The sequence below is a fragment of the Chionomys nivalis genome, chromosome 16 (assembly GCF_950005125.1).
Source record: "Chionomys nivalis chromosome 16, mChiNiv1.1, whole genome shotgun sequence".
NCBI classification, from domain to species: Eukaryota; Metazoa; Chordata; class Mammalia; order Rodentia; family Cricetidae; genus Chionomys; species Chionomys nivalis.
The window spans coordinates 51,847,474-51,919,562 of record NC_080101.1 but is presented as its reverse complement, the minus strand read 5'-3'; the positions used below and the strand labels follow the sequence as shown (position 1 = coordinate 51,919,562).

At 39.3% G+C, this 72,089-nt stretch overlaps 1 protein-coding gene across 1 annotated transcript; it reads left to right on the top strand.

Moving 5' to 3' along the window:
• The first annotated feature begins 18,472 nt into the window (after positions 1-18,472).
• On the top strand, positions 18,473-63,675 carry Trpa1 (transient receptor potential cation channel subfamily A member 1). Its single transcript, XM_057790758.1, has 27 exons — positions 18,473-18,611; positions 24,833-24,992; positions 26,687-26,862; positions 30,069-30,176; positions 31,624-31,732; positions 31,894-32,039; positions 32,912-33,048; positions 35,689-35,737; positions 37,419-37,518; positions 38,090-38,190; positions 39,323-39,492; positions 39,576-39,740; positions 40,995-41,109; positions 44,292-44,458; positions 46,613-46,706; positions 47,589-47,648; positions 48,605-48,703; positions 49,972-50,042; positions 50,555-50,717; positions 51,608-51,697; positions 53,576-53,745; positions 55,471-55,600; positions 56,107-56,289; positions 57,702-57,770; positions 60,369-60,479; positions 62,054-62,151; positions 62,796-63,675. Exons 1-27 carry the CDS (start codon positions 18,501-18,503, stop codon positions 62,992-62,994), a joined length of 3,351 nt encoding a protein of 1,116 aa, XP_057646741.1. The 5' UTR covers positions 18,473-18,500; the 3' UTR covers positions 62,995-63,675.
• Positions 63,676-72,089: the final 8,414 nt, after the last annotated feature.

Genomic DNA, 72,089 nt, shown 5'->3' with positions numbered 1-72,089 from the left:
TGTGTAGTAGGAAACAGTCTGCTCCAGCACTGGGCCCTAGATGAACAATTTCCCTTGGTACCTTTGTGGGTGTGAGATGCACTACAGGGGTGTGATTTCTTTTAGGTAACTGTCAGTACACAACCATGCCTGTCACTGGCATCATCCCGCCTCAGCCTCATCACACGAGCTGGCATCTTTAGGCGTTTAAACATATGGATCCGGTGGATCATATTACTTCACAACAGTGACCACAGTCCTTATCCGAGAGGCAAGGTGTAGAAAAATGGCACAAATCTGAAACTTCAAAGTGTTGTATAAAAAAAGGGAGAAGATAACACAGGAACAAGAGAAGAAAGAATAGAGAGGATGACAACTGCTTCTTGTGGAGATTCTTGGTAAATGTTTTGGTCCCCTTACTAGCCTCAGGTCCCCTCTGAATAGCACCACTTAAGTGAAAATCTCATCAAAACTACCCAGTGCGGTACTGGGACATGATTCACAGATCCCTTAAACTTAATTGACATTCAATCAACAATTTAGAATGTATATATTTATTATATATTGCTTTATCATTTTCATGTACATACATATTGGCCATAATCAACCTAATAATAATCACACACACACACACACACACATAGAGAGAGAGAGATAGATAAATATAGATACTCACACCTTAATTATCTTTGTGTATATAGTGAGAATATTTAAATTATCTCTGTGTCTTGGTTGTTTGGGTTTTTTTTTTTTTATTTTTGTTCTCAACTTGACACATATTAGAGTCATCAGAGAAGAGTAACCTCAATTGAGAAAATGCCTACATCAGACTTCCTGTAGGCAAATTTCTATAACATTTTTTTGATTAACAATTGATGTGGGAGGGCCCAGCTTACTGTGGGCAGTACCACCCTTGGGCAGGTGACCCTGAGTTGCAAAAGAAAGAAGACTGAGCAAGCTATGGAGAGCAAGCCAGTAAGCAACTCTCCTTCATGACTTCTGCGTAAGTTCCTGCCTCCTGATTTCCACTTTGAGTTCTTACCCCAGTTTCCCTTAGTGAAAGAGTATAGCCTGAGAGTTGTAAGGTGAAATAAGCTCTTTCCTCCCCGAGTTGGTTTTGGTCATGGTGTTTTATCATGGTACTAGAAAGCAGCTAAGACTCTGTTTGCATGGTGTTTTAGGTACAATTACATGGCTGTACTAAGATCTCTAGAATGGATGCATCTTGTATAATGGAAAATTTCCCCATTTCTTCCTCTTTCCAGCTCCTGGAAGCCATCATTCTAAGCTCTGTTTCTCCAAGCTTGAAATTTCCCCTCTATAAACAATATAATACCAAGGCATTAATGTTTGTACCTTAGAATTTTTGTTGGTCTTATAGCTATTAAATGGGTTTGGTTAACACAAGTAATCTACTCTCAATAGAAAGGGAGCCTGTGGAAGGAATCAGGGTGGCTCATTTGCAGAGTGCGGTGTTATGGCCTGACTATGAGACATTCTGTACTGGCATAGATGCTGATCCCCGTTGTGGCTCTGATTGGGATGTGATTGTGATGGGAGCTTTCGGAGGTGAAGCACAGCCGGAAGTAAACTGTGGCTATGCCCTTGTAAATTACTTCTGCTCCCCAGTCTCTTCTTTTCTTCTGCTTCCTGTCAGCCATAAAGTGAAAAAAACTCTGAAAATGCTCCCATGGTCATGGTGCTCTATCCATGTCCACTGGTCAACTAACCATGAACTGGTCCCTGTGATAAGCAGAGATTAATTAGATGAATGCATCATTTTATGTAGAAGGTTCATATTGGGCTATGAATTTATTCCAAGTCATACACTATGATGTTGTTCAGATGTTGTGAGGTGCGCCAGAATTGTGATATTGACTCTTTGTTTTTAACAGCAGTGACACAATGGTTGTAAGAAAGGAAATAGTCATGTTTATGCTGGCTTTCAGTTTTCCCTTTTCCACAGATCAACTGGTTGTCCTCACACTCTGTGTCTGCTATTTCCCAATGAAGACAATACATGATTCATTCAATATTAGCCCCCATTTGGATAAATTTTGACCTCAATTATCTGGTGAGTGGTGTTTTATTTCATCGTTTTTGGTTGCAACACAGGAAATTTATATCTGGAAGGATTTCATCTTGGAAAGGCAATTCGTCAGAAAGTAGTTACCGAACATAGTCAGTATGAATCACAGCATGGAGGGTCGGTGTTTACAGACAGAATAACTTAATCATACTAGTAAACCAACGGAGGGTGCAGATGAGGCAACATGTTGGTGCACAATTTCTAAACTTTAGAAACGAAAACCAAAAATGCCACGCGATCTCTCACATTCTCGAGTTACCTCATTCCTCTGTGCTCTAGTTTCTCACCTATAGAATGAGAGAAATAAAGGAGTACCTTCGTAAGTTGTAAGTATCCAATATGAAAACAGAACTGGAGCGCTTAAATGAAACGTGAATATGAAATGTGGTTTATGCTGATTCTTCACTTGGTGAGCGCAGGACACTTCTGAGAAAACAGGAGGCATCATTTTCCCTTCCATCCCAATAACTCAATTAAGACTTCGCCGTCATTCTCCCAATTGTTCATCTTTGCCCCTGAAACCACAATAAAGTACACTTGACTTTGGAAGAGTACAAGGCAATGTTTTTCTAAGTGAAAGTTCCTATGTGCTCTGTCTTGTGCTGTGATCCTAGTATTGTCTCAGATTCCTGACAGACCGCCTTCCATACGAGAAGAGTTTTACAGCAGGGTGCATAACAGCTACACAGCTATGTTCTATAGCATTTTGTTGTATAATAGGAATTGTCTAATGCATGATCTAGTTGTTTCTAATAGAACCCAACTTTGATTGGTCTTATTATTTATGTGCTATGCTTAAGTGATCAGAAGTTCAGGGAAATTCAATGAACAACCTGAAGTTATGAAACTGCCAGGCAGCAATCAAACTGGCTTTCTTCTCATCAGTTCCATATTGTTGCACAAACTTTTGTTCCCTTGACCTGAAATCTGAGGTTTGGTAGAGCATCCTTGGTGTCATCCATGAATAGTTAGGTAATCGAGCAGGGGTTTGTTGATGTCCCATTGGGGAAATAACCAAAATTATAGCTTTTCTTGGAGTAAGGAGCGGCGGGCTGTGTTCCTGCTGCCCGGCTCCTGCATTTCTAGCTTTACCCAAAATAATTACACGGAAACTGTATTCTTGTAAACATTGCTTGGCCCATTAGTTTTAGCCTCTTATTGGCTAATTTTCACATCTTGCTTTAACCCATATTTAATAATCTGTGTAGCACCATGAGGTGTGGCTTACCAGGAAAGATCTTAACCTGTGTCTGTGTCGGGTGGGAGAATCATGACCACTGACTGACTCGGCTTTTTTCTCCCAGCATTCTGTTCTGTCTACTCCACCTACCTAATTTTCTGTCCTATTAAAGGGCCAAGGCAGTTTCTTTATTTAACCAATGAAATCAACACAAAACAGAAGACTCCCACATCATTTTCTATTTTGTTCTATGGCTTGTCTTACTTTCAAACATGAAGAACTTATTTTATTCTTAATAATTCAATGAAAAATAAAACTAAACCTACCAAAAAGTAAATTACTTCTTTGTCTTTGTAATACCCAGTATATTTTTATTTTAGTACAAATGCAAGTCATTGTCCATTTAAGGTTCTTGCTTCTCATCTGCTTTAAACTGAAAAAGGCACAACACATTGCTTTTGAAAGGGAACAATAGTTTTATAAACGACAATTAGAATATTGCTTCTAGTTTTTAAGATATTGTTACTATTTAAAAAAAAACCTGTATGATACTTTAAAACTTAAGAGATTATTTGATTAATAAGATCACAATTCCCTATTCTACCAACTCTAGCTTTGCTAATTTTCCATAGACTATTTCTTCTTCTTTGGAGTTTTGTGCTGTGCTCTTCAAATTCTTGTTTTTACCACAAAATATCACTGAATAATGATCATTGTTCAGCATAAGGGTTTCGAAAAAAGTCCTTTATTCTGCTTACCTTGAAATCTTAGCATGAATTCACAAATCATTATATTTATGTACTGTATATTTTTCTATTGCTCTGATATTTCTCAATCAATTTAGTTAGATCTGATAATATGATATATGGAGAAATATGAGAGTTTTGGTTCTAATAGTTCTAAAATAGAGTTCTCTATTTTGATGTTCAGAGCATAATTAGATTTGCTTTCAGCTTTGCCCAGTGTGATTGGAGCATCTTCAACTCCTGGATGAAGCATGGGCAACTTCTGCAGCACGGCGTCTTTGTTGTTGTGACAATATACCTGACCAAAACAATTCAGAGGAGGAAGGGTATATTTTGGCTTGCAGTTCCTGGAGGATACAGACTTTCATGGTGGGACAGGCAGAGTGGCAAGAGCATGAGGCTAGGGACTGTATTCCATCAATGGTGAGGAAGCAGAGAGAAGATGTGGGGGCAGGCTATAAAACCTGAAGACCTGCTTCTGCTGACACACTGCCCCTAGCAAGTCTCCTTTTCCTAAAGATTCCACAACCTTCCCAAACACAAGTTCCAGCTGGGGACATGAGCCTAGGGGGACATTTAGCATTCAAGCCATAACACATACCTACAATTGACAACAGAGTGTTGGAACATAGCTAGTAGAAAGGATTTGCATTTTTTCCAAGGAAAAAATAGTATATGAAAGAGGAAAAGGGTATAGCAATTTCAGATGTTCTCATTACACATGAATTGAAATACCAAATATCCCACACAGTGTATACAATTACTGTGTCAGTTAAACCTTTTAAAATATACATATTTAGAATACTTGCTCTGCACTTTGAAAAACTGACTTAACAGTCCTTTTTTTCTGCCCTAATACAATCCTTACACTGATTATTACCATTACTTTAATTATTAATAATAATTTCTTTATTGATTCTTTGGAAATTTCACACCATGTACCCAAATTCCCCTCATCTCCCAATTGTCCCATATCCTCCTCTTATCCCTGCAGGGCCCTCCAAAAAGAATTTTTTTTTAAAAAAAAATAAAAACAAAATGAAACAAAGAAAGCAAGAAAACAAACAAACAAACAAAAACCTCTTTACTTCTTTATCTTTCCCAATGCCTCCAATGCCTCTTCATTCATCCTGGTGGCACTGGGAGCAGTGTGTCACACAGCAGACATTTTTGTCCAATCAGCTTTACTAGCGAATGTTTATTGCAATGAGTCACTGGTCTGGTTTCTGGTACACCATTATCACTTCATCTTCACCCAAATTCCTCTGGGATATTCCACAGATACCCTGAGTCATAGAGGTCCTTCAGGTATCCTTCCATAGGACCAGTTGCTTCATGAGCTCCAACAAATCCTAAATGGGTAGATGTTCCGGTGGGCCAGCCCATGGTTGTTTTGTTGTTGTTGTCTGAAATAAAAACAAAAATAAAACACAACTTCTCTCATCAAGCTGGGTGCTTTTCATATATCATTTCATGTATAGATACTACAAAATCAATGTTGCTAAATGAATAAATAAATAAATGCCTTATAGACAGAAATGAAGATAAGATAGAGCATTTTCAATTAATTTCCCTTTAAAACCCAGTGGTAGCTTGCTTTAACAAACAATGCAGTATTAGGTAGTATATTTCTATAATAAAAACTTTAAGATATCAAAGAAATAAACTGAAGAAGACACCAGAAGATGGAAAAATCTACTGTGCTGAGCAGTAGGATTGGTGTTGTGAAAATGGACATCCTACCAAAAGCAATCTACAGGTTCAATAGAATCCCTATCAAAATTTCAACACAGTTCTTCACAGAAACTGGAAAAAAAAAAAAAACCTTTCACTCCATATGGAAGCACAAAGAGCCCAGGATAGCTGAAACAATCCTGAACAATAAGAACTGTTGGAGGAGTCAGCATCCCAAGTTATATGACAGAACAAGAGTGATAAAGCAGCGTGCTATCGGCATAAGGACAGACGTAGAGGTCGGTGGAACTGAACTGACAACCAGATACAACTCCATACATCTAGGAACACCCAATCTTTTGCAAAACAGTAAAAATCAAAATAAACACTGGAGAAAAGACAGCATCTTCAATAAGGAGGGCTGGCCAAACTGGGCGGCAGTGTTTAGAAGAAAACGGAGCCTTATGTATCACCCTACACAAAAACCAACCCCAGATGAAACAGGGCTTTAAGATAAACCCAGAGGCCATGTTTCTGACAGTAAAGAGAGAGAAAACTAGGTTTGTCCTCTGTTAGACTCTTTAGAGGTTTATTTATTGACGTTGTATTTCTCATAGGCAAAAATGTCTAAGGAATAAGATATATGTATTCAGGAAAGGGATGGCAATTAGGTTTTGGGGAAAGCCTGAAATGCTCTCTCAGGGGCTACTGTTGTTGACTGACTCGATTTGTGCCATTCAGTAGTGAAGACGCCATGGAGATGAAACACATTTATGATGAAATAATAAAATTATAGAGCTGGATCCTTGACTCGGTGGCTAAGAGCAGCGACTTATCCTCCAGAGGACCTGGTTTAATTCCCAGGACCCATAAGGCAGTTCATAACTGTCTGTTACTCCCCGATTTGACCCCCATTTCTGGCCCCCACCGTCACTCCTTGCAGACAAAACCGTCATACACATAAAATAATTAAAAGCCATAATTAAATTAGGTAGTTGGTTTTAAGTAGGCAGCAATGCAATTGAAAATGCTAAACTATAAATACATATAAAGTAATCTATGTAAGGCAGTTTAATATGAAACTGTAATATTGATCCTTAGAATGAACAGCATCTCACATAATTAAGCGTGACTATAAAAGTCACACAGCCTGCTGAATGGGAGGAGTTCTCCTCTTCGTGTTTGTGCCTCAGTAACAGCAGAAGCAGGATGCTACCATCCGTGGATAAAGGTAAGCATGTTTTGGTGGCTCTCTTATTCTTTGAAGGACAATAAAAATATCTCATTTGTCAAACAGCATGAGGTTTCTGACATATAAAATAAGTATAATTACTGCTGTCCTAGCATATATAACAAAATGCAAGTTTCAGTTTCAACTCTAAATTCAGTTTCCCATCGTATATTTATTGTCATTTGGTTTCAGGGTTATTTAGATCCTAGTGTAATTTAGACAAGATAAAAATGTTGCTATAAACTTGCTTCTATTTGAATTGTTTGAGTTATTATGGTGTAATATATTTTTAAAGGTTTTCTACAAACTTGGACAAAGCCAGGTATTGGATAAGGAGAATTAGAAGTAGTTCAACCAGAATGTCTATTTCAGCTGATGACAGACTTTGAACTCTAGAGAGTATGGTGTTAGCAACCGGAGACAAACCCAGTAAGACACGTCCATGTGATGGTTAACTAGCTTTGTGATGAGCGCTCCTCTCGAGGAACAGCACGTGGGTAGAGGCCAAGAAAGAGTTTCTCTTTCTAAGCAGACTTCGCATTTGAAATCCCGTGACTATGAATTATATGAAGAACTAATAACATTGCCATGCAGAGGAGGTTTATAACCAATGGGTGTCTTTAAATGTGCTTCCCAAGACTATCAGGTAATATTGGAATCAGTAGATAACATTCATATCACAGTTGCTGAAAAATATCACTAAAACATATTTCCAACATAAAGATAAATGTCAATGTCTGATTAATGAAATGTTTGCATTTATAAGCATTAACATCAGTAAACTAGATTTATCTGTCTTAGTTCATTCTAAAACTTGATATGCTATCAGCTTTTCCGTGTCTGGAGGCCAACTTAATTAACTTTTCTTAATGCCTCACATTTGAAGTAAGCTAACCAGATTCGCTTTGTTATTGACTGTTGTAGTAGCCGTTCGGAGCACAGTAGCTAAGGGACAGGCTGCTGGTACTGGCTTGGATAATCTGTATCGCTTAGGTTTTTGTGAAGTAAAAAGAGGGCAAGATTTGCGTATGTTTTCTCTGGGATAGGTACTAAATGTTTCCCTGCCCCTTGGTAGTAAAAGGGAGTGGTTGGTGTCACCGTGATTTTGTGTCTGAGCACTGTGTGTGTGTGTGTGTGTGTGTGTGTGTGTATTTATTCATGTTTACCCATAGTGATCAGAATTTTCCAATCGATACTCAGGTTTTACTAAACTGCGGACATAGCTTCAAGACTTACAGACTCTCAATGAACCTTCTTCTCTGCTCCCTTTCTTTCTTTCTTTCTTTCTTTCTTTCTTTCTTTCTTTCTTTCTTTCTTTCTTTCTTTCTTTCTTTCCTTCCTTCCTTCCTTCCTTCCTTCCTTCCTTCCTTCCTTCCTTCCTTCTTTCTTTTTGGTTTTTTGTTTGTTTGTTTGTTTTGTTTTTTACAAAACAAGGTTTCTCCATCACTTTGGAGCCTGTCCTGGAACTAGCTCTAGTAGACCAAGTTGGCCTCGAACTCATAGATATTCACCTGCCTCTACCTCCCAAGTGTTGGGATTAAAGCTGTGTGCCACCACCACCCGGCCTTCTCTGCTCCCTTTCAGACCTCCCTCAAACACTAAAAGGGCAGCAACATATAAAATATTTCCCCAGTCCCTATCATTTTTCAGAAACAGAACATATTTTTTTTTAACTGTATAGAAGCCAAGACAGCCCAGCTGACTAAAGACGGTGGTCTGAACACACAGGACCATTGTAGTTCTCATCCCAAAGTCTGTGATAATCCTGTAAAAACTATTGTTTTTAAGAGCCTGTAAATCGAAACCAGAATAGGAAAAAGATTGTTAATGTCTGGAGCCATCAATGATCAGGAAATGTCTAAGAATTACAGAAAGAGATGATGATAAAATAATGTTCATAAAGTTATTAAATGAGGGAAAAGCCAAGTTAAACATAGAGCAAAGATAACTGTGATGAGAAGATAAGAAGAAGGGCCCCGCCACAGCGCCAGTGACTTGAAGTGTTTGTTAGAAATTCTTTGTTGGGGAGAGGCAGTCAGAGCTGATGGGTCAGTACCACTCTCCTTAATGGTGGGCATGAAATGATGGTGGGTGCTGTTGGTCTGTGGGCTGAGGGAGCTTGTGGGTAATTGGAACCTACAAGGAGTCAGTGCTGATAAAGACAGGATGGAGACTGTACCTGGATGGGAAGCTTCTGCACGCTGAGAGGCCCCCCAGCATCACCTAGGGCTCCCTCCCACACACACCAAAATCTGACCCTAGCAATAGATGAGACAGGAGAATAGAACTATAAGGCACTCAAATATGCAGATGGATTACTCAACTTCTGAAGGAAGCCAGTACAGTAGAAAGAGAAAGGGGAAAGTGAGTGCAGAGAAAAGGCAGGGACAGTAAAGTGGGTGGGAGAACAGAGCCAGCTAGAAGGCTCTGTGGCTAAAGGACTTGACATTCAGTCTGACCATGTGAGTTTGATCACTGGGACCCACAGAAAGAGTGGAGGCACAAGTGTTCTAAATGCCAGCACTCTGACGCAACAGCAGGACAACCACGGTGAAGAGAAGAGGCAGAGACGGCAGAATTACCCTGGAGTCCCCGGCTCCAGTGCTGTAAAAACAATGTTAGAGACCTGCCTCAGTAAGATGGAGACAGTGTCACCTGACACACACAGACACACACATACACACAGACACACACACACAGACACACACACACACAGACACACACACACAGAGACAGAGAGACAGACAAACATGCACAAATGTATACACACACACAGAGACACACACACAGAAGACAGACAGACACACACATGCACACACAGAGAGACACATAGGCACACAGTAGACACACACATACAGAGAGAGACAGATAGACAGACAGACAAACGTGTACACACACACACACAGCAATTAAAAATTTCAAAATGTGAGACCATATCACCCTTGTAGACACTGGATAAAAGTCTTTGAAATAAAATTTCTTCATAAAATGAAAAGATACAGATATATGGCAAATGAAGATTAACTAGAAAATGAAACTGTCAGCTACATGATCAAATTAAAACATCTTCCTATAATACAGTACAAGAGGACAACAATGTTTAGAAACTCCACAATGGTAATCTTTAAGTGCAAGGAAAATGGGCTAAGAATTTTTAGAAAAAAATTAAGTATAAAACTTAAAATAATTGGAAAAAAAAAACTCTGAGAAGCAACAGCAGTGGCAAAGTCTTTAAGGATGAGCTTAATTCCAGAAAAGTTAAATCACGGCTCTAAAGTGGACTGCAGCGGAAACATGCTGCACCAGAGAGTCTAAAATGCCCAGTGAAACTCAAAACTGTCCAGATAAAGGTGCAACAAAATGCAAATTATACTCGCCAAGAGAAAACTGTGGGAAAAAAGAGACAAATTCTATGAGCATGTAGACATTAGATTTGACAGTTAAATATTTCAAGTTAACTATGAAATTTTTAGAAGAATGAAGAAAACGTATCTAAAAAGTAAGTAAAAATATGGCACAGTGTCAAACATGTGATTTTAATAGAGAAAAGGAGAGTAGAACAAAAATTAAAAAATGATATTTTTAGAGTTGAAAAAAGTTCTGAATGTAATTTTCACTAGTAGACTCAATGGACAGCAAGATGGAAGGAGACTCCACGAACCAGGAAATAGCTCAGTGAAAACCATCTAAAACAAAAAAGAGATATTAAGAGTTGATGACACCTTTCTGGACGTAGATAGAAGGACCTTGGTCTTCCCGCAGGGCAGGGAATTTGGACTGCTCTTCAGTATCGAGAGGGAGGGGGAATGGAGTGGGGGGAGGAGAAGAGGAGTGGGGATAGGGGGAGGGAAGTGGGGGGAGGGCAATATTTGGGAGGAGGGGAGGGAAATGGGAAATGGGGAGCAGGTGGAAATTTTAATTAAAAAAGAATAAAAATAAATAAATAAGTAAAAAAAAAAAAAGAGTTGATGACAGACTCGTGGGGCAACAGTGAGTTTGCTAACACATATCACAGAAGTGCTGAAAAGGGAAGAAAAGAGAGAAGGGGAAAGAAAAACAATTGGAAGGAACAATGCTGAAAAGTTCAAATTTTATTTAGCAGTATTACTCTGCAAACTCAAGATATTATGAACGTGTCTCAGACAAAACACAGAGATCCACACTTAAGCATATCCTTTACAATCAAGATGATGAAAAAGAAAGACATGTTTTAAATACAGAAAAAAATCCCATTGTTGCAAGACAGAACGATAGAACATTTTAGCATTTCTTTAGAAACAGTGATGGTCAGAAGTATGGTGGTATTTTAAGTGTAGTGGAAAAGAAAGAAAAGAAGCAAGAGAAAAAGAGAGAAAGTCACTGAACCTGCCAAATGAAACCTTGATATCAAGCACATAAATAGTGTGTATAAGAAATCTGGAGAGAGCTCAGCTAAGAACACAGAGGGTCCCTCGGAGAAGTGGGTACTGACAAACTTCAAGGAGGAGAGCCATTTTCACAACCATAGTGAGAATTCCAGTAACTGAGCACAGTATAGAAAAAGACCAGGGATATTGAAAATGTGAACATTATTATTAGTCATCTTCACCTGAATAATGTGTTCGGGGCCTTATCCAAACAACAGCAGAACACATGTTCTTCTTACGTTCACACTGACTAATCTCCAGGATAGTCCACAAGCTAGCCATGAAGCAGATATTTATAAACTACTATATAGGTCTATTTTAATGATTTATGTCTATTTAAATTATACTAAATGTATCCTCTGACCAAAATGATACTAGATTGAAAATTAACAACAGAAAGAAATGTGCAGAAATCTCATATACTTGGAAATCAAACAACACACTCCAAACAGTAATTTATGAGTCAGTGAAGAAACCACAAACAAAAGCCTACTGAGCAGGACTGATTGCTGCAGCTGTGCGATGCTTGGCCTCTGTTTTGTAAGTGGGTTTTCTTCTTCCAGGACCTCCTGTATGGCAGGCAAGTTCTCTATGGTGAGTTACTCTCCCAGAGCATAGTCTATGATAATATTGTTATGTCGGAAAAAATCAGAAAGGAAGAACACTAAGTAGGAAAATAGTAAGAGAAAAAGAAACTCAATAGTCTGTCCTTTGAAACGATAAATAAAAAATGATAGTTAGCTAGAAAAGAGAGGCTTTACATTATTTTTTTTAAAGAATGTAACAAAACCCATTATTACAGAACTTAGATTCTGGAGAATTTTGTAAACAGGTTTATGTCAAAAAAATAGACAAATTTCTCAAAAGCATATATTACCAAAATTCACACAAACATAAACCAAGCTAATTCTATAAAAGTTAAGAAAATAGAATATGTGATTTATCCATTATTTTTTTTATTGCTATGGCCAAATACTAGACAAGCGACAGAGGAAGACAAGTTTATTTGGAGGGGACCTAAGATCACAGTGTGGAAAGTGTGTCAGCAGCAGCTTGATATGGGGCTGGTCACATTGCATCTGTAGTCAGGAAGCAGGAACAGACAGGAAGTGGGGCTGGCTTACGAAACCTCAGCATGTGAACCTCATAAAGCCTCAGGCCCACAGCCCGTGAGTCACTTCCTCCATCATGACTCTGCCTCCTGTCACTAATAATTCTAGGGCACCTTCCAAAACAGCGCCAGGACCAAGTGTTCAAACTCTGGACCCTGCTGGAGACAGTTTAAGTCACAACAGTGATGAAGTATCTCCCCAGAAAGAAAAGAAAGAGCTGTCCTGGTGGGTTCTGCATGGAATTTAGAACGCCGTAGAGTAGTTCCCCAGTACTTCTGCAGGAGGCGTTCTAATCCTTGATGCCCCCCCACAGGGATGGCACATACCCGCATTATTAAAACCCTGTCATCTCAGCTAAGCATTTGTATATGTGACAAATTTGGGGTTTTATTTTGCTATTTTGAAAACTAACATAAATTTGCTTTTCGCTCTTAACAATTCATAGATAGAAAAGTATTCATAGCATAGTTATTGGCATATAATTAATTTTTCCTTCACTAAATCAAAACCTCTCCTCTTTTCCCTCCCTCCCTTCATCTCTCCCTCGCTCCCTTCCTTTCTTTTGCTTAAAGGAAACATTTTACCTATCTTATTTTGGATATCGGAACTAACAGAATGAGGATTCTCATGTTTTGGAGAGAGGAGGCAATTACTGTATAAAATCCAGGTTACTTGGAGACAAGGACCAGCTCATGGTAGATGATTTGGCTATACAGTAACTAAATAGCAGAACAACTTTATAACATGGAGACACTGGGAAGTCATTCATTCACATCCAGAGTGGCAGGGAGCAGGGAGATGCAATATTTGATTACACCATACAGAAGAGTACATGGTTTAGAAATTATGAATTGTTTCTGAGAATTTCTACTGTCTGGTATACTATTAAGATACTTAATTTAATATTCTTAATGGTGAACACCTCCCCTCTAAGATGGGAGGACAAACTATGACGTCTATTCTTCATGTCTTCTCAAGTGTGCCAGAGTGTGTATAGATTAATTAGAGGTGTAGAAAGCGAGTATCATCAAAAGATATAACAGTTTGTTTCTGTTTGGTTTTTCTTTTATAGACAGGGTCTCACTATGTAATTCAGGCTAGCCTTGAACTACATATGCGTCCAAGCCTGGCCTCAAACTACCAAACCTGCTGCCTCTGCCTTCTGATCACCTACTAGGATCACAGGTGTGTGGCACCATTCCTAGCTCAGGCAAGAACGACACGTGAAATATCATCATCATCATCACCATCATCATCATCAATTGCGTATATGTTCATGAGTGTGTATGCATATGCAGATGTTTCTGTTATGGGATCTGGGAATGTCTAATTCAGATCATCAACTATCAAGCACCTTTACCCTCACTGGCTCTCAGTGACCATTTATATGCATAAATTTCCTGAGTTATTTTTAAAAGAAACTATTAGGATTAATGAATAAGACTTGTGATGTGCAATCTAGACTTGTATGAAAATTCCTTGTATAATGGCTTTAGACCGTCTCAAAGAAAAGGTGACAAAATTATTCCATTCCAAGTCATTCAAAGCTATTAAAGTATTAGGAACACATCAGACAGAAATGCTCATGACTAACAGATACAACACTTAAACCTGTTGCTGAGAGACTTGGGATGTATCTGTACATATGGGGAAAATCTCATTCAAGGATCAGAACACCCAACATTCATTAATAAGATCCGTAAATTCAAACATAATCACTTAAAAATTCTAGCATGCTTTCTAAATAGCAACCAAGAAGCTGATCCTAGAATTTGTAAAGAAACACAAAGGATTTAGAATATTGCAAACTATATGGAAAATGAAGAAAAAGTCTGGGTGATTCAGATCATCCAGCTTCAAATTTTACTATTATGAAGCTACAAAATCAAGGTCATGTGATATTGTCTAAAGTACAGAGATATTGTATTAATATATACAATCCAATAGAAAAGACATAAACCCTAAAATTTATGATCAGTTAATATTTTAACAATATTTTCAACAAATGGTATCAGTTGTTCATCTAACTTCACAGAAAGAGCATAGGCCTATAGCATACAGCACACTAAAAATTAGCTCAAAATGGATCTACGACAGAGCTAAAACTATATACACTTCCAAAAGGAAATATTGCAGACAACTTGGAATTAGCATAATCAGACATACATATGGCATCCAAAGAACAAACCGTTAAAGACTCACTAATTAGAATTTTACCATAGTTTAAAATTTTGATATTGAGAAGATATCACTGAGAAAATAAGAGTCATATAGTCTGAAAGCATTTACCTGAGAAGAATCATATCTAGAATGAAGGCCTCTATAACTCAATAGTAAGAAGGCAATTTAATTTTCAAAGGGAGACACATTTAATAAGTGTTTCATCAAGAAGACTAATGAAGGACTGATAAACATGTGATAGCACGGACAGCATTATAAACCAATGGGAGAAACGCTAATTAAATGGTGATGTCATCATAGGCAATGCTATTAGCATGACTATAATAAAAGTTGATAACGCTAAGTTTTGAGAACATGGAGTAATTTAAATACTTCTGCAGTGCTAGGAGCTGTGTGAAGTGGTTTAGCCATGTGAGACTAAACATTTATCATACACATAGAAAATATCATTACTATGTGTCTGACCAAGTAAATAAAAATGTATTTCTGCAAGAAGTTCTGCGCAATGATATTCAAAAATAATCAAATGACCATTAACTACCAAATAGATCAAGAAAAATAAGAGGGAGCCCCATGGTAGGGTACAACTGAGAGTAAGAATGAAGAGATTCTTTATATTCAGGGCTACTTTTGGGGATCCCAAGTACGTTACCCTAAGCAGAAGCCATAGGAAAAGTCTCCGTCCGTAGTGCATGACTCCATGTGTCTGACGTGTCTAGCAAAGGAACAGCTTTAAAGACGGAAGCCATCGGGGACAGCCAGGTCAAAGTTGGTGGGAAGGAGGGCCAACCGCCTTTGGATTCAGGGACTTTTTGTACTGATGAAGGTATTCTAAAACTGGAGCACAATTGTTGTGCAATTGTACGAATTTACGAAAATACATCAAACTGTACACTTACCACAAGGAGATTTTAGGTATTTTTTAAAGATGTAATAAAAATTTTGCATTCCTCAGTAAGTTATTATGTTTAGATTAAAGTGACCAGTTTTACTTTTAATTGTGCGTACTAACAAAATAGATTTGAAGGTAATGAATGAAAATAGAAATATTTTTGTAATTGGCCAAGTCAAGCAACTTTGTTGGAATAAAATAAAGACAACTTTAGATAATCTTGTTAGTTGTTTTACAGTTATCTTTCACCTGAAATAGCCAGAGTTTCCCTGAGAATTTAAGTAAAGTCATTTAGTTTTTGTTTTTGAATAAGGCATTACCTAATGTTAAAGAATAATTTGGTAATAAAATACACCTTCTGGAAGCATCTACAAAGTGTTTTACGCTAATAACTATAATTATTTTTGAAATTATCACTGGTAAAATAATTCTATTTATTTCTACTCATCAATAATTAAATTTCAAATGAAATAAGAGCCTAATTGTAAGTGGCCAGCTAATGTCTTAGCCTGGCTGTATTATGTGTCTTAAAAGTTCAGTATTTTGCAGGAAAGGAAGCTCCATTTATGAAAAGAGGATTTTTGTTTTGCTAGACAGGAAATAATGTTCCAATTAGTTAGAAATGACCACAGAAATTCCTGATTGAAAATGGCATGAAGTAGACAAGTCCTGCAGAAGATAAAAAGGGAGATTACTAAATATTTCGATTTCCCAGCAGGAAGGAGGAGATTAGTCCTATCATGCTAACCAGCTGTCTTCCAGCATTAAACCAGGAATGGGCAACGAGTCTTTGAAGGACCTTGTCTGTCTTGAGGATAGGTGTTTAGAAGTGGGAGTGCCAGCAGAAGGTGTCATTCTATAGGAATTTTGTCACCAAGGGATACAATAAAAGAGTGATGGTGGCTGCTGATGACCATTCCTTCTGCATCATTCCCTTGCTGGAGTTCCTTGGCTCCACATTCTTCTCTTAGGCTGACAGCTCTCTGATTACCACCTCTGCCTCACCACCACGACAACCACCACAAAGACCACCATCACCACCACCTACTAAGATACATTCCTTTGTTCTCTTTGAACTTCTGTTACACTTTATGCATTGGGACAGAAACAACTAACCACGGTCATACATAATAACAGAAAATCTTGTTTGCCCAGAGAGTGGACTTCTATGCATACGTTTACCTTAGTTGGGTTTTCCATATGAATTTCATCACCTTCTTCAGATAGATCCCTCCTGTGCTGTTAGCAGACGCTGTTGTGAAGCTGTGCATGGTGAGGGTCAACACCTGCATCCTCCACCCTTTTCCCAGCAATCTCCTCTTTTTTTTTTTTTTTTTTTTTTTTTTTGGTTTTTTGAGACAGGGTTTCTCTGTAGCTTTGGAGCCTGTCCTGGAACTAGCTCTTGTAGACCAGGCTGGTCTCAAACTCACAGAGATCCGCCTGCCTCTGCCTCCCAAGTGCTGGGATTAAAGGCATGCGCCACCACCGCCCGGCCAGCAATCTCCTCTTGACTCCCATCCCAGGGGTGCTACTAGTCACAACTTGCTGTATGAATGAGAAGACTAGGAGAACAAGCCTCTTCATGATTCCTCGATGTCATTAAACCTATTAGACTCATCACTAAATTCATTAAACCTATTAGACTCATCACTAAATTCAGCTCAATATAACTAGATCAAACAGATGACCTTTCCTGGGTGTAGCATTGTGTTGTGGCTGGCCCTGCTTCCTCTGGGTTTGGGGACTAGGTGGTAGTGATCTGTGCTGGTGGGAATCAGATGCTCTGGAATCTTAAAGGCGCTCAGTTTGTTAAAGCAAAAGCCAGTTAAAGCAAAGTTCTGTCCTATACAAACTCAGCTCACTTTGACAAGGTGTTATCATGCCTTCTCGCCTTGGGCAAGCGGCAGCAGCAGAAGCACAGACTCCCTGTGTAATGTCTAATACAAAACGAGCCTCTTTGATGGGGCAGACACCCTTCTTTGTCCACAGTTTACACCTACGCTTGTGGATGAGCGATTCAGGGCAGACCCACAAACACAAAGCCCTCAAACAATGCTGCTGACACCCCCCCCCCACAGACCAATAGCAGTTTATAATTAACCTGACATTTTTATTAACCAGTCTTAGACGTCAAAGCCGCAAAGCGTAAGGCAGCGTTAATACTGTTACCTACAGGAAATGAGATCTAAGATCCGAGTCTAGTACCAATTTTAAAATGTAATCACATTATTCCGACATCTGGGAAGAGAAATTTTGCTGGGATTCTTCCCAAAATTCCCGAGCCCTTTCCTTCACTAGGAGGTGGGGATGGATGGGAGAGCCCCAGAAGCTTTGTTGTACTGAGACATTCTCAGGTAGCCTAGGCTGACTTCAAACTTGCTAGGCACTTCAGGGTGACCTTGAATTTCAGAACTTTCTGCTTCTGTCTTCCCAATAGTGAGACTATATACAGATGGTAGGATTGCGAGAGGAACTGCACCATCATGCCGGTTTTATGCCCAACTGGGATGGAACCCAGGACTTCCTGAAGGTTAGGCAAGCGCTTCACCCATTCGGCAATATCCCAAGTCTAACTCCCAGACTTTTAATTGGGGAAACTTTTTTCTACAAGTTCCGGATTACATTCCCCCTCTCTCCTTCCCCACGCTTTCCTGTCCCATGATTTCTTCTCCACTCCCTGCCATTTCTTTGATTTTTTTTTAAACAGTTTCACTGGATTCGCACCAATTTGGAATCTCACTGTGTTCCTCCAAAGAGGCAAGTCCTGGGCAGATGCCCACGTGGTTCATTTCTGGATTCCTGAGCCCCGCCTGCGCTGCTTGCTCTACAAGTAGCCCTGCCGGGGAGAAAACTCTTTACAGAAGTTTCCTCCTAGCCTGCAGCAGAGCTCGGCTTTGGGTGCAAGGAACTCCCAAGCAGAGCCCCGGCGCAGGTTCCAACTCACAGTGCCCTGTCATCAGGTGCCGCCTTGTGGGGAGCAGCTGCACCAGCTGGCGTCCAGGTGGAGTCAATGAAGCGCAGCCTGAGGAGGATGCTGCGCCCAGAGGAGAGGAAGGAGATCCAGGGCGTTGCCTACTGCGGCGTGAAGGAAGACACGGACTGCTTTAAGGACTCCTTTAAGGTACTGGGAAATCAGTCGGCGGTCTGGAGCGTGCTAGGCCAGTGTGGGAAGTGGGAGGCTGGGGCTTTCCTTGCGTGGAGTATTTTGATTCATTGACTACACAAGTTCAGGAAGCAGTGAGTGTGGACAGCGCAGGAGACCAATGTATCAGGTACTGAGCTCCATGGTAAGTGATGCTTCAGATTGTGGACCCTGGGGTCAAACTAGAAAAGCGCCAGTCACCGCGCTGCCAGATGGTCCTTTGTTTTGCTTACTTGTTTGTTTAACCCCATCTTGCCAGGAGATGGGTTGATGCCAGAGATGTTTCCCTGAAGTACTTTTGATATGTAACAGAATTAGAACCCCGGGACCGCACGAAGCCCGGACAAATGTGGAGGGTGTGCCCTTCCACTTGGACGTTTAAGCAGAGTTTTCCTTTGAACTGAAGTGGATGCTACAGCCGAGGATCTGGTCGTCAGACAGAGATCCAACAAGTGTCTTGGGGTGGAGAAGCAGTTTTGTCTAAAAGTGAAACAGAGAACTCAGCGCTTGCAAATGGTGCCTGATGAGGACAAACGGAAGCAAGACCAGCAGTGGGTGTGTCTGGGTTCTCCTCAGGGGGAGACCTAGTGATTACCTGAGGATAGCTGTGATGGGTGCTTCAAAGAGTTCTCACTGGATGCTCTGACTTACAAGAAAGTCGCACACACGACCAAGCTGCTACTGAAGCCGCCACTCTGCGCTGAAGGGTAGAGGCTGGCTGTCCGCTGCCCAGAAAATCCATTTGATTTCCATAGCTTGATAGCAAGAAAGGGAGGGGTTCTTTTGAAATGTCAAGATATTAACTGTGGTTTTTCAGCACCCATTGCGAATTCCTCTCCACCGTGGAACCATGTTAATAGTTCCTTATGCATTATTCAAGGGTAAACGAAATACTTGTGCAAACACAAACTTTCAGAGTTTTCTTTAGCTTTCAAAGGTATGAGCTCACAGAGACTGGACTTTAATTCACACATTAAGTAAATTTTAGAATACTTTTCAATTCAGTACTTAGAAAGTTGCTTTTTTAAAAAAATAAATAAATAACCGCTTCAGAACATTCCATTGTGGGGAATCGCATCATATTTTATTTAACTACTTATGTACTGATACGTACTTTGGTCATTTTGTTTGTTTTGCCTTTTTATTTAGCTTTGATTTTTTTTTTTAAATCTATGGCTGTAAATGTGGTTTCGCAATCTGTATGTTTGTCCATTGGCAGTTTTACCCTAACAGAGGCAAGAGTGTCAAAACAGATTCAATTTCGGTAGACATTGCCCGACTGGGGTCTAGGACGCCATTCCTGCCAAGTCAGAGGCGTCCTACCTCACAGAAATTCAAACGCAAGGCCTCCAGATTGAACACTACTTCCCATCCCACGTAAACTTAGCATGTCAACCAAGGCCTTTTGCTTTAGTAGGAGGAACCGCATCATGGGTTCATGAATTTCAGTACTAAGATGCTATCATGGCAATTAATGTGGGGCAGAAAGGAATTTTAAGATTTCAAATAATCTTTTATGTAAGCTTGTTTTCTAGAGATCTGTAGAGGAATTTCTGCCATCCAGTCCCAATATTTTCTTTGTTTTTATTTTAGTATCTTCAGGTTCATTGGATTAACACAAGCTAATGCTTTTTTCCCCTTATTTTACAGTCCAGCCACAGTTCTCCCTCCCACTCCTCCTCCAGCCCAACCCCCATCCACTCCTCCCAATGGGTAAGGGCTCCCATGAGGAGACAATAAAGTCTGGAACACTAAGTTGGGCCAGGACCAGGCCCCTCCCCCACCCTCCTGCATTAAGGCTGAGCATGGCATCCCACCATAGAGAATGGGCTCCAACAAGCTACCAGGGACTTAAAAATATTTTGGCATGTAACCATGCTATATATAGCTTCTCACTTTAGTTTTCTTCGCCTTTTGATTTATTTTGATTAGATATATTTCATTCAAGCAGACTAAAACAGATGGACCTGAAGTCTCTAATTTGAAGGGCTTGACTTAGAATTGATTTCTGTAAAAATAATCTAGTGCCTAGTGTCTTGAATATAATCATAGAAATCGGAATTCAAGAGCCTAAGAGCTTAGGGAGTACTCAAAACAGGAAACTATTCTAGATTAATTATTATATGTAATCCACCAGAGGCTTAAATATATAAACTAGGAAGAAATAATAAAACCACATGGCAGTTCTGGGATAACACTGAGATTACTTAGTGTGTTTTCCAGATTTGAAAATATGCATAATTTTTTTCAAAGATATCTCTTAATAAATAAATATCCTGTTAGAAAAAGCAAAAGCAAAATGTACTATAGGTCAGTAGCATTTAACAGTTTTATTTTATATAATAATTTATCTTTGGGTATCTCAGGTCTGTCTTACAAATTGTCTTAAGGAATTTCCTGATGACAGTTTAGGTTCTGAACAGAGAGGGCTTAGAACACTTCATGAGTTCCTGTGACATGTTTGTAGACTGCTTTGTCACTGTGAACTCAATAGTATCTTTCAAACCTCTGAAGCTAGCCCTTTCTCTAGAGAGTGTGGAGCATTTATGTTCATTACCAACCACACAACAGACTTGGAAATTGCTCTTTTCAGCACTGGTGATAGGCAATAGTATCCCATAATCAAAGAAATCGAATTCAAACACTAAAATGCTTTCCAATTGATTTAGGTGAGCAACTTCTTTGAGAAGGCAAGGCGTTAAGAGGAGGCGGCTCCATTTTGTGAGGAACCTCAGTTTAACTATTGATTATGTGTAAATCTGAGAATGGCTGGATGTCTTTAGACTATCCTATAGTCACTAAGAGCACATGGAATTGATTTTTAGTTGGAAAGTTCCACATTTTTGTTCAAGATACTGCCAACATAAATTGTTCTTGTTGTTTTTTTAGGTTCTATTATGTGACTACAAGAATAAAATCCAAAGTGGGAAATGTAGATATTTTAGGTTCTTCAGTCTTCACATTTAGTGAATTAATCTTAACATGCCAAATCCATCACTAATCTATTTCATAATTTTTCTTTGCAATAGTGAAGTGTTGCAGTTTTATTTAAAATTACAAATTATGTTTTGAACAGTTATCTTATGAGGCAAAGGGGACCAGTCATAGCCACAGGGAGAATTCAAAGCAACTTTCTTGATCTTTTGTTTGGGGACTATTTCTGTGGTTTGAGAAACATTTATCATGCTATCTTGGTTCTCTGCAAAGCTGCTGCCTTGTGGTTCATTTGGGTCTTTGTAATGAAGTAGCTATTGAGAGAGAGCTTTGGAAACAACTTGGGCATGTTTTCCTTCTATCATATTTTACACCACAGCCTCAGTTTCCCTCCTTGCACTCTGCCCAGTTCTTCCCCTACCTCTCTACTTCCAGATCCACTCTTCCTCTTTTTCTTTTCAGGAAAGAGCAGTCCTCCCAGGACATCGACTGAACATGGCATAGCAAGTTATAATATGACTGGGCACAAACCCTCATATCAAGGCCGGACGAGGCAACCCAGTAGGAAGGAAAGGGTCCCAAGAGTGGCAAAAGAAGGCAAATGTTTTGACTTGGCAGTGTGATTGTAAATCATTTGAATCTTGGTGTTGCCCCAGAACTACAATGGACTTCTGTGAATTCTTCCTATTTTTTTTTTTAATTTAAACCTCTAGGAAACTAAAACTCACCAAATAACCCAGTGTGCACAAAAGTCAGTATAGAGCTGAGGTGTAGCCCCTTAGGGTACTTGCCTCGCATGGGTGTAGATGTGGGTTTGCATCTGAGCCTAGAATAGACTTAAGTGGTTGTATGAACCTGCAATGCCAGCACTCAATAAGTAGGAAGAGGACAATCAGAAGTCCAAGGTCAGCCTCAGTTATATAGAAAGTTTGAGGCCAAGTCTGTCTTACATGAGACCGTGGCTTAAAAAGCAAGCAAAAGTCCTTATGTCCCTCTATGTTCTTTGTAAAGACTCCTTTCTTCCTCCATTCCTCTCTGAAAAAGAAAATTATGCATATGACTATATCATGGAAAACGAAGCATACGAATGTGTAGCAAACACTGAGCACGGTGAATAAAATAAAAGAGGAGGAAAGAATAAGAGTGTTTCTTAAACCTTTGTCTTAGAAGCCGTTTGAGTTTGAACACTGTCTAGGAGACAGCCTGGTTGTGTGAGCTACAGCTACTGTGTATTAGAAAGTGGATAAAACCTAAAAACAGACCAGGCGTGGTGGCTCACACTTATAGTCTGAATGCTGTGTAGAAGGGGGTCAGGGATTTTAGGTCTTTTTCAGTGACACAGCAGGTTCAAAGCCAGCCTTGAGGAAGAAAGGAGGGTGTCACCATTCACTTGCAAATACGTCAGTTCAGTCACGTGGCAATGCACAGATTAATAGAAACGGGTTAAATTAAAATGTAAGAGTTAGCCAATAAGAAGTTAGAGCTAATGGGCCAGGCAATGTTTAAATGAAAAAAAAAAAAGTCATTCTAGATGCAACTTTGAATGGAAATCTTGATCAAACAATCGGGGAAAAGTTAAATATTTCTGTAATTATTGATTTTTAAAGATCTCCATTTTCTGTGTCAGACAGATGTTTACAAATTTCAAGAAGCCAAATAAGACAACTGCTTGTTGTCATTATGAATATTAAAGTGGAAATTCTTGAATTTTGGCAGGAATTGCTTGGGCTCAGGAGTAGGGCAGCTGTTGCAGATCCCTGAACAAGTCCTCAGGGGACATTGCCTGAGTATGATCTTAACTTCAGAGTGTAAGGAGGGGTTGGGTAGAGACTGACTGCAGGCAGGAGAAGCCAACAAAGATGAAATACTTTAGATTCCTTTAGACTTTGCAACCCTCACATTCATAGACTCCCCTTCTTATTACTTTAGTCAGGGTCTATTGAACACAAAATAAGAACTTTCAGATACCATTTCCACAGTGCTTTACTATGCTATGATCATTTTCAGTACTTCCAGTTCTTTTTTTTTATTGATTTTTATTGAGCTCTACATTTTTCTCTGCTTCCCTCCCTGCCTTTCTCCTCCCCTTCAAGCCTCCCCCAAAGTACCCATGCTCCCAAGTTACTCAGGAGATCTTGTCTTTTTCTACTTCCCATGTATATTAGATCTATGTATGTCTCTCTTAGTGTCCTCATTGTTGTCTAAGTTCTCTGGGATTGTGATTTGTAGGCTGGTTTTCTTTGCTTTATGTTTAAAAACCACTTATGAGTGAATACATGTGATAATAGTCCAATTTAAAAAAATGGAATACAGACCTAAACAGAGAACTCTCAACAGAGGAATCTAAAATGGCAGAAAGACACTTAAGGAAATGTTCAACATCACTAGTCCTCAGAGAAATGCAAATCAAAACAACTCTGAGATTCCACCTTACATCGGTAAGAATGACCAAGATCAAAAACACTGATGACAACTTATGCTGGAGAGGTTGTGGGGTAAAGTGAACACTTCTGCATTGCTGGTGGGAATGCAAGCTGGTACAGCCCCTTTGGATATCAGTGTGGCAATTTCTCAGAAAATTAGGAAACAACCTTCCTCAGGACCCAGTAATACCACTTTTGGGTATATAAACAAAGGATACTCAATCGTGCCACAAGGACATGTGCTCAACTATGTTCATAGCATCTTTTCTGGTCATAGCCAGAACCTGGAAACAACCTAAATATCCCTCGACTGAAGAATGGATAAGAAAAATGTGATACATTTACACAATAGAGTACTACACAGCAGAAAAAAATAACGGCATCTTGAATTTTGCAGGAAAATGGATGGAGCTAGAAAACACCATTTTGAGTGAGGAAACCCAGACCCATAAAGACAATTATCACCATCACATGTATCCAGTAGTTCTTGATTCCTCTTGTTGGAACTGAAATACATTTCACCCAGCAAAGCAAAGCCCTCTGTAGTTTTTAATATATTATTTCTCAGCACATTTTTAAAATTTCCTTCAAAACTTTTCTTGAGGCCTTTGTTTCTATAATATATATAAGATTACGGTTGAAAAAATAAAACATTTGTTTAATATATTTATCAATGCATAGGCATTTGCTTACTTTATGTCTATATATACTGCGTTCTTTAAGAAAGCTATTTGCTTACAAGTTTGAATACTTGCAAAGTCATAAAGCTAGTACAAGACTAATTTTATATTTTAAAGTTTTGTACATGCCTGTTTTAGGTAATGGATTTTTATGCTCCTCTAGGTGGACATGGAAGGAGATACGTATAGACTAGAAGACTTCATGAAGAACCGAAGAAAACTAAGCAAATTTGAAGATGAAAATATCTCCCCTTTACATCATGCAGCAGCAGAAGGGCAAATTGAGCTCATGAAGATGATCATCCATGGGTCTTCTTGTGAAGGTAAGCAAGGGCCACAGTATGGGTTTGTAAAGCCATCAAACTCTTAGGTGGGTGGACAACCAGGAAATTTGCCCCCAGGACGTCGACTGTGCTTATGGGTAGACTGAAGGTGAAGAGCACATGTGGGGAAGCCGGAGAGGACTCTGTGAGTTCAACTTTAGGAGATCAGGTGAACAGCTTGACCAGCCAGACCAAACAGGAGCAAAGTCAGTTTGAGTGTGTGAGATTTAATTACTCTGAAGTTGCATATCCTGGGTGTGTCCTCTTGGAAATGTCATGCACAATCAGAACTGCAGAGGATGGAGTCATTGCTCTAAGACCTCGCTTTGAAAAAGCTAATGAGATTGAGGACATGCATGGGCATCGTTTAGGACCAGGGATCATGAATAAGAGGTAGCTAGGGGGACTGACAATGGCAGAGGTAGAGTGGAGTAGACAAGAGGGTGTTGGGACACAGGCAGTAGAGAAAGTCACCTGGATGATAAGTTTGGGAGATCAGTTGAGACAAAGACATCAAGTAGAAAGGAGGTCACAGGAAAGTCCTGCTTTAGAAAGCCCCCGTGGTTACAGGAGAATGAACTGTGAAAAGGGGTCAAGCGAAAATCACTTTCAAGTTGTGCATTGGTAAATGAAGCTGTTTAACTGTTTGATGCTGAAAAAATATTTTGTCTTGTTTAGGCAGAGTGGGAGTCTAAGGTGTGTTGGGGGAGGAGTGGGTTGAGAATTAAAAACTCAAATGAATGAAAGGAGTGGAGAAAGGAAATTTTAGAAGAGAGAGAAACAGGAAACCTGGCTGCCTCGTGGTTCCTACTACTGTTGATTGTTACCAAGTTTGATTCATGAGTGAGTACCTTTTGTTTCTTCAGACTTACTGTTATATCACCATGACTACCTTATCCCAGCCACAGGGCAATGCAGGATGAGGAACAGTCTATTCTCACACATCATTCACAAGGCGAATCACGCCACGTGTCTACTGTACAAAGAGGTGGAAAGTGTGTCCACCACTGGGGGCTCAAAATCTAGCTCAGGAGTTTAGTAATGGCCTGCTACTCTTCTCATGAATATTTTTGAAATCCTTACCATAGGCCACACACTCTAAGATATTTACAGACATGACCCAATATTTTTCTCCCCATTGTAAGGAATGTTTATTTATATACTTACAGATACATATTAGGATATATGCTTATATGCTTTACCAAGCTTGGCTCATATAGATGAGTGATTCATATAATTCGTTAGTAGCAGTGTGCTACTTTCAGTCCCTCTAAGTTTCAGCATCTCCATCTTTTTGCCTATTTGTCTTGGGGACATCTTTGGGACAATCGTAAACTTGATTGGAATCACAGTTACATGGCACCTAGTTAGAATATGCTCTGATGATATCTCAGAATTTTGTTACTGTTATGAAATCAATATACAGATAAGAATTTAGCAATACGAGAATCTGTTTTTACAAATATTACATAAAAAATTAACCCAATTTGTAATATCTGTACAAACTTTCATATATTCGCCAACAGTGTCCATTGAATAATTTTGAGAAGTAAAACTATATCCTATTTCTATATTCCAAGACAATGTATCTGGTTTTATAAACATTTGACAGTGAGTTTTGAAGCCGGTAGTTACTCTGGAGGTGTTAAAAACATCCCAAACACAATTTGATGCCTATTTTGTTATTTCTTTAGTACTGAATATAATGGATAGTTGTGGAAATACCCCACTACACTGGGCTGCAGAAAAAAATCAAGTCGAAAGTGTGAAGTTTCTTCTTAGCCAAGGAGCAAATCCAAACCTCCGGAATAACACCATGATGGCACCCCTTCACATAGCCGTACAGTCCACATACAATGAATTGATCAAGGTGAGGCTACTGCCAACTGGGAGGGGGGCTGATCTGACTCGTTTCCTGTTTCAGTGTCATGCAATGGCAAATGAAACATAACAACAATGATGCTATTTCTCACCAAATGATGGTGAGGAGGAGGAGACAGAGAATTCTAATGGAGATGCTGTGGTGATGATGATGATGGTCATGGGGAGGGGAATGGTGATGGTGATACTGAGGAGTGAGATTGGGAGAACGGTGTTCATAGTGATCATAGTTCAGCTTTGCTTGAGTTTATCAGGCATTTAAAAAAAAGAGCTTTAACTTCTCATTAAAAAGTATAAATTAAGACTATTAGTATCTCTATTCCATAGCTGAGTAAGAGGCACAGAGAGAATTAAATAACTTGCCTGCAATTGCACAGCTCCAGCTCTTGGCTTGGCCGTTTAGGTCTCTTTTATTCCCTGACTAAAATGCAAAGAATGACTGGTACCTGAGCGAAGGCAGGACTCATAGCTAGGATATGCCAGTTTTGTTAGATGAACAGTCTGTAAAAGATAGGTCAGTAATAAGTGCAGAGATCACAGGTGAAAAGTTTTGGTTTTCAAGGCTTTAATTTCATGAATTAGAGGAATCCCTGATAAATACTTGGGTAGGACTCAGCCCATCACTTTTAGATTATACTTCATAGATTCACAGGCGCATTGGAAAGCAAATCTGCTTCTTCAAAGAGGAATGTCATAAACAGATTGATTGTGTTCCACAACAGTTGTTATCGGGTTGGAGCTCCTTTGTGGGGTCACATATCAGATATCTTGCATATCAGATATTTACATTATAATTCCCAGCAGTAGCAAAATCACAATTATGAAGTAGCATAATTGGGGGCACCGCAACGTGAGGAATATTAAAGGGAAAAGTTGGTAACTACTGTTCTAGAAGGTTTGAAGTCAGGCTGTTTGGAACTAACAATAGATGTTTCTGCAGACAGAAACAACACTGGAAGTGATGTTTATAGCGAATGTGCTAACACCCAAGCCAATTGTTAACAAATCACAAAAGAGAGTCCAAGGCTCTTCTGTCAGGGAGCTTTCTCCCAGCTCTTAGCAAGGTCTGAAGTCTAGCGCGTGGAGAGAGAGGAGAATCCCTTTCATCATGCCCAATGTGATTTGGTTTTGAAGTCCTATTTTAATTTTTTTGTGACTTGACAGTGTCATTAAATGTTGATGTGCCCCTTTGCCAGCTGGCTAGTTATTTCTGAAGGAGTGACAATGACTTATTTGTCTGAACAAAATTGTAATTCTTGACACTGTCCTAACAAATGGTGATTTTTTGAGTGAAATAGAAAAATGAATGAGCAGAGGAGGTGGCTGAAGCATTGGTTATTGTGAAGACTGGGCACACCCCTGAGAAGGGGCTGGAAAGTGTCCATGGAAATAGCTCTTTGCCTTCTTCCTCATGCCTGCATCATCCAAAAGCCAGATGTTGCTCCCGTCATTAGTAGCTGGAAGGTCCGCCCAGTGGTGCTGTCTGTTTCTTCACAGAGCTCTGGTGCTTTCCCTGAAGACTCTTTCCATAAATAAATGGTCATTAACTTCATTTCTCTTGTCTTTCAAAGTGTGTTTTGGGAGTTCGAAGGCAGGTAGTTGTTGAGAAACTATGGTTAATGAAGAAATCCCTCAGACCAGTCGTAGAAATAAAAGTTCAGAAATAAAGCCCACTGCTAATTTGTGAAGTCAGTGTATAGATAAAAACAAAACAACAAAAACTAGTGGTCCTGAACAACACAAAATCAAGAGCTAGAGAGCTGGATTATTTCTGCCTTAGAAGGCCTTTGTTTTCCCAACCATAACCATGCCTTAGAGTGTTCTTATCTGCCTGCATCGTGACAATAGGAGGAAGAGATTTGCTCATAGACAGTAATGCTGTCCCCAGCCTACCTCTCTAGCCTTGCCTGTGGTCTAGCCTGTACCTATGCAACCTTTCCCAGTCCAAAAGGCTTTTTCGCTGTTTGATCTACCAGCTTTCCCCAAGAATATTCACTGTTATCTATAAAGTTATGAAGTTTTAAAAAACCAAAACTGTCATCTATGAATCACCTCGAGTCTTCCATAGGCAGTATTCTCTAGGGAGCATTCACCAAGAGGTTTGGACATGGCCTATTTCTTGATGGTCTTCGTTCTTGGGGCTTAATTTGTCTCAGTAGCTTAAGCTTTTTCTTAGATTTTCTTCCTTCTTATCAAAGGACGCGGGAGAGTCCTGTAGAGCTTCTAGACATGTCTGGTCATGACTGAATGGGAATAGGTACATAGTTAGGTTGCACTCTCTGTGACCACTGCCTCCTTGAATTTAACTCAACCTTTGAAAGATTATGCTTACGACGGTACAGTAGTTACATCCTGTAGATCTGTGGTCTGCAAATGTGAGGGCAAGGATGGGGAGGATGCTGCTAGCAGGCCTTGGTGGGTTCCTCTGCATGTGAAACTGATTTGAAGAACAGCCTCTGAAGGTGCCTGAAGTCTGTGGAGAGACCCTTCACTTCTAATTTCTCTTCACCTATAAAGAGCTCCTTGTTTGTTCTTATGCACCAAACTGCAGCTCGAGTTTTTTCCTATGGACTCATTGGTTAGCTAATTCATCTGCTGAGGGTCACTTTGGAGCATACCCTCTTGGAAATGAGTTCTGCTAGGAAGCTGTTGGTTTTGAAGAAGTGGAGATTTTATGGAACAGCTGGTTTGATAAGCTTTAACACATAAACAAACAACAATAACAAACCCAATTTAACTGCTAGGCCAGCAGTACGACTTTGCGATCCAGTGGTACAGGGGTTAATGAAGAAGGATAGGAAATTCAAGCCTTTGCCTCAGTTACACTGCAACGTAAAGGCAATCCTGGGCAATCCCTGTCTCAACATTAAAAAGAAATCCATAGTTAAGGCTGAGGAAATGACTCAGTAGTTGAACATTGTCCAACAAGCATGAACAACTAGGCTTAGTTACCGATACTGGAAAAAAAGTTGAATTTTTTTAAACTTAAAATTAAAAATTAATTAAAATTAAAATTAACTTAAAATTCAAGATCATGTTGATTTTTATCATAGTATTCTATATATATTTTGTGGAAGAGGAATTGGAAAAGACAAGTCAGACATGGTGTTTGGCAGTCATGTCTATGGGGGGCTGTGACCCTATCTGAAAGCTAGCTGTCTAGCTCTTTCCCAGTGATATCTTCCTTCTGTCCAGGTCTTGACGGAGCACAGCACCACTAATATCAACTTAGAAGGAGAGAATGGAAACACAGCTTTGATGTCCACATGTGCCAAAGACAACAGTGAAGCTTTGCAGATTCTGGTTTGTAAATCTATCACACCCTGTGGCTTTCTTTCTGTGAATCAGCATGAACTATGATTTAAGAAGCGTTTCCTGGTATGTGTTTAGCAGAATAGAAAACATAGAAGATAGGTCTAAAGAACTTAGATCTCAGTGCTTTTGATGTAGATACAGCTCTAGGATCCAATGCAAATCCTAGACTGTACATAGAAGACTAAAAATGAAGCATGAAATAAAAAAAAACAATAAAAATCAAGGTATAAAGAAAATCTAGGCAGGGATTAAGATGGATCTAGTAGTAGGGCTAGAATATAAAACCAAAATATGGCAACCTGTATGACACTAGAAGTGTTTGATCCTGGGGTTGAAGAGATGACTCAGTGCTAAGAGCCCTGGTACTTCTTCCAGAAAACTCGGGTTTGGCTGCCACACCCACATAGTGGATTACAATTTTCCGTAACCACAGGAGATCTAACATCCCTTCTGATCGGTGTGTATCAGGCCCACACATTGTTTACAGACAGTCATATAAATAAAAACACCCATATACATAAATTGTTAAAAATTAAACCATTTGATTTTGAGCTTTTAAGTGTTCAAAGAGAAAAAGATGAATCTAGTCAGTTATGGAGTTATTTGACTGCTAAGATGAAAGCGGAAGAAAAGCACTGCATTTGCATTCCATGGCACTGTTGCTATGGTTTCTTCAAAGCTTGAATCCAGAAAGTCAGGCATCTCTCCGTAAAGTCACACCAAAACACTGGAGATGCCTGTCTCGGGGATGGCTTCTGTCCTGGGCAACACCCCTGATGAGGGCATTACAGGAATTTCACCAAATTAGCTTTTCAACTGTTTCTGAGTTACTTACCTGCTATGCAGAACTACAAAGATATACAAATATATCCTGATAGTCGCACATGCAAATATGTGTTCCTATTTTGCTTTTATTTGAATATTGGATACTAACAACTTAGAACAACAAAACACTGTAGGAAGTGAAGGCATATAGAGTATTCCAGTCTTTGAAATTTTAACATAGTGGGTCATTGTGCTTCAGACTTTCCCATAAATGATGGCATCTAAACCACCCTTACTCATCACACTAGGCACTTCTGCTGGCCACAAGTAGCTATCTTAAAATGGAAAATATCTATATGACTCAAATAACCTGTGTTTTAAAAATTAAATATTTCACATGAAATGGAAAAAATATACATTGAACTTGTTAGGAGATTAAGACTGATATTTTTGTATTATGTGTATCTTCATCTTTATAAGATAAGGTGTCTCTATTGTAGTTTTACCCGGTTCTCTGTTGTATTCTTGTCCAGACTGCATATCTACAGAGCTTTCTGCGTGGTCTCCCACAGGCTCTGCTAGCTGGAATGGCTTGCTAGGAGCACAGAATTTCTTGCCTACCTCTATTACTTAATGACTGTCACTGATTTTTTTTCTCCTTTACCTCCAGTTAGAAAAAGGAGCTAAACTGTGTAAATCAAATAAATGGGGAGACTACCCCGTTCACCAGGCTGCATTTTCAGGTGCCAAAAAATGCATGGAATTAATACTAAAGTATGGTGAGTTGATGTTTTTTTATTCTCCATAGTAAAGAAATCTTTATACCCATAATCTAAAAAAGGATAGACTTTATACATGGGCCTTTATGTAGTTCTACATGTCCTGTTTTCAGAATCCTATTCTTTCCACTATTCATCTTTAATGGTGTTTTCTTCTAAAGGCGAAAAGCATGGCTACAGCAGGGAAACTCACATCAACTTCGTGAATCATAAGAAAGTCAGCCCACTCCACCTCGCAGTTCAAAGTGGTGATTTGGACATGATTCAGATGTGCCTAGACAACGGTGCACACGTCGACATGATAGAGGCAAGTGTTCAGTCTGTGTGGCGCTGTGACTTGAGAATTCCCATCTAGTATTTCCCAAATGTTTTATGGCTCTTTTATACTCGGGTAAGATTGGAAATACGTACAGCACAAAGAAATTTTGTTCCTCTGTCCATTCTGAGAAAAATATTCCCTAATTTTATAAATTTCAATACTCCAAAGCAAACGACAAAGCAGATGCAGTAGTAGGTCACCCTTCTTAACTGCATGAGCTGTAGTAAGGCCTAACTGCAATAATAATAACAGTAATATTCCCAGCCAGGAGCTCTGAAGCCCGTTCTGAATGTCCTGGGTTCTAGTTTAACAACTTGCATCTTTTAACTAAGGATCGCCTAATTCACTTCTAAGGATATGTATGTAAGAGATTTGACTGAGTCTGGTGTGGGTCCTGACCTGATGATAAGCCTAGACTACAGGGACTTTTCCCTAGAGTGTTCTAAGTCAGTTACCACAAGGGCCTTTTCTTCCTAAAGGAAGCAGAACTTGGTTATTAATCACATGAAGCTTCTTCCCATTGCTTCCAAATTCTTGGAAATAGAAATGACCCTATTTGTATGAAGTCATTTCATTCAGATACCACAGTAGCTGCAGTAATGAAAGGGACTCATATTCCTCAAGCAGAGAATGGTATTTAAGTAATGGTGATGGAAGTGTGTGCCAAGAACACTCAGGTTGCTAAGAAGTACTCTTTGCTAGAAAAGCCTTCATACTCATGGTTTTCAGTAAATCAAATGACGCAGCTCATCACCTTCTGACATCCTAGCTCTGGGAAGAATAAACTTGCTGCTGAATTTACGTGTTTTAGGTCCTTACCTTGGGATCTAAGCTAATGCTGACATCAATCTTGTTTATAGAATGGCAAATGCATGGCCCTCCATTTTGCTGCCACCCAAGGGGCCACTGACATCGTTAAACTCATGATCTCATCTTATACTGGAAGCCGGGATATTGTGAATGCAGTCGATGGTAACCAGGAGACCTTGCTTCACAGGCAAGTAGCCTTTCACATGTTAAGTATATATTGCTGAAAAAATTAGCCAGTGTGGTAGTGAACTCTCTAAAGTTGAATCATTCATCTCAGATGACAAGGAGCAAAGGAATTTTTCAACAAACCTATAAGCAATACTTTTGCAATGGTTAAAGAAAAAGATAGCTATTATCATAAAACCATACCCATAAACAAAGCCTATACACAGAAGATAAAGAATCACACACATCAGAAAGTCAGAAAACCCCAATAATGAATAATTTAATAGAGGCAAAATGAATGAATTTTGGCATTTCTAAAAACATATAAATCAATGGACCAAAGTGTCAGGTGGAAAATTATGCCTAACAGTAAAAACTTGAGTAATAGATTAAATTCGTCAGGCAAATGATATCAACAGGAAGAGTCATAAAACAAGATTCAACAACACAAGCAATTCACTTCATTAGTAAAGATACATAGAAACAAAAGTGGGAAGGTTTGAAAAAGACACATGATGCAATTAAGATCCAATCAAGCTGCAGTAGCTATATGCCTTTCAAATAAGTCGGGTTTGAAGACAAACATGCAAGGGACAAAGGTCAGAGGAGAATTTATTACACTGATGTGTTGCAACTAGAATCTCTAATGTCCTGCAGGAATCAAAGTAAGATGGTAAACAGAGCTTTACCGAAGTGCAGGAACATACTCTGGGCCAGCCATTGATCCTCTAGGAAGGGCTAAGGAAGCCCACACATGAGATTATCTAAGCCATTTCTATACTCAGTTCTTCAGGTGTGTTCTGCTGTGGTCTCAGTGATGAGCGGCTCGCAGATCTATGCAGCCTCCCCTGTGTTCCCCCTCTGATCTCTTCTGCCTTCATCCACAAGTAGACATAAATGTGAAACATCTATAGGAAATTCTCTAACCAAGGTTCCAAATAAAGAGAACTGTTTCAGTGGTGGAGGTTTCCTGGGTGCGGGGCAGCGAAGCAGGAAGTGTAGATTGGGATTCGATCCCATTGGGAAGACAAGGATTAAATATTCCTTCTGTAATTGGTAGCATTGTTTCTGTGTACCTGTCTCTCTCTTCTCCTCCATACTTACTTATAAGTAAGTAAAAGCCTGGAATGACAGAAGAGAGACAGTAAATTCTCAGTCAGTAACTGGAGCAGGAAAGCTGCATCATCTCTCTGGATAAGAATGGCAAGCCAGCAGTATAAGATGTACTTCTGAACTGGGAAGCAGCGATAATATCCAGATGAGCAGGACCACTAGCCTGGATCAGATATGTAGGCAGGGTCTCGCATAGGATGAATTGGAAAGCTAAAATTCCATAATACAAGGGAAAAATCTTTAAAAAGCAAAACAAAACAGTAGATCTCCAAACTAGCAAAAGATTTATTTACTTTCAATGACATATAAAATAAAGAGCCAGATTGAAAGAGTGACAAGCAAAATATTTCAGTGCTTCAAAGATTTGAAAAAATGAATGATAAATTATATGATGACAAAAGATTATAGAAAATGAATGAGCAAGACGTCAGGAGTGCCAGTACAGAAGAGTCTAACAGAAACCTTAAAACCAAAAACGGAGGACTAGCAAGAGATCTCAGTAGAAGGTGCTGGCCATCAAGATGGATTACCTGAGTTTATCCCGTAGGATGTCTGTGGAAGAAGGAAAGAAATGACTCCTGCAAATTGTCTTCTGACCTCTACATGTGCACTATAACACACACACACACACACGTATACACACACACAAATAAATAAATAGATAAATGTAATAAAATAAATAAAAGAAGCAAAAAATTTCTGCACGTAAGAAACACACAAGAGCTTGGGAGTTCCTAGGACTGATTTGGAAAGCCCAGATTCTATTAGAACCACTGGAGTGCGCTCAGACATTGTTTAGAATTTTTTGATTGTAAGGTTCAGTTATTGGCCACCCAGTGACCTCCCATAACATAGTTTAGAATACAAATATGCCAAAGAAACAATTATATTAGGAAAATGGGACCTCCATGCTATATCTTGTGAACTTTTGGTAACACTCAGGTGTGTTCTGAAATTTATGCATGTACATAAATTATGTATGTATGTATTGGCTTTGCTGAAGAGGAGCCCCACCCAGCCATCTTCCCCGCAGACCTTCCGAGTGCTACAGCTACAGTTGAGGCATGTCTTACGTGATCCCTACAATCACAGCAATGTCCACCAGTTCTTTCATCTCAGTTAAAAGGTAGATGGTGCCACTCACTTCAGAATGAAGATTTTATAGGGAGACAGCTCATTAGGAAACAAGAGAGTGATTTTTGTGCTTTTTCCTCATTCTGACACTCAGAATCTGAATTCTTTTTTTTAAAAAAATATTTATTTATTTATTAAGTATATAATATTCTGTCTGTATGCCTGAAGGCCAGAAGAGGGCGCCAGACCTCTTTACAGATGGTTGTGAGCCACCATGTGGTTGCTGGGAATTTAACTCAGGACCTTTGGAAGAGCAGGCAATGCTCTTAACCACTGAGCCATCTCTCCAGCCCAGAATCTGAATTCTTTAATATAACATTCTGTTATTCAGTGTCCCATTCAACTTATTTCTGAATGAAGTAGCTTTAGTTCTCCCATTTATTTCAATAGAATCTTAATTCTTTTTTTTTTCCAGAGCCTCATTGTTTGATCACCATGACCTGGCAGACTACTTAATTTCAGTGGTAATTATTCAACTGGCGGGTCTAGTTTTCTTAAACTACTAGCTACATTAAAAACGTCATTTGAATAAATAGCATGGGGTTTCTAAAAGAAACTGCAGTTCTTCATTAACGTATCTGTGTACTTCAAATTTAATAGAAATATTTATGGAAATTAAAATTATTTTAATCTTAGTCTCAAACTCAAGTATGATAAAATTTTTGAAGTGCCATTTTAAATCACGACCATAAGAATTTTTCTTACTAATTGAAATTTATATTAAGAAAAAAAAAGTATGTGGGGTGGGAGTTAAAGGTTTGCTAAAAAGGAAGTACAAAGAAACTATGGGCAGTCGTCTGGCAGCCAAAGTTTTCATGGGGCTGACTGACACATTTGCAGGGTGTGTTTCCTGTGGATACACAATGGTCAGCGTATGGAGTTAAAAGAACCGGGGTGTATATTTTGATGTCCTTTTCATTTGTTTGTGCTTAGGGTTCATGGGTCTGTTGCAAAGAAAGCTCCTTGGAGGGCTGTGAATGGGTCATTTGAGGACTCTTGGGTACAGACAGTCAGCTGAGTCTTAATAACACTTCTCTCTTAGGAGAGATAGAGGGCAGGCCATCTATGCCACTTTCATCTTCCAATATAAGCTTTTAGCCCCACCTCCTCAGCATCATCTTCCAAACCATGAAAAACAATGAAGTTAAAAACTATGCTAAAGAAACTCTGCCAACGAAAGCACGTGATACTCTTCACTTGGAGAAGCCAACTTGGCTATCTCCTCCTGACTGGCATTTTCACAAATCTGCACTTGGGTGGTTGTGTGGTAGCTTTATTATCACCACGAGATGGACATCCAACAAAGCTTCACTCATAGTATTTGGCCTTTCTTGTGAAGCTAGCAGTAGCTACTGAAGTTGTGATATTTACACATCAAAATTTGGAGGAGCTTCACTGGACACCATGTTTTGTGACATGTGAGCTTTCTTGCAAAAGTCCTGGCAGGAGAGTCATGGCTGACCCTCACTCACTGCTATTACCTTCCCATGAGTTTACTGCTGCCACTGTCCCCCGTGCTCTGCAAGAGCAAAGAGAAAGGACAGACTCAAGCAAGGCTGATTTTACTACTCTGCCCAAAGGAGAGAATTTGCTCTGTGGAAAATGTAAAGGCATTTTGTTTCTTATATGGGATATAGTCTCATAACACAGAAAAATAACGAAAGTAATTTTTAAATGTGAATTTTTATATGGATGTTTGGCTAAATTCTTACCTTCATGATTTCAATTCACTTGTCTCAGTTTATCTATTTCAAACAAAGTAAGTATTTTTAAGTACGTGATTTCTTATTAATGATTTAAAAATTACACAAGAAATAAGTGTGGGAAAACTCAAAATTAGAGACATTTAAAAATGATGTATGTTAGAAACTAGATGTTTTAGATGAGAGAGTTTTTGTTTTTAAGAACTTGAGTAGCAATTGATCTATTGACAGATGTTAATCAAGAGCCTAACATGGGAAAATAACTTCATTGTTGAAATTATGAGATTTCTAATATTATTTGAGTTTTCGAGAAATGTCATGGAATCCTATGATTAGTCTTTAGATCGAGTGCTGGGGTAATACAGACACTCTACATTCATTAGGCATTGCGGAGTCAACTGCTACTTTGTCTAATCTCGTTGAGTGACTTGCTTTGTTTTAGGGAGCAGACATCAACAGCACCGATTCTGAAGGACGCTCTCCACTTATTTTAGCAACTGCATCTGCATCTTGGAATATTGTGAATTTGCTCCTTTCTAAAGGTACCGACCGGAAGCAACCCGATTTCCTTAGATAAACATTTGTCAACCGGCTGTCTCCTGCCAGACACAGGGACATATTCTATACACAGAAATGTTAATGGAATATAGTTTATGCCTCCAATAATGTTCCGTCCAGTAAAAAATATTGAAAGGATAGTTCATAACAATTATATATAATGTGTATCAGACAGCTATTAAACACCAAAAGTTTGTAGCTTTCTGTCACAGCAGACATATGTATAACTGCTGTCCCTGTCCGCATTGCAGACAAGCCTGGGCTGTAGGAACAGAAGGGGCTATCCATAGCTTCTCTTTTCTTTATCATTCCAAATTCTTATTTTATATTTAAAACATAAGGATTCACATATAAATGTAAAGTATCAGATTTTTACCCCTTTACTCACACACAAACCCACACATCATAAAGTAAACTTGTTTTTGAAATATGTTCAATTCTTCCACCTAAGTGCAGTTGTCCCTAAGTTAAAGACTTGGAAAGTTGAAAGCCCACCAAACGCTGTGTTATGAACACAGGAACAGATTTTACATTTCTTGTTGTGCTTTTTTCTAGGTGCCAAAGTAGACATAAAAGACCATCTGGGGCGTAACTTTTTACATTTGACTGTACAACAGCCTTATGGACTAAAAAATTTGCGGCCAGAGTTTATGCAGGTATTGTATATCCATGAGTTTTTGTAAACTGAGTTGTGTTCAATGAAGACTAAAATTGGAGGAGGGGGGGCTGGAGAGATGACGCAGAGATTAAGTGTACTGGCTGCTCTTCCAGAGGTCCTGAGTTCAAGTCCCAGCAACTACGTGATGGCTCACAACCATCTATAATGAGATCCAGTGCCCTCTTCTAGTGTTCAAGGAGAAGATTGCATACATAATAAATAAATAATCTTATAAAAAGGCTAAACTGATTTTGCTGCCATTTATATCGTGAGAATGCATTCTAAGAATTCTAAAACTGCTTTCAAATGAAGAAACTTTATTTCCATCAAAAAAATGAGGATGGTGATAATTAGTTGATAAAGATAATCCAGGCTGAGTTTTGAAAGTTGCAGGGGTTTTGTACTCTCATCTATAACTGGGGCCCATGGCTAATCAGTCGTTTTCCTTCACCGGCTCGCTTCTGTGACTTGCCAGTGAGTGGAGAAGCCAAGTATAAAGATGAATCAGTAATGTTCCGCCATCAATTAAGAGAACTACTGAACACATTTGAGTCTGACAGCAGGACCACGCTTAGCGAGCCAGTTCATATTCACTACTTTACTATTAAGAGCTTGTGATGCATCGGATTTCACAGAATAAGTAGATTTTCATGTTGTTAGTGTGTTTAATAAAGAGTCGAAATGCCTATGGGCTTCAACTTTTAAAACAAAAGTAAATGTTTATGATATAGATTGACTTACTAATTGCCTTTTCTATTCTCATTTAATCTATTTTTTGAAATTAAGTAAATCCAATTTCAAGACCTCCATCTTATGTTTTGCTTAACATAACATCTTAGGTTGTTAAGTGTTGTTTATGGAAACAATGAAGGGAGAAGCTGAGGGGGATCCTGGTCACACAGTTTCATGAATGCATTTTCCCTAAGTGCAGGGTCTCTCAAAACCTTGACATGACACGACAGAAGGAAAGAATGAAACCTTGTCTGTATTTACTTTCCTCTCGCTGCCTTTTACATGGTTTGTAGGTTTGTCTTCACCGAATAGATTAGAAGCTACTATGCAACAGAGTAGATCAAAACTTAGCCTGTGACCATGACAACAGTTCTGTTAAAACACTCCTCTTCCAACAGATGCAACATATTAAGGAGCTGGTGATGGACGAAGACAACGATGGGTGTACGCCTCTCCACTATGCGTGCAGGCAGGGCGTCCCAGTCTCTGTAAATAACCTCCTCGGGTTCAATGTGTCCATCCACTCCAAAAGCAAAGATAAGAAATCGCCCCTGCATTTTGCAGCCAGGTGAGGATCAGCCTCCCAACACATGAGCGTGTCTGCTTCTGTCTTATGTTTTGTCTCATGCATATGAACCTGCCCTTTTCAAGCTATGGACGCATCAACACATGTCAGAGGCTTCTACAAGACATAAGCGACACAAGGCTTTTGAATGAAGGGGATCTCCATGGGATGACCCCTCTTCACCTGGCAGCGAAGAACGGACATGATAAAGTCGTTCAGCTTCTTCTGAAGAAAGGCGCATTGTTCCTCAGGTGAGGCAAAAATGTGTGGGATGGTGTATGTTTTAAATCTAGGCATTTTAGACTGTTTTCTGTAATATTTTAAATCAGGGCATAAGACTTAGTCACTGATAAATAAAAACTATTTATCTAATTTAATTTTTCAAAACATAAATAATCTCTGGAGCATTAAAATGGGTTTCAATATAATTCTCAAATGGCAAATTAAGTGTATAGATTCATGACCTTGTCACAGAGTAAGTGGCTTTGAACCTTTCAAATATTTCTTTGTATTCTCTGTCATTATTCTTTCATCTTCTTGTACAAATTGCAAATACAGAGCTACATTTGTGTGTTTGAGTACATGTATGTGTAGATATACACACATAAAAATACAGAACCATCCAGGAACAAAGGTTTTTCCTTCAGTCTAATAAATGAGAGATGCAAAAAAGGTGGCCATGGGCAACATTCAATCTGAAATAAACTCTCTTATACTTAAGGGGAGTTAACAAGATTAACAAAACCAAGTTAATAGAATAAAGAATAAACCATGTATAGTAATTGAATACCATTTTCATAAAAGGAAAAAATACCGTAGAGACACTTCTCCAGGTACAACGAGCTATCTTCAAGCTCCCCAGAAGTGGCAGAGAGTAAGCAGGTTTTTAGGTTCATGTCCATGAGCCAGGTTCTTCACCAGAGTACTGTAGTAGTTCATGAATGTCAGCGTTGATCTGAGTACTTTGCCCCCTCTTCCTGCTTCTAAGGGACACAGAACATCCGACCCGCAAAAGGGAAACATTCAGATCCAGCTCCATAGTTGCTGTTTAATTATATACTACCGAAATAGCAAGGTGGCTCTCATAACCTAAGCAATTACCAACCAGTAACAAAATTTCCTTCCTGTACCGTAGTTTTTAAAGTATCCTCAATCTGACAAGCTTCCATTATATTTGCGTCTTTAATTTCTGGAGAAAAGGGATAAATGCCTTTGACAACACCAAAGAACGTAGACTGGAACACTTTGAAGCAACATTAACCACCTTACAATAGTGCAATCACTGGTGACCGCAAGGACAACGCTCCTATTATGGAAACTTTTCTGATACAATGTTCAGGGAAACAAGACTGCTATGCTTGAAGCTCCTCATAAACAAACATGAAATACTGAGTTGCTACATCTCATGCCTGGCCATCCGCTCAGGCTACAGCCAGCTTAGAGGCATCACTTTCCATGTTTGATCTGTAAGTGTGCTTGCATGACTTTTCTTACCCCTTTAACAGTGACCACAATGGCTGGACGGCTTTGCATCATGCCTCCATGGGCGGGTACACTCAGACCATGAAGGTCATCCTTGATACTAACCTGAAGTGTACCGATCGACTAGATGAAGAAGGGGTAGGTACTGGATCCCTCTGACCAAATAAATCTTGACATGAAACAAAATTTCCAAGCTTGCTAGAAAGCATTCTTCATGACGCTCTTTCCATTCCTCATACTGCTCTTAGTCGTTTATTGAATTTTTTGAAAAGTCATCTCTTGGAGAGAGCAATAAGTCAAGGAGAATAGATGTAGAGAAGAGTGGGAATGTGTGTGAGCTGAAGCTCCCCCTTCATATCTACAGAGCCTGTAAGTTAACCTTAAAGTTTTATCTCTTTCTGGGAACCCAGAAAAATAAAGAAAGAGCTGAGTGTTCATTCCTAAAGAGAGACATCTGATATGTTACAGCAATTTGAAAGGATTAACTTTGCTGATTTTTATTGGAGTTTATTCTAGGTTTTTTCTTTTTCTGTTGCTATGAAAAAGCATCCTAACATGGAACTTAGGGGAGGCAGGGGTTTGTTGGTCTGACAGTTCTAGGTTACAGCCTATCACTGAGGCAGGGGCGGGGCACATGAGACAGGAACTCATAGCGCCTACCCATCACATCCACAACAGAGCCAGAAGAAATGAGTGTGCCTTTGCTGCTTGCTTTCTGTTCAGCAAGGTTCTTCCAGCCTACAGTGGGCAGAGTCAACTAACACTCAAGACAATGCTCACAGGTTATTCAAATCTAGAGAACTCCTTAACTGAGACTCTGCTCCTAGACTAGGTTGACCCTAGTCTGTGGAAAGTTGAAAATCATCATAATCCTACGCTTGTCAACTTGACATACAAACACCCCCATGACTTGTAAACCATAGCCTTCCTTTCCTTATATTCAAGTTCTCACATTAATATTACACATAAAATATAATCCAAAGTAAAAGTTTCCAGTACTTATAAAGCCAATTCTTTAAAAATTCAGTCTCTTTAAAAGTCCAAAATCTCTTGAGTGTGGGATCCTGTAAAAAATAAATTACATACTTAAGCATGATCAGTCCATAGAGAAATGTGCTGGCTAGTTTTATGTATATTGGCACAAGCAAGAGCCATCTAAAAGGAGGAAAACTCAACTGAGAAAATGCCTTATATCAGATAAAGCAACAGGACATTTTCTATTTTAGTGGTTGATGGGGCGAGGGCCCAGTTCATTGTGGGCAGTGCCACTCCTGGGATAGTGGTCCTGGGCTCTATAAGAAAACAGGCTGAGCTAGTCATGATGAGCAAGTCAGCAAGCAGAACTACTCTATAGCCTCTGTAACAGTTCTTGATTCCCAGTTCAAACTCTGTTTGAGTTCCTGTCCTGACGTCCTTTGGTAATGAACAATGGTATGGAACCATAAGTCAAATAAACCATTTATTTTCAAAGTTGCATTGGTCATGTTGTTTTATCACAGCAACAGTAACCACAGCTAAGACACCAAAGATGTGAACTATGGCATAGAAGTAAACCCAAACCCCACCAGTTGGATACACAAATCTTGTATCCTACTGTCCATCATCTGAGCTCCAAAGGAAATCATAAACCTTTCCAGCTCTACCATCCACAGCACACAGTTTCCATCTTAAGCCTGGGCCAGTCTTGCTTCACATCTGCATCTGGCCTTGGTGGATATCCCACAGTATTGGGCTGTCTCCAGGCAGCAGAGTGTTCAGTTGCACCAATGGCTTTGTGAGGACTCTCCATGTGGATTTCCATCCTATACAAAGGGTCAAGCCTCAGCCACTCCATGATCTCCTCAATCTTTCATTTTTCCTATCTTCAGAATCCCATACCCCCGTGGGCAATGTTTTCACTACCAGTTCTGCCTGCCCTCACCCCACCAGACCACAACTGTATGACTTTCCATAGGAAAACCTGAGGAAATGTTTTCCTGTTTTCCCAAGGAAGCACAGAAGGCTTCACTGGGCTTCTGTGACCTCTTATTAATTACAGCTGATTCTTCAGTCCCAGCATGATCAGCACACAGATTCTTAGCCAACATCACACAAATGGCCCCTATCTCTGCTATCAATAAACTCCCCCTGTATCATGATCTGGACCTCCACTCTCTGCAGGCTGCTTAAGCATTCTTAATGTCCAATTTCTCACACAAGAATCTCCCTTTAAGCTCTGAGCACTCAATGTCTTTTCCAACCTAAAGTTCCAAAATCACCTACAATCCTCCAACAAAATGATTCAAAGCCACAAAAACTCATGAGATCGTGTTCATCACAGCGACAGCCCTGTCTCTGTTAGTGCCGATTTCTGTTCTGGTTTCATTTCTGCTGCTGTGACAAAGCAAGCCAACAAAACACAAAAGAGGGTTATCTGATTCACAATTCCATGTTCCAGCCAGTCACGGAAGGGAAGTCAAGGCAGAAACTCAAAGCAGCTAGCTGTATCACATACACGGCCAACAACAGAGAGAGATGAGTGGACCCTGGCTGTCTGGCTCCCATATGGCTTTCTTCTGTCTTTTCTAGTTTAGGAACCTCTGCCAAAGAAATGATGCCACCCACAGTGGGCTGAACCCTTCTACAACAATCAACAATCAAGACACAGCCCCTTAGACAGGGCCACAGGCCAACCAGATCTAAACAGTCCTTCAGCTGAAATGCTCTTCTAGGTTGTGTCAAGATAGCCATTAAAGCTGCAGTTTTTCCTTATTTGTTTAGGGAGTGTCAAAATGTGCATTTCGTCAAGAAATGACTGAGCTAGACCACCATGATTTCTGTTTCTATTTTTAAAAATATTTTATATGGGAAATTGACAAATTGGCAACATTGTGCTGGTCTCTGACTTCTTAATGAGCTTGTAGAACACGGAAGTCTGGAATGCACAGTTCTAATAGGTGCTAAATCCTCAGGGACAAGAGCTTCAGAGTTTACTATCAGAGCCTTACTTCGAAAGCTTCTCATTCGTCCTTGGGGGATCATCTCAACACAGAAGCAACACAGAACACCATAAAGTATCACACACACACACACATACACACACATGCACTCACGCATGCATGCACACACACACACACACATACACACACACACAGAGAGTCTTTGTGTGATAAAGCCATGTTTAAATCTTCTTTGTGAACATGGTTTAAATTGATATGCTTGCTACTAAGTAGTTAGAACTTTGTTGATTGTTCTTTTAAGCAATTCAGCAGTGAAACAAGGCAAGGACCAAGGGCTTTACCACACTCAACCCACTTATGTGCTCTACTTTTGTCTGAAAGAACACAGCGCTCCACTTTGCAGCACGGGAAGGCCACGCCAAGGCTGTTGCCATGCTCCTGAACTACAACGCTGAAATCCTCCTCAACAAGCAGCACGCCTCCTTTCTTCATATTGCGCTGCACAACAAACGGAAGGAAGTAGTTCTCACAACCATCAGGAGTAAAAGGTATGTGTCTTCCCGTCTCCCTTGAAATTCACGTCCTCAAATAACAAAGGTGTGTGTCTTCCTGTCTCCCTTGTAACTTGCGTCCCCATGTAACAGGGTGCACCCCTAGCCTGAGGACAATTGAGAGGGAAGGAATGCGCTTCAGCTTTGAATCAATTTATGCAAATGTTCAGTTACTGCTAACAATGGGAGCATTGCTTCATCCTCAGTCTTCCTTTCTACAAACCAAACGTGACAGCCCCATACTACCTGTTTAGCCCTTCGTGAGACCCTGGGGTCCACACACAGGGAATGATCGGCAACAAGGTCAAGCAAACTCTGCTTTGCCTTCCTGGACTTTCCTGCCAACATAAACTCCCAAACTGGTTGCTGATGAAGATGGGTCTAGGACTAGGGAGTGAGCCCATCAGGTCACCATGCCTGCCACCCAGCCCAGCTACCTGAGTTTGTTCTTTAGAACACATATGGTAGAAGGAAAGAACTGACTTCCACTGGTTGCCCTCTAACCTAATAAGCACACAGCCAGTTCCTCCATGGTGCATGTTCCTCCAGACAAACACAATAAACAAATTCATGTAAATAATAACAATATAGAAAGTACAGATTACTAATGGCACTTAATGAAATGTCCCTTTACAACACGTGACCTTTTATAGATATCTTTGTAAATCATCCTCTAAGGAGTTTACTCTTGTTTTTCAAACATTTATTTAATTTAATGTTTTTTTTTTCTCTTTCTCTGTGTGTGTGTGTGTGTGTGTGTATCACATGTGTACCTGGTGCCTGCAGGGGTCAGGAGAGCAAGTTAGCCCCTGAAACTAGCCTTGTGGGTAGTTGTGAGGCATCATGTGGGTGCTGGAAATTGAACCCAAGTCCTCTGGAAGGACAGTCAGTGCTCTTGACCACTGAGCCATTGCTCTAGCACATACAAAGAGTTTGGTGGTGGTTTTACCATTCTTCAAACAAAACTTCTCTATAGAAACACAAATAAATATTCAGACAACTTCTGTCACTAATTTGGGGACAGAAGTGACCAAAAATTTATATTCAAGGCAGCAGATCTAGCCTTGGTTTGGAGCTTGTGGAGTTTTGAGAAATTTGTTAGCTTTGAAACACCAGTGAGTCAAAGTGCTTAGCCATCTTTTCTGATAACAAAGCAGATATTCCACTTGAGTTTTACTCATATGTTGGTAGTAGTACCATAAGGTTTATCTTACAGGTATTATCTTAGAGATAATGAGTTCATCTTTGCTTCTTGTTATTGATTTAATTTCTCTTTGGAATACTAAGTACCTTCCAGTTTCATCTCTTTAGATGGTGGTAAAGAAACATACTCTGTAATGTTATGGCAGATTCTACCCTTACTACTACATTCAAGATTTGTTATTTTTCGATTCTACTCAATATATCACATGTATACACATATATGAGTCAAATATGGATGTCATACAAAGTTGTTGATTCAAGTATGTGAATACAACTTTTCCCACCTAACACAATAACCTCTTAAAGTACTTACTTAGCATGTCAGAATTGCAGGTGGGAACTAAAACAAAGACATGCCTCTTTAAAAGACATTTAAAGAAAGATAGCAGCCATTCTGAACTTCACCGACATTCCTAATCGCCATTAACAGATTAGTGTGATGTAGATGAACTGATCTGGGCTCACATGGCTCCACTGTGGTCAGTCTGTGAACATGATGCTATAGAATACAGCTGATATTAGGCTTCCACTACAAGTATATAATCTTCAGTTTCAACTACAACTCAAAAGGGTGATTAATTATTGTACTTCTCTGTAGTAGGGAGTCCACTTGTTTATTTTGTGGCTGCTCAGACTCCTGAAATAAACACAGAAACTGTATTAATTAAATCACTGTTTGACCAATTACTTAAACGTATTGCTAGCTAACTCTTACATCTAGAATAAACCTATCTCCATTATCTTATATTTTACCATCAGGCTCGTGGCCTTCCTGCAAGGTTTCAGTGTGTCTGTCTCTGGCGATGGCTCCATTGTTTCTCTTTGACTCCTCCTACTTTCTTCCAGCATTCAGTTTAGTTTTCCCCACCTAGTTAAGTTCTGCCTTGCTATGTATTCACAGCACACAGAGGGGAATCCCACATCACTTCTCTTCTGTTTTATTTGCAGATGGGATGAGTGTTTTCAGGTTTTCAGCCATTATTCTCCAAGCAACCGATGCCCAATCATGGAAATGGTGGAATACCTCCCTGAGTGCATGAAAGTAAGCTCCTTAAAACAAAAATCTTTGTGGGTATGTGCTTGACACGTAGTGTAGAAGGAGGGCTTGCTCTTAGAACCATAACCTGGCAGGAGCAGTTCCTATCTTTGCAGTTTCTAATTTTCAAAGACTAACAAATAGTTAACAAGGGCCTGCTTGGAAAAATAATACTAACAATTATTTCCTGTAATATAATAAAATCTGATAAATAGATTTTCTTCTTCAAATAATTCAAATTTAGGGCAGAAACACAGTAGTATTTGATAGCTGAATGAAAGCTCTTCAAGTTTACATTTGTTTCTAGCATTTATATCTAAGATGCCTTCCTTAAGGATACAGGCACCTGACTTCCTGTAGGAATCAAAATACCTAGGACAGCCTTCTCAGACAACAGGAATTGCTTGGTTGAACACCAGCTGCTTCTGAGTGTTGAAGCCTCTCCCATGTGGCACACCCATTTCTCCCTTTCTCATGCTCAGTTAAGTGGCAATGGTCATATATGGTTATTCTTATGGAACTGCTTTTTTTTTGTACTAGGAAGATACTGTTCAATATATGTGACTATTCAAACATGAAGATAACAGTTTATGGCTTGATCAGCAATGAAAAACCTGTTTATAAGGCTCCTGCACTCCAGAGGAACATATAACCTAAAGGACCATATTAGTGACAGGAAGCAAATTCGTGGTATTAACTCACCATGGCCTTTCCTAGGGTAGCAGTGCCACTAAAGAAAACTCCCAAGTCCTTGTTATTCCTGGAGAAGGTTTGTAAAGCAAAGGAAAGCACAGAACAAACTTGTATATTATTTTAGACATGAAACAAAGTCCTTTCTCATGTGCAGCCTGCTCTCCCAACATCTCAGCTGGGTTTTCTTTCTCAAAGGTTCTTTTAGATTTCTGCATGATACCTTCCACAGAAGACAAATCCTGTCAGGACTACCATGTAAGTTCATTTTATTATGATAATCTGAAGTGTATTTTATAAAAATTCCTTGAAATATGAAAGTGGTACTACTATAGTTCTACAATCTATAGTAGATGATGAGTATTGGCTTCATATCGTATTATTTGTTAATGAGAGAATATTCTTCTTACATTCTGTTTCCCCCAAATATTTAGTTATTTCTAATCCCATCAGTTAGTGTTGCTTCCAGTGTTTACACTTACTTGTATATTTTATGGGAAAAGTAACTATCTAAGAAACTAATGTCTCATGGGGGTGGCTGACCAGTTGTCCTAAGAAGTCTGGGAGCTTCTTAGGCATATATGAAGCTATCTTGTTATATCTTGTTATTCCTAGCTCTGAGAGGACAACATGACAAGCAATCATCTTTTTCCCTCAGGATTAAGAATCTAGACCACCAGATTTGGGGTGACTTAGATCATTTATATAAACAGGAAACCTAAACCATATAATCCAATTTTTTCTTCTTTCTGTAAAGAAATTAAAAATACATTTCCAATTTATTTATTTTTATAAATTACATGGATAAATTGGTTCTCTTTTCTCCATTTGATATTACTACTAGTTATACCAGTTGACTTTAAGCAAAAGTTTAAGTTTTCATATTTGATTTATCAAGAAGGAGTGACAGGGGACTAGACAGATGGTTCAGTGGTTAAACACACTGGCTGCTTTTCCAGAAGACCCAGGTTCAATTCTCAGCACCCTCATTGTGGTTCACAGTTGTCTTTAACTCCAGTTCTAGGGGATCAAATCCCTCTTCTGGAATTTGTGGACACTAAGCACATATACACTATACAGACATATATATGGGCAAAACATCTATACATCTAAAATAAACAAATGCATCTCAACAAACATTTTAAAAAGAAGTAGTTGGAGATCTTTACTAGGCTGATTATTAGACTAATACTTTAAATTTATGTCTTCCACAGATTGAATATAATTTCAAATATCTTCAGTGCCCACTAGCAATGACCAAAAAATTAGCACCTACCCAGGATGTGAGATATGAGCCTCTTGCAACCCTCAATGTAAGTCTAGTGCTTGTATTAACTGCTTTGTTTCCTCTTGGACTCTGAATTGATTGCCTACAACATGATGGTTGGAAATGGAAGAGCTCTGGGGAGAAGGTTTTATAGTTCAATGTCCATACCTACCATCTTCTGTTGCCCAAGCCTGTATTTTTTCACTCTGGGCTTTTCTAGGATTCATCTGCTCTGTAGAATATCCTTTCTAGGTTGACATGCTCATCTGGCAAGGAAGATCCTTCTAAATGAGGATCTGTTGCTCACCAAAGTAGTATATCTGTGTATTATGGTAACATTAGTGTTTTCATGAATCATAGAGGATCTGGGGGGTTCTCTTATTCCCTAGAGGTTATTAATTTTTATATAGGTCTGTGATAATTAAAGTATGATATTTTTGATATAGATACTTGTAGTTACAAATAACACCCCCCAAACTTATAATGTATATATTATTTTAACTGCTTGTATGTGCCCTACTGATAGAATTCCTTCTAAAAAAGTAAGGCTGAGTTTCTTCAATGACAGAATGAGGTTAAACCCTTGCCAATTTGTCTATAATTTCTATTTCTGCTGTAACTCTATTTCAGATCAATAAGATTATATCATATTATTGGGACAGAGATTAAAAGGGACAGACTAAATCAAGTGGTTGCACCTGCATAAAAATGTTGACTCTGTCTCTCCCTCCCTCCCTCCCTCCCTCCCTCCCTCCCTCCCTCCCTCCCTCCCTCCCTCCCTCCCTCCCTCCCTCCCTCCCTCCCTCCCCTTCTTCTTCTTCTTCTTCTTCTTCTTCTTCTTCTTCTTCTTCTTCTTCTTCTTCTTCTTCTTCTTCTTCTTCTTCTTCTTCTTCTTCCTCCTCCTCCTCCTCCTCCTCCTCCTCCTCCTCCTCCTCCTCCTCCTTCTTCTTCTTCTTCCTCTCTCTCTCTCTCTCTCTCTCTCTCTCTCTCTCTCTCTCTCTTGCATTTTTTGAGACAGGGTTTCTGTGTGTAACCTTGGCTGTCCTGAAACTCTCTCTGTAGGCCAGGTTGGCCTCAATCTCGAAGATCCACCTACCTCTGCCTCCCAAGCGCTGGGATTAAAGGTGTGAGCTACTACTGCCCAGCACATTTTTAGTTCCTGTGAAAGTTTAAACTTCTCAGAGTTTTAAAAATAAGCAAATGCTGCTCTCACAGTACCATAATAACATTATAAATATAAAAGCAAAGCAGAAGGCTCAGTTTATGCTCAGTTATTTAACACTACTGTGTATTTATTGCCCTTTCTTTGTTCAGGTCATGGTACAACATAACCGCATAGAGCTCCTCAACCACCCTGTGTGTAAGGAGTACTTACTCATGAAATGGTGGGTACCAGCACTTCTGCTTAAAACGATGTTACCCTTGACTCTACTCAAAGCCTTCTCAATCATTTTATTGATTTTGTTGTTTTAGATATTATATTTTAGAATTTAAGAAGAATGAGCATTGAAGACAAATTTTGTCATTAAAAATTATTGTTTATCTTTGATTCTAATACATTTTGAATGTGTGTTTTTTAATGTGAGACAAATCACCCTCTGGGTCACAAAGTTTAGTGAGCAGTGAGACAATAGGGGCATAGTACAGAAAGGCTCAATTTGCAGCTAAGACACATGGATGAAAGACTTATTTTCCATGAGCTAGTGAGACATTGCCATTTGCTCAGCAACTGAGAATCTATCTCTGAAAATGAGGAACATAAATTAGAAGAACTTTTGGTTGTAAATACAAAGAATTTATAAAATAGATGTTTGAAATAGATTGTTGCTATTTTCCGTAGATATCTGTAAATGTATTTATTTGAGATGACTCAGTTATGATTTGTTCATTTTTGCAGGTGTGCCTATGGATTCAGAGCTCATATGATGAACCTAGGATCTTATTGTCTTGGTCTCATACCTATGACCTTTCTTGTTGTCAAAATAAAGCCTGGAATGGCCTTCAACTCCACTGGAATAATCAACGAAACTAGTAATCATTTGGAAACAGTAGACACTCTGGTATTTCAAAACTTCAACATTTTAAAATTAAGCATTGTAAAAATGTGTTTTTCTTTAGAAATAACAAGTTTATGATAAGGCTGACATATCAGGACATCAGTTATTGTTAATAGAACTTATTTGTGGTATAAATTTCTTCAAAACTTTTTTTTGAGTTGAGAAAAAAATATTAGCAAATGGTCTTTGTGGAGAATGCAGAGAAAGGAATATAGGAAGAGCTGGATCATGAGTTCAAGTTTTTATGAAAAAATTAAAAACTTTGTAAATAATGGTGATTATGATGTAATGGTATGAATTGTTTAATGATAGGAATTATATTTCTATAGTGTAAAGAAGTATTTAAGATGTAGATTTTTTTAAAGTTACAAATTAGGAGGAGAGGCAGTGAGATGGATCAATAGCTAGAAGCACTTGTTGTCAAGTTTGATGACCTCAGCTCAATACCTAGGACCCAAATGATAGGAAAAGAGAACCTACTTCTTCAAATTGTCCTCTGATGTCTACCTTCATCCTATGACATGAGTGTACGAATGCATACATGTGTGTACACACACATGAACACTAAATAAAGTAACAAATATATGTAATACAATTTTAAATCAATAAATTTTATGATGACTACTTTACCATATTTTTAAAAAATATGTGTAGATTTGCAGATCTCTGTCCCTTTATAATTCACTTGACAATCTTTGAACATATAGTAATAGGGATGCTAAGAAATGAGTATATTATCTCTACTAAATGAGGATTGGCATTATGAGAATTTTCAGTTTAATGCAATTGTGTGCAATGCATAGAAATGAAACAAATATAAAATTTACTAGTGGAAAATTATGGTGCAACTAAATTTTGTCTACTCAAACCCCTCATCATACTTTCTGTTTCAGAATTCATTTCCAATAAAAATATGTATGATTCTAGTGTTTTTATCAAGTTTATTTGGATATTGCAAAGAAGTGGTCCAAATCTTCCAACAGGTACATAATTCAGTTTGTATTTCTAAGCAATAATTATTTTAATATAGAGAATTAACTAGTAAACAATTATCTAAATGGTATTTGTCATATTCAGTTCACACAGTGTGACTCATGTAGAAACTTCATACTGTAGAAATAGCATAATTGTTGGTAAGTTCTCTCTGCCTTTTGATACACATGAGAGAGTTGCCCCACCGGTTTAGCCACTAGGTGGGGTCTGTCTGTCCAGTGCGATCGTTAGAAATGACTTCACCGTGTTTGCTCTTGTATTACTTAAGGGATTTTGCTTATAGTCAATTTTAATTGTAATACTATAAATCCATTTAAAAATTGAAATATAAGCATTTTTAAAGAACTTCTCCAGACTCCATTTCAAACAGGTTTGTCTTTGAATCACTGCGATAAGAATTTTTTTCTTTTTATTGAAAACCAAATTCCTATAAAATTTGGAGCCTTTTTTGAGCTTAGGTTCTTACTCTGGCTGAATCTGATCTTGAACTCACGGTGTGCTTGCCACCACCTCTGGAATCTTGTGGTTATCTGAATGTGCCACACCCATGGTTTGAACAATTTTTATGGCATTTTCTTTTACTTTATTCTTATTTTTAAAATAATGAGCTAGGTTAGGTGTAGCTTAGATATACTAATTACATAAAGAACCCAAAGATCTTTTCTTTGATTGGCAAATGAGAGAAAGTTTGTATTTTTTTAAGGTTTATTTATTAATTACAAATACAGCATCTGCCTGCATGTCTCCGTGAAAACCAGAAGAGGGTACCAGATCTCATTATAGATAGTTGTGAGTCACGATGTGGTTGCTGGGACTTGAACTCAGGACCTCTTGAAAAATAGTCAGTGCTCTTAATCCCTGAGCCATCTCTCAGCCCTGAGAGTCTGTATTTTTAAGTATATAGTTTTAAATTCTCATTTATGGATTTTGTATATTTTTGAACATTTTATAAATGTTATCTCTTTTATAGCAGTACATTTTTAAAATTTTTCTTTGTTATATAATGGAGGTCCATGGATATCTGTATTAAAGACTAATGAAATTAATACAAATTTGTACTCACTTACTACAATGCATCACAGGTACTTGAAATGTCACACTCCTGAGAGTTAAGCTGCATTGTTGTTTTACCTTAAATGATTTAAGACCCATTATTCAGACTCTCTTATCTTCTCCCATCTTCCTAACTTTACATTGCAATTGATAGTTTAAAAACTATAGCATTACAGACTTCCTCTGTTAGAGTTAACTCTCTATTTCTGGTTTATGTTTAAATGGTCTACAGTATGGAGCATTTAACGTCCAGAACATTCCAAAAAGCACACCCTTGTGCTTTGGCTTTGTTCTTTAACTTTCAGCTCATGTCTCAAACTTCTTTATAGCTGGACTTACTCACAATGCCTGACCAGAAATGTGTGCCCTAAGAGGCAGAAAGATCTCAGGAATTATGAGACCTATCTGCAGTTCTTTAGAAGTTCCCTAAAGCTGGGAAGTAGTGACACATGCCTTTAGTCTAGCACTTTAGAGGGAGATGCAGGAGGATCTCTGAGTTCGAGGCCAGCCTGGTCTACAGAGTGAGTTCCAGGACAGCCGAGGCTACACAGAGAAACCCTGTTTTGAAAGGAAACAACAACAACAACAACAGTAAAAATACCAAAAAAAGAAGTTCCCTTAAGAGGGAATATGCTATACAACACAGACAGGGCAAATAAGCAGAAGACTGTAACACTTTCTTAGGTATCAGCTGCCCGTGGTACTAGGACAGCCAGTGCCTCTGCCGTCTCTAGCACTGACTGTAAGTCTCTCCAGAATGACAGACGTGACCCCAGGTTTCTCCATGTGGTAACTGTCCATCCTTCTCTATGCAGAAAAGGAACTACTTCCTGGATTACAACAATGCTCTGGAGTGGGTCATCTACACAACCAGTATCATCTTTGTGCTACCCTTGTTTCTCAACATCCCTGCCTATATGCAGTGGGAATGTGGCGCAATAGCAATCTTCTTCTACTGGATGAACTTCCTGTTATATCTTCAGAGGTAAGACCAGTTTGGATGATTTTTATATTCTCTAAACTTTTAATGTCAAAGAAAGACTATTAGAAGTGGTGTGAACTTGTAACTTGCATCTCGCTGTTTCTAGTTGTTTTAAATTTAAGGATTTTAACATCTTAATACTGAAGGATGTAAGGGCTGAGTGTGCAGACCGAGGCTTTAGCTCCTCAATTTGGGACCATTAATTATTTTCGGTGCATGTCAGTGTGAAGAGGGAACAGTTCTGCATATGCAACCACGTTGTATGTAGTGGGCAACGTTCCAGATGTCTCCCTACTAGACGCCAGCTGAAGATCACCATCCTCAGTGTAAAAACCGAAGGCATCCAGACATGGCCACAGCCCCTGAGTGCCAAGTCTGCCTTCATCAGCAAGTCTGTATCAAACACGGACAGAAACCAAAATGAGAGTGTTAGTTACTCTTGTTTCATCTGACATTTGGTAAAAATTTACTTTGGGTTAAAACACTCAAATTAACTAAATAAAAGTAATAAAAAAACAGGGAATAAAATAATCTAATTTTTAAAAAAGTAGTAAGTGATTCAAGAAAGAGAAAGTGGCCAAATTCTTGTCCTAACAGTTGCTGGTGTTAAGTTAAGCATCTTTTTTTAACACATGTTTATGATAACAAGAAGTAAATGGCACTGTCTGCCTTGGATCAAAGAAGAGACTTAAGCGCTGAATATGGAAAATTTACCGAAGGTCAGCTAGTAAGTTGAGAAATAGTTTGGACCGAAGTATTGGGTCTCCAGGGATAAGCTTACTCTACTTTGTGTACATCTATGTAAATAGTGCAGCCATGCTGAGGTGTGGGTCCTTGGAGAGAGGGGATGTGGTTTGGGGAAAGGGCATTGATCTAGAAGGAACACAGATTCAAATCAGTCACTATCAGTGATCTCGCCACATTTCTGGTCCTTTTGGGGGACATAGCTAAATTTCCTTTCAGATTTTCCAAAAAGTGTATGTTTTGATTCTGGTATAAATTAAGTAGTGGAATTTTGTTACATGCTGTGATTCCTTCTTCTGAGAATTTTTGACAAAGGAAGAATGCAAGCTTGTAGCCAGATGTCACACTTGTGTGTCAATCATTTCACAGTACAGTATGCTGGGGTGGGTTGTGAAGATGGATGAGTGTAAATGTGTATTTGTGCCCAGTCTTGGGGACATCTGAAAACGCGATCTTCTGTAATTGATCTCTATTTGATCCGCCACAGGATTTCTGTCCCTAATGCCTTTATTGAACAACTGACATCATTTTCTTTTATTTACTTTGTGATGGTTTCTGTTTATTACTTAGAGAAAACTGCCATCACCTTGGTCAAGTGGTAAAACAATGAAAGATGGCAAATATTATATTAATAAGAAAGAAACACTCTGCCCAGGGCTGCACAGAGAAACTCTGTCTCAAAAAAGAAATGAAAGGAGAAAAAAAAAAGAAGGGAGAGAGAGAGGGAGGGATGGAGGGAAGGAGGAAAGAAGGAAAATGAATAAAAGAAAATCAGAAGAGGAGGAGGAGGAAGCAGTCCAATAGTCAGTTTGAAAAGAAGATTTGGTTACTTGAAGATTTGTATTTATTTATTTATACCAAAATGCCTGGTTTCGGTTAGTTTATCTATTAAACCTCCTACCTGACTTACTCCACTATAAATACTGATTCAAATACCCTTTGACACCAGAGTAAGCAACTGCTTTTGTCCTTTTGCTTTTCTAGGTTTGAGAACTGTGGAATTTTCATTGTTATGTTGGAGGTGATTTTTAAAACTCTGTTGAGATCGACTGGAGTGTTCATCTTCCTCCTATTGGCTTTTGGCCTCAGCTTTTATGTCCTCCTGAGTTTCCAAGTGAGATATTTACATCTCTAGTTGACTTCACTGCTAGTAATATTGGAAATAGATATTTACACTTAAATCCTAATGGCTTAATAAATTAATAACTTTATTTGATTAGTTAATGTTAAGTTGGGAGTGTAGCCCTCAACCCCGGCATCCATCCCAGCCAACCTGGCCTGGTTTGATTTGACCTAATTGGATTTCTTGCATTGGCAGAGATGCCCCTTTCTTATTATCTTTACTTAACAGTTTATATCTTATATATCTTTATTGAAGAAAAAATATAATTTTATCAAATTTTTCTCTGGTTAAGAAATTTATATTTAAGCATTAAAATGTCTTTTGTATTTACTTTTGTTGACTGTAGTTAATAATACTTTTCATGACTGTATCTTAAGAGCAGCATGTGTGAATTTTAAAAAGTATTTTTTGTATAATTCTTATCACTTAGTCATCAGGAAACCCTTTTTCATGATAGGAGATTTTCACTTCCTGTTTCCTTTCCTTCTTTTTTTCAGGACGCCTTCAGCACTCCGTTGCTTTCCTTAATCCAGACGTTCAGTATGATGCTGGGTGACATCAACTATCGAGATGCCTTCCTGGAACCATTCTTAAGAAAGGAATTGGCATATCCATTCCTGACCTTTGGACAACTGATTGCCTTCACAATGTTTGTCCCAATTGTTCTCATGAATTTACTAGTAAGTGGCACCTCATTGCTCACTCTGTTAGTTACTTGGAACATTTAATAGTACTGACATAGTTAGGGCTTCTATTGCAGTGAAGAGACACACTGACCAAAGCAACTCTTATACAGAAAACGTTTAATTGAGGGGGTTCGCTTACAGTTTCAGAGGTTCTGTCCATTATGATAATGACGGGGAGCATGACACCATGCAGGCAGACGTGGTGCTGGATTTGAGAATGCTACATCTTCCAAGCAACAAAAAGTCAACTGTCACACTGAGGGAGGCTTGAGAAAAAGAGACCTCAAGGCTCACGCCCACAGTGGCACACTTCCTCCAACAAGGCCACATCCTCTAATAGTGCCACTTCTTGAAAAGCCATTTTTTTTCTCAAACCACCACAAATACTAAGTAAGGATTCTTAACCCCTTTAACACCTCTTTTTTTCTGGCGGGGGGTTGTATTAGTCAGCTTTGTGTTGTTACAAGAAACTTCAGAGGGTAGCAAACTTAGTAAGATAAGGTTTAATACCTCCTGGTTCCCATGGTCCAAAGGCCCTTTGTCCATATCATGGAAAGTTTCTTAGCTTCTGCCTCCCAGCCTGTGCTTCTCCTTGACTACCACAGCTTCCTCCACTCGGCCTGCATCTTCTCCGCACTTGCTCCATCACAGCAGTCACTGGAGGAGTCTACCATCTCGTTTCTTTGCCACGTTCTCCCTTCGCATTGTCACTAAAGAGATAGCTAACCCAGAACTGATCATTTCATTTAAAGGTGGGCCCGTTACATTTGTTTTCATGACTCCTTGGAAGCCAGACCAGACCCGTCTGTTCTGTATGCTTGGTTCACCACCATCTTGATCTCACCCAACTCCCATCTTCCCCAGGACTGTTCCATTTTTCCTTCATGCCTCCAGAACTCCTGTGTAGGCTTTTCTTTCATCCTGGACAACCCTCCCACCACAAGTTACTCTTTCTCATCTTTCAAAGATCAGTTCAAGTACCAGGGCTTGGGGGCGGACTTCCTTAGCCAGTGGCTCCATCGCCATCACTTTAGTCTGAACGGATTTTGCCTCTTTATCTTCTGCCACTATTCCACTTTGGCAGAGATCTTGCCACAGTGTGAAAAAGACAAGACGTGAGGGAACTCGGTACGACCTTCGACCTTCATGCCCGCTATTGCTTGAGACTACATAGACAACACTGTGTGCAACACTGAATCTGCTAACGCCACCATTTTAGACATCCTGGCCCCAGACATGTAAAGAGAAAATTCACATTGTTTATAATATATGATTTGGCCCATGGTGTCTAGTTGCTTATATACCATTTATTTGATGGTATTTAGTTGTTGAAGCTTGAGTGGAAAGTAAGACTTGATTAATTGTATTGTTTGTTGTGCTATGATTGATCTTTTGTCTTACTACAGATAGGTTTGGCAGTTGGGGACATTGCTGAGGTCCAGAAGCATGCCGCATTGAAGAGGATCGCTATGCAGGTATTATAATTATTAAACACGTATTGAAATCAGCACTCTCATGATTCCTTGTGTATAAGAATAGCTGATTTTTTAAGAGCCCTGTTGCTTAGTGTGGCTATTTCTCCATATGGAGAATTGCCGCCTGTATCTGTTTGTGTGTTCTCTGTTATTCTTGTTATAATCAATAGGTCAGAAAAATCACCCTGAAGTAATCTAATCAAAAAATAGAGAAATTGTTTTTGACAACTTGTATCAGGTTAAGGTATGATAAACTGGAAAAACCAGATTAATTACACGCCAAACCAAAAGCATCATTGGTTTGAGGGTGTGTGTGTGTGTGTGTGTGAATGTATCTGTATGTATGTGAGTGTGTTTATGTTTCTATATGTGTGTATACAGGTGTGTACGTATAAGTGTTTGTATGTGTGTATCTATATATGTGTATGTATAAGCATATGTGTGTATGAAAGTGTACAGTGTGCATGTGTGGATGCATGTCTGGATGTGTATGTGTGTGTATGCATGTGTATATGTGTATGTATGTGTGTAGGTGTGTGTGTAGGTGGTAGATGTGGTGTATGTGTGTGTACAAGTGTGAAGGTGCGCATTGTGCATACATGGCTGTATGTAGGTGTATATATATGTGTGTAGGTGTGTGTATGTGCGCATGTGTAGGTGTGAGTATTCCTCCAGGCTGATCTTGGACTCTCTTTGTCACTGACTTTGGCCTTGAACTTATGATCGTGTTGGCCTAGCCTTTTGAGTGCTGGGCTCATAGGCCTGAGTGCTACCATAATCCAATATGAGGAATTCTTTCTTACTGCAGTCCAAATGTTCAGCTCAGTGGTTCTCCTGTTAGTTTGCCATGTGACCACACAGTCCATACACATGTTTTATGTTGAAGTTCTAACTAGATTTATGAAGCTTTGTTCATTTGAGTTCTCTGTATTATTTTGTTAGGCATTTTAATATAAAGTTCTTCAGAGTCAAAAGACTTGTAGATGGGTTTGGCTACTAAATCTTGAGGTAGTTTTTCTTTTAATGTTCTTGGTGTCATTGTCTTTAAATTTCAACTGTGAATGGCACCATTAATGCTTCAGGAATATTTAATTATCAGTTGAATATATGCAACTAGAAACTTAAAAATTATATTATAATTAGTCCCCAAACACATATAATTAAGTACTCATTGTCATGGTGTGATTCCACCCACCACTGACTTATTTCTGTCTTGGCTCCACGCTGTCCTGCAAACTGGGCTTACAGGTGGTGAAAACCAAGTGAAGTATCTTCCTATCAACATGCTGCTGATAGGTTCCACCCTTTTCCTTTCTTCAGAATGGAAGCTGACTCCAGTGTTTGAACAATCTCATAGCCAAAGAGGTCTGGGGAGAGACAGTGTTCCTCTTTAAAGAAGCTTCTCTTTTGCCAGTGTGTCTGCAATGCCTAGAGGAAGGGTGACTGAAAGCTGAAAGGTTGTGGGCAGTGGATCATGAGGGCCTGGAGACGTAGCACTATGGTAAAGGCTTTGGCTAGCATTTAAAGACAGTGGGCTTGATCTTTAGCAAATTATCATAAACATCAAAATAAATATTTAACCAGAATTGTAAGCAAAGCACAATAAAGATGTTTTGAAACAGAAACAACTTTACAGTCTGTAAAGGGTGGTGTACATCACAATAATAAACGGTAAGGCACATAGTCAGTGCGTCCTCCTTGGGGCACACTTCATTTGAGGCACTCTGCCCAGGAATGTCTTTACAGTTGACTGTTTCTAAAGGTCATTGAAATCCTAAGTATTGAAAAGCAATGTGAACTTAGATTAGAACATGAGTACTGCTATGCGGTTGTCACAACCACCATTTCCAAAGAAACACCAAGGGCTGGAATATAGGAAATGTGAAAGACTGAGGGCTCCGTGGAAGACTGTGTGAACTCTTTGCTGAGCATGCGTAAGGGCCTGGGTTGGATCCCCAGTACTGCCAAAAATATTAATAAAGAGCATGAGAATTAAACAAAATACAAGCTGAAAACAAAAACATTAAAGAGATAAAATACTGTGTCTCCAAAAAGAAGTTATATTCAGTATATGTCATGAGTAAAATTCTCTGTGTCTGATAATATAGGAAGGAAAACTCACAGAAGTGGCTTGCATTTTTTTTCCTTTTGTTTTGTGCATTTAACTGCATTTGTCTTCTCACTTTGTATCTCCCCAGCTAAGCGACCCTTCCTCTCCTGTCCTGGGCATTTCATACCATTCGAACTTCCCAGCAATGCTGAACACTTGGCACTCTAACCCTCTAAGAGTGCAGGCTCTGCCACCCTCCTTGTATCTCCAATGTGGATTACAGCCCCTGAACACTAACCACATACTTGCTGACATTAAGTTCTTCAATCATTTCTTCCACTTTGCTTGGAGATTGCTTTCTGGCCTCATGGAGGGTGAGGCAAGGGAGGGACAACTAGGTGACTGAGCTGTGGAAGGTGGAGGTTGAAGGAAGCCAGCTCAGTCACTGTGTATGAATCAGTACACAGGAATTCATTTTTATTCTGCTCTTGAGGTGATAGCTTTAGATACTAATTAACAGGTCTATCAATAAACCCAATGTGTTTTAGGTGGAACTTCATACCAACTTGGAGAAAAAGCTGCCACTGTGGTTCCTACGCAAAGTAGATCAGCAGTACACTGTCGTGTATCCAAACAGACCTCGGCATGGCAGGATGTTAGTAAGTACTCCTAAAGGAAGGCATACCAAGAGATGTTGCATGGCATCCATTCATTGTGCTGGCCTCAGCTGTATTCCCAGGGAGGCTTTGGATCTACTCTGCCTGTGGGAAAGACGTGGTTCTGTTTTGGCAAGTGCACGGAACATATCAAAGTACCAGGATGTCGGGAGGGAGACATATGATCATACACAGCATCATATCCCCATGAGCTCAGGGAGACAAATGAGCCAGCTGTACCCTTTTAGTAGCTGTCTAGCAGGGTAGGCATTCTTCATCTGCTTTCCTTAACCATTTGCCACATACATTTATGTGTATATTTATGTCCAGATGTGTGTGTCTAATTGCAAATACAGAATGCAAAATAGAGAATATGCATGAGAGTGTCTATTTTAAAAGACATGAAAAATAATTAAAAGCTAAGCCAGGTCAGTGTAGTATAGGAGAGAAGAACCATACTAAAACTCACAAGTTCCAGAATCTAACTTCCATGCCCAGACTGCTCACGTCTTATGACTCCTCTTCCTGAGTTCTTTAGGTGGATTTTACCTTGTGTAATCACAAAATGATAACCTCTGCACAGAAGTTTAGGCTTTATTTTGACTCCACGCTATCCCCTAACCTTGTACATTTCAGTCACCATCTCTGCCCAGAATCTCCAGTAACTTGTGTTTTTAGCTGAGAGCTTACTTTAAAGATCCAGGTCCCCATGTTCAACTGACTACTTTTTGTTTCCACTGTCTGTCTTAAAGCCTCTTTAAATTTAGCACACTCAAAGCCAAACTTCCCTTCCACCATGTTCCACCCTCTCTTCCCCACAGTGAAAAGGTTCCAGTGTTTTCCTAAGGTTCATTTCTGCAATTCATGTTCACGTAATTCATCAGCCTGGGTGGGCCAGCCATCCTGGTTATATAGCATCCCCTTACTGCTTCTTCTCCCTCTGGCTGGCTCTATTTCTATACAGAGTTCACTTGAGTTCCTCTGTGTCCTGGACCCCTAGAATTATCTCACTCTCGGCCACTTCACATCCACTCTTGACCTTCTCTGGTCAACTATGATATAAAGGGTTGAGCTGGGGTACAGCTCTAGGCTAAAGAGCTTCCTCATTGTGTGCAAGACCCTGCGTTCCGTCCCTGGTACCAGGAAAAAAGAGGGCACTAAGTTAAAAATTATTAAATTTAAAACGTCTATATGTGAAATAATTTTCAGTAGTTGAGTTGTGATGACTAATGAGGCAGAGCATTTTCAAAGAATAAACACCTTGTATATGGAAGAGAACTGCACATAGTGCAGAATGGGCACTTTGCATGAGTATTTGTAAACTGGTACAAGGAAGGCCTTTTTTAGCAGGCCCTATTCTTGCTTCCGCTTATGCCTTCCATACCATGTCATTTTAAAATCTTTCTCTTATGGATACTGTAGCTTTTGGCCTGATGGTTTCCCAGTTATGAGGCCATAATGGTAGCCTAGGAAAAATCGTTCTTCTGAGCCTGACTTGGGGACTAAACTTTTGTGCATGCTCATGAAAAAGTTCTAAATTTAATTCACCTTTAGTAACTTCCATGTTTTACCCACAGCGATTTTTTCATTACTTTCTTTGTACACAAGAAACACGGCAAGAAGCACCAAACACTGACATGTGTTTGGAAATAGAAATATTGAAGCAGAAATACAGGTTTGTATTTCTCCATCTACCTTCATACGAGAAATCAGATTCAGTTACATTATGATACTGGTATTTATTTTGTATATGAAATTAGGCTTTATTGAGGGACATTGCTCATGCAGTGAAAATCAAGACACATTTTAGGGTTGAATTTACTTGTGACAATTCACCAGCCAGTTTGCCCTCCAAGGAATAAATAGAAGAGGATTAAATGCTGATTTCCTTACTACTGGGTTAATTATCATAAACTGTATTCTTCATGAGTCATCTCGGTTCATATAACAGAAGCAAAAAAAGACTGGGAGGATCCCTTGAATAGCTACCTATTGGACAAGAGTTATGTAAGAGGGCTCTACAGTTTCCCTGAGTTTAGATTCCCATCAACTATTTAGTAGCTATGTCCATAGGAAGGCGGCTTAACCTTTCTATGCATGTTTCATATCAGTAACTGGAAACAATAGCTAGAAACAACAGCTAGTCACAAAGAAGACTGGAACTTAGGGAAACTCACTCAAGCTTCAGGAATGTGCTGGCAACTACGAGGCTACAAGCCGAGCACAGGTACTTGGTATAGAACATTTCTAGTCCCTAGTCCCCTAAACATGGGGACGGAGGATTGAAAATAAGCTCATGACACATGTGTGCTCTTACAGGCTGAAGGACCTCACTTCTCTCTTGGAAAAGCAGCATGAACTCATCAAACTCATCATCCAGAAGATGGAAATTATCTCAGAGACAGAGGATGAAGATAACCATTGCTCTTTCCAGGACAAGTTCAAAAAGGAGCGGCTAGAACAAATGCAGAGCAAATGGAATTTTGTGTTGAATGCAGTTAAGAGCAAACCACACTAAATATTATTAGATATTAAATATTATTAATATATTTGTCCTAAGTGTTATTCAGCCAGGCCTTTGGTGGGATACCTAATGGGAGTGGGGACTGCTTGACTTACTTCAGTGAATTTCAGTTTGGAAGAGCAAAGAAACAGGAGTTCGGCAGATGCCACTGCATGGGAAACTGTAGTTCCTGCAAATTATGTCTCTATATGTTCATATTTTCTGTCAACCACTCCGTATTGGGAATATCCTTTCTGACCTGTTCAAGTTGGACTTTAATGAAGGGTAATCTCCTCAGACTGAGTCTGACTCATTTGAAATCAAAGTCGTTAGAATACGCATTGTGAAGGAAAGGAATAAATGAAATTATTAAACCAGGACACAAATGTCAATATTAGATTCCTATTCAATATTTATTGATATAATGTAATCATGTAACTACAGTTTATATATATGGTGATATAGCATAACTATATAACATGAGATGTTTATAGTTACAAGTATTAGATTCAAACTTCTCCCATGTAAGGCCTTCTTGTGTTAGAACCCAGGGTGAGACACTGTAATCTCTGTCCCAATAGTCCTGCTCTTCATCTTCTCATTAGCATCACTTTAAGACATTTAACTGAAGTCCTAATCAGTAAATGATGATACACGTGAATGTGACAGTAACTGTGTGTTCCCCCTCTGTTTAGTCTGTCAATTGTGTTGGTTGTCAATTGTGTTGGTTGTCAATTGTGCTGTTTTAAACTAGAACTGTTGCCCATAGGCTCATACATTTGAACCCTCAGACCCCGGTTGATGATTCTGTTTAGGGAAGTTATTCAACTTTGCCTGCTCTCTACATTCTGGGTGTGGGTGGAAATGTGACCCGTCAGATTCCTGCTCCTGCTACCATGACCTCTTCCTCATTATGGACTCTTGCTCTGGAGCTGTAAGCAAAAATAAACTATTTTCCCTCAGATTGCATTTGGTCATGGTCATGGTTTTGTATTGTAGCAACAGAAAGTAAACTACATATCAATGGTCTTAATAAAGGATAAAGGATACAATCATCCCTCAGGGACAGCAGTGTGAATTTTTATTGCATTTAGCTTTTTGAAAATTGCAAATGTACCTTCATCAGACCCACACCTTTACTCTTTCCGTGTGTAATACAAAAGTGTGAATTCACACACCCTAGCACCAAACTTCATAGAGTGATTCTCACGTTTATTCTCTCACCAACTCCAGAAGACATTTACTTCATGTGAGTGACTTTGGCTATGTATGTCTTTACTTTATATGTGGATAGTGTTGTTTCGAAGGTTCCCCCCTTTTATTTTTTTTTTTAAAGAAAACAAACTATCTTTTTTCAATATACATATCAATCCAAGTTCCCACTCCCTCCCTTCCTCTCATTCTTTCTACATACCCTCCTAACTCATCCCTACCCAATCCTCAAGAGAGGGTAAGAGACAAGGCCCTCCCTACTGTGTCTAGGCTGAGTAAGGTATCCATCCAAAGATAATAGATTCCCAAAAAAACAGTACATGTAGTAGGGATAAATCCTGGTGCCACTGCCAGTGGCCCCTCAGTCTGTTCCAGCCATGCAACTGTCAACCACATTCAGAAGGACTAGTTTGGTTCTATGCTGGTTCCTTCCCAGTCTGGCTGGAGTTGGTGCGCTCCCATTAGCTCAGGTAGACTGTTTCAGTGGATGTCTGCATCATGGTCTTGACCTCCTTGCTCATATTCTCACTCCTTCCACTCCTCAACTGGACTTTGAGAGCTCAGTTCAGTGCTTCGATGTGGGTCTCTGCCTCTGTTTCCATCTGTTTCTGGATGAGGGTTTATGGGTGATATTTAAGATATTCATCAGTCTGACTACAGGGCAAGTCAAGATCAGGCTTCCTCTCCTCTATTGCTTAGGGTCTTAGCTGGGTCATCCTTGTGGATTCCTGGGAATTTCTCTAGAGCCAGGTTTCTTGCTAACCCTATAATGGCTCCCTCAATCAAGATATCTCTTTCCTTGCTCTCATCTCTGTCCTTTCTCCTTCTCAACTATTCCATGTTGAATTTAGAACAGATCTTGACTTTTCATCAAAGATTCCAACATTCTCTTAGGCCCCTACTTCTGAAATTGACAAGCATCAATGTCTTGAGGCATTCTTCCTAAGGAAAAGCTCTAAGGTTTTATAGCCACACTAAAGTAATATCTCCCTAATAAAATGCTTTCATGCTATCTCTGAAGTCCCGAGTCCTTCCCCAGTATTACTAACTGAAGAGCAGAGATCATAGAGACTTCTCTCCTCCACAGCAGTAACATAGCTTCTGTATCTACTTTAGCCACTTCTCGTAGGGACTCACTCTTGGTTCAAAATGTTTGTGATTCTTCATGTCCCTCCTCCTACTGTCTTCTGTGCAAACCACTCCCCCTCTAACTCTTTCAGAGTTTACTTTCTGTGTTGCCTTCACATAGAAATCCCTCTGAATTATGCTCCCGGTCTCTCCTACTTCTGCCCATGATGGTGACCGTTACCTGCCTCCTACCCTTAACCAGGCACGACATAGATTTGTTCATGGCTCACTTCAGTCTTAGGTGACACAGACTAGGACACATTTCTTTCTTCACTTTTTTCATACTTTGTGTGGTTTCTAGAAGAACACTTTGTACATAATTGGTGCTCAACAAACACAAACACCAATCAACTAAAATCATTGAAAATGACAAGTACAGAAAAAGGAGGTAAAGAAACTGCCCCCAAAATAGCTTGTGCCCTTGTGTTATGTCCCTGTCCTGCTCAACAAAAGAAATCTTCCTGAGGAGTGCAAGTGTCATGAGAGCCATGTGGCCATGCTTTTCCCTCTCACTGCTTCAATCTGGGTGAGATATATATATATATATATATATATATATATATATATATATATATATGTGTGTGTGTGTGTGTGTGTGTGTGTGTGTGTGTATGTGTATTATATATATATATATGTATATATATATATATATATATATATATATATTTAACTATGGTCGGAATGGACAATAGGAAGGGTTTGTACTTCAGAATAAAACAGTGTGTCAGTGTGTACGCCTGTGGACTTTAGTTCCTATTAGTTCAGTAACTGATTTTTCTCATCTCTGCATTAATGACAATAACTTACACCCCTTGTGGAATTGGCAAGATTAGATAATGTGTACCCAGGATACCTAGCTAAAAAATGCTAATTTAAGAAAACCAGTGCAGTAGATAAAAGTAGACATAAGACTTTGGAAGTTTTGCATCCTACCAATTAAATCTTTAATTTTCCTTGAAGTTAATTATCATATTGCTAGAAACTTAAGCTCCCAGACACTCCTAAAGCCCATTATTCAGGATATAAGATAAATGACAGATATCATGAAAATATTTCATTAAAATAAAACTTCTCAACATTTTAGACTTATTTTTGCCCCAGATGCAAATGAACAGACATTGCTGAGCACTGACCACAGACCAGCATCACTTGGCGTTTTAAACTATTTTAGAAATTTTGATTCGATCAGGTTAAATAATAGTAACATATGGATCAGACACTGTTAGAAACCCATGTCTTTACTCTTGAGATTCTCAAAACCATATGTAGGTGCCGATGACTGCTTCTGTTTTATGAAAATACTCGAGATTCCTCCATGTTGAATGCCAGACCTGCAGTCATATAACTGAGACAGGAACACAGCCACATCTTTCCAGATTTTGTGTTCAGTCAGGCATCTACATTCAATCCTAAAAAACAAACAAGAGAAGGGGACATTGTTCCAACAATGGCTTCCTGCTTAGGTTATTGAGAGGACTCAAGCAGGGAAGGAAACATTGTAATTGCTGGTATTAGAAGGTTGGGGGATGACATGGGTCATGCAGGCAGTGAAAGCAAGATTGTAGGCTTGCCTTCTCAGAGACTGCCTAGCTCCTTCTATTCTGTAGCTTGCTGTTAGATTAAATAATATCACATGTCTCACAAAGATACCCTAAAGATTAAATGAGTTACACTAGCAGTACAATATTTGAAATAGTGACTTGGCACATAGCACTCAATAAATACTAGATAGTATGGAAAATACATTAGTTACAAAGATCTGAAAATTATGCATTTATTTAAAGATTATTTTTCTTCTATACAAAGGAAAATAAAAACTATGCAAATCTATCTGAAAAATTTAGTGATGGTATTATATTTTACAACGTTTTCCAGCTTGGTTCCAGATTTGACAAGCATAATTTGATTCATATACTCAATGCGCCTATCTCATCAGGCCGCAAATGACATGTTGTAAGCTGTAAAAACTAAAACAGGCAAGTTGCTTCTCTTACTGTGACTCAAATAGATTCTTAGTCCCCTGATTTCAAGGGCAGATGATTCATAAGAGGTTAAGATGAGGTGTGGGGTTAAAAGAGAAGAAAGTGAAGAGAAAATACAGAATTTGAGAACTAAGCATAAGTATTAGTGTTTATAAGCAACCCCCCAGCTTCTCTGTCAAATGTATTTAAGCCACAGGCTTATTTGAAATTATACTTTTAGGCACAGCACTATTTTAAAATGCAGTTTAGACATTGTTGCATGCTTTCAAAAAAAATGAGCCATCGACTGTGATAAGAAAACACTTTTTTAAATGATCTAAGTACTAAAAAAGATTTATAAAACCACTTAGTCAGAATATGCGGTGAGAACTGGAACATAGGTCCAGATGCCTAGCTTTCTACCAAACTCTGCTTCAAGATCTGAAATGTCTTTGGGAGTACTGAGAAAATCAGGAACTGAAGAACTTCCAGATCACATGTAGACATGACGCCTCCTACCCAGTGACATCAGAGTCCAATGGCAGAGGATTTGTTTCCAACTCCATGGGGCTTTCAGTTCAGCTCACTGTGTAGTTTCATGATGGATGATGCTTCATTGTGTCATGTTGGACCACTGCAGCCTAAAACATCTTCATTGCATGTGTGTGCTCACATGCATCTGGGTACACCTGTGTAGGTGCCTGTCAGGCCAGAAATGCAGTTAGAGTTAAATGTGGTCTATAACCTCAGATCCAAGGGCAAATCCTCATAGCGAACAACTCACATATTCACAAGTTAGCACCACTGAAGCTCATGTCCCAAAGACTAAACCAATACTCTTCCTGCTCTTAGGTTATATCTGCTATATTGATCACTGGCAACTATTCAGTCAGGCTGTTTACATTTCAGTTACAAGGGGTGGACACCTGCTTTTCTTAGAAAAACATCAATTCTACTGGAAGCAAAGTTAAGAATGCAAATAAATATAGAGAAATGCCTTAAAATTATTAGATAATCAAGAATACATTTTATACTGAAAAAGGCTCCTGCTAGTACACACATAAACACACACTGTGAAATAACTAAAATTACTAAATAAACTAGGACCCACAGAAGTCCTAAAACATATCAATACTACATAAAGTAAAATAAAGTCGAAAGTTGTCATTTCTTTTTTTTTTTTTTTTTTTTGGTTTTTTTGAGACAGGGTTTCTCTGTAGCTTTGGTGCCTGTCCTGGAACTAGCTCTTGTAGACCAGTAGACCAGGCTGGCCTCGAACTCCCAGAGATCCGCCTGCCTCTGCCTCCTGAGTGCTGGGATTAAAGGCGTGCACCACCACCGCCCAGCTCTAAAGTTGTCATTTCTGACAAAATTAGAAAAAATGCAAAAATAAAAGGCAAAATGGTCTCCATTTGCATTCAGGAGTGGTTTCCAGACTCTGACTTAAGCTATTAAAGGTATATAAACAAGGAAGTGGACATAGCAGAAGTAGCAAAAGGAGTCCTATGCAAAAACTCTAAGGAAAGTACAAATTTAGATGAAATTATTACTTATGCTAAGGGGTGTTTTGCTGACAGAGAAATCATGTTATCAGCCTTATGTCTTAAGTAAACTAACAAAACACGGTGCTGATGGAGATGAACCGTACGTAGAAAAACGGAAAGCCTTATCACGCCTGCTCTGGTCTGACCCATCCTTTATACTTACACACCATTCCACCTGCAAAGGTTATTAAAACATGGTTGCTAAGCAACCAGGACAATCTACTAAGATGAGGCAGTCAGCAGAGGATGCCAGCTGCTAGACTGATACAGATGTTCAAATGAAGTCCCAAAACTAGACCAGGGCCTGGCCAGGAAGATGGCGTCAAACATCGGCCTCCAACACTTGGAACTTTAGGCTCAAACCACAACAAGCATCATCAGTGTCCTTGTTCCCAAGCCTTTGAGTCTGGAATGGAACAACTTCCCTAGTTCTGTCAGGACTCCACAGACAGCAGATCTAGGAAGCTTTTAGTCTCCATAGTCACATGAGCCAATACCTCATGCTATGCTATGACTTGTTCTATGGACCTAAGCATGGCCCCTTGGGCATATTTCTCTGGAGAACCCTGCTATAGGAATGAAAAATTGGACAATGTTTTTATCCATTCCTGCTGCTGTAATAACACCAGCAGGATACATACTAATAGACAGAATTATGTTCCTGGGACCCTAATTGGAAGTCTGTTGCCAAGGTGCCAACATTTGACAAGGTTCTGCTGACTCCATCATGACGTGGTGAGACAGAAGGCGAGAAGGTACCGAACACGTCCTTTTACAGCAGCAATTATCCCACTCCAAAGGCGTGAGACCCCATGATCTAATCTCCTCTTTAAGACTCCACTTCTTCCTTGTTACAATGGAAATGTAGTTTTAACAGGAGTTTCAGACAGAAGGAACGAGCGCACCATCGTGGATGGAAGTGTTGTCTTTAGAAAGCATAACTCTGGTTTTAGGAGGCAGTGTGAGCAGGTCAACTGAACAGAACAAGAGCTTGTCCTTACCCCATTAACTCTGTTAACAATAGAAAATGGCCTTCCATTAAGTGATGGATTTGTTTTCTCCGCCTACATCCAGAAAGTGGAATTAGATTCAATCTCCAACATGCAAATTCAGAAGTATGGTGATAATTACTTTTCATCTTTCAGACAACGTGATATTGAGTGTCATGCGTCTTAGTTCCATGTCTATGAAGTTATTATACAATTGCTCTAGACAAAGTCAGATAGAGCTCAGAATACTGTTTTACAAGAGCAGATTACTTATATATTAGGAGTAAATGCTTTTCTTTTTTTTTCTGGGTACTTTTGATATAATATTGTGCTGATATTTTTTGTACAATGAGTTCACTAAGACAACTGCAATGGAATATGAGCAATTCAGTCACTAGAAAAGTTTGAAACAGTGCTCATTTCTTATTGATTTGAGGTGAACAGCTTACTACAGTTAAAGAAGACTCAAGAGACAATATTGGGTAAGTGTTACCTAAGAAGATTTGGAGCTCAAATATATAGCTTTTAAAATTCTGTCTCTCTGCATCTCTCTGTCTCTGTCTGTCTCCCCCCCACTGTGTGTGGTCTGTGTGTGTGTGTGTGTGTGTGTGTGCGCGCGCGCGCTCACATGGATGTCAAAGGATAACCTCCAGTATCAGTCCCTTCTTGTCCTGATGTGCTCTGTATACCAGGGTCACTGGTTAGTAGCTTGAAGGGACTCTCTGTCTGCCTCCCATCTCGCTATAGGCACGCTGGGATTACAAATGCAAACTGCTGTCGGTTCACGTGGGTTCTTGAGAGCTGAACTCTGGGTCTGATACTTCCGCAGCAGGTGCTTCTCACACTGTTTAATCTCCCTTACAACAAATGGAGAAGTACCTTTCTTAATTATGTCCTTAATTTGTCTGTGAATTATAAACTTTCTGTACCACAACTCATATATTTGGTCCTATGAGACTGGTGTCTGAAGACAAAGGTCATGAACCAGGCCGGTGCCATTGACAACAGCTCATGGAACACAAAAAGAGATTGGCTGGGGACCCTGAGCTACAAATCATGCATGGTTTGGCATAAACCATGTATTTTCAGGGTGTAGATATCATAACACAACCCTCAACATGCCAGAGAGATGGTTCATATATTCCATTTTAAACCAGATGTGCAGGTCTGGAAAACTGCTGAGATAATATAGAAAAATCGATTCATCTGGCTAACACTAGATGGCAGTGATTGATAATAATTATTTGGAAATGAATGTGCAGTGTCATTGATGGCATCACAGATGCATATAAAATATCCTTCTTCTGGACAAAGGAAAAAAAATGCTACCTGATCCATTCTTGCTATTTTTACATGGTTTTGTTTATTGTCTAGTGTCTTCAAGGCTAGTCCAGACCAGACCCACTGTCTTCTAGAACCTCAAATATGACTATGATAATGACATTTCTATTTTTTCTTTTACATAACTTAAGGTCATTTCTAGCGTTTTTCCAGCAGATGTCTATTGCTGTAGATTGAATTCCGAATGTCGCTGAAAGGCCAGTGGAAGTTTGGTTCTATCTTGTAGTTCTATCAAGACATGGTGGAACCTGCAAAAGGTGAGGTCGAATGGGAGCAAGGTGGGTCATAGCAGCTATGCTCTTAAAGGGGGATCCTAGGCCTCAGGCTCTCTGCTGTCCTTTGTGTCCTGACTACCAGGAGATGAGCACTCTCCTCTGCCAAGCATTTCTCAGATATTCTACCTGCTGCAGCCCTAAAGCAATAGGGCTGGCTGGTCGTGGGCTATGACCCAAAACAACCCTTCCCTCAGACAGCAGAAACAGCTAACAAATGTATGTCAGTTAACAAACACAGTCAATTTCTTCTGCAAAGTCTTAGGAAGATAGCACCAGATAGCCAAACTTTTCCTCGTTTTTGAAAAAAAAATGCAATGTTTTATTAATTCTTTGAGAATTCTGTATGCTAAGCCCAGGTCCCTCCCATTTTTAAATGTCACATTCTATTTAGAACTAGTCTAGCTTAGGTTATCTTCCTGTGAGTATAACTCCATTTATAAATGAGGCCTTTGAAGGACTTGAAGGCGGCGGTATAATAACTTTACGGCTCCACAACACCCAGAGAAAAGAGTGGGCTGTAATTCACCTGACTGTGATGGAATACAGAACAAAGGAATCCAAAGAAACAATACGCACGGGCCAGCAATGTAGCTTAGTTGACAGAGCGCTTGTCCAGGATGCGTGAGCTCCTTGGTTCGACCACCATCCCTGTACTAAGTA

Excerpts from the sequence above, each read along its gene's own strand:
- Trpa1 (XM_057790758.1), top strand. The coding sequence starts at position 18,501 with ATGAAGCGCAGCCTGAGGAGGATGCTGCGCCCAGAGGAGAGGAAGGAG. Across the intron at positions 33,049-35,688 it reads CAGGAGACCTTGCTTCACAG|AGCCTCATTGTTTGATCACC; the intron begins GCAAGTAGCCTT and ends TTTTTTTTCCAG. Across the intron at positions 35,738-37,418 it reads CAGACTACTTAATTTCAGTG|GGAGCAGACATCAACAGCAC; the intron begins GTAATTATTCAA and ends GCTTTGTTTTAG.